Raw genomic sequence first — 72,089 nt, 5'->3', positions numbered from 1 at the left:
AATGTTTGCTGAAGATTGTTACCAGTATTTGAAAGAAGAATAAATAATTAAACCATAATATCAATTAATAAATCATAGATTATGACAAATAATGATTACAAATAATCTTTTTTGTTAAAGTATGACAAATTTATTTTTGCAAAATCATGAACAATAAACTCAAATCATGAGATGTATATATTGAATGATGTACACATTGTTATTATTTAATCCGTATCTACTAATTTAGCCTAAGGTTCGTCACAACAAGAAAAAATTAAGCTTACATATACGGGGATAAAAGAGCATAAAAAAGAGATGGAAAACACACACAAACAATAATATACTTGGGCTAACAATTATTGTAGCACCCAAACAACATGAAGATAACCACAACATAAAAAAACAATAACATGAAAATGGCAACACATACGCAAATATGGCTGCCAAAAACAACAAAAACTATATGATGCAAATATACGAATGCACTAGGTCCATCAAACACATGTATGGAAACTCAAAGCCTGAAGGGACAGAAAATACTACATGATGATACAAAACAAGGCCTAAAAAGAAAGAATAGTGACCTTAAAACTAGCTAAAGATCTTGGTCGAGAAGGATGTAGCTCTCTTGCTGCTTGAAGCTTTGGGGTTGTGTCCCTTGAATTCACTCTATGCAAGGTATTTATAAGGAACCCAGGGGAGGCGTGTCCCCAAAGCTACCGATCTCCACCATCCATTCATAAAACTATGGGTTCACAATTTCATTTATGAAAATATCTGCACCGCCGCACACCAACATACAAAATTGGGAGATCAATACTGATATATTGTTTGTAGTATTGTGATTAATGTTCCATATATATCCATCTTCTAGAGATTGTAAGGAACCAATTTTTACAAGAGGATATGTGTGCCAAAAGATATATATGGCTTCAAGGATTGCCTATTATAGCCGCTAGTTCACAATATCTATCTATATCAATGTGGCGGCATATCTAGATACCACAACAGGGTCACAATTCATTTATTTATTTCCATTAACAACACCAAGTGGCAGTTCATCTGTATTAGGTGATATAGTGGCGATTATTTTAATTATGGCGGGAAAATCATATAATGAAATTGGCCAAGATAGACATCATCGTTTAATGAAGATTATTTTGCATCCGGTACATTACAAACTGATACATCTCAAACATATCTATAATTTTTGATGCTCCATGCTTGTTTTCCACCAATTCATATATGTTTTGCTCAAACTTCGTTGCACTTTTATACATTTTCCGCCACTAACCTATTAACAAGATGCCACAGTGCCAGTCCCTGTTTTCTGCTGTTTTTGTATTTCAGAAAAGTTGTACAGGAAATATTCTCGGAATTAAATGAAACAAAAGCCGAAGTCAATATTTTACCGTAACGAAGACAGCGTTTAGAGGGGAGTCGAAGGGGGGCGGCAACGCCAACCCTAGGCGTGGCCTAGCCCTGGCCCGCACCTAGGGGTGGTGTGGGCCACCCTGGCCTCTACCGACATCGCCTCTCCTCCTATTTATTCACGATCTCGGGAAAACCCTGGATACGCGAGCCTCCATCCACGAAAAGTTCCATCGCGGCCGCCATTGCATACCCTAGCTAGGGAGGGTTCTGAAGCTCTTCTCGTCACCCTGTTGCAGGGGAAATCATCACCGGAGGCATCTACATCGCCATGCCCGCCTCCGAAGTGATGCGTAAGTAGTTCATCCCTGGACTATGGGTCCATAGCAGTAGCTAGATGGTTATCTTCTCCAATTTGTGCCTCATGTTTAGATCTTGTGAGCTGCCCTTTATGATCAAGATCATCTTTATGTAACTATACATGTTGTGTTTGCTGGGATCCGATGAATATTGTATACTATGTTGAGGTCGATTATATATTCATGTCATATGTTATATGTGATCTTGCATGCTCTCCGTTGCTAGTAGATACTCTGGTCAAGTAGATGCTTGTGACTCCAAGAGGGGGCATTTATGCTGGATAGTAGGTTCATGCCTCTAGTTTTCTAGAAGAGTGACAATAACTTCTAAGATTGTAGATGTGTTGTTGCTGCTAGGGAGAAAACGGCAATGTTTTATCCACGTTTAATTCTATTGTTTACTTTACACACATTGCTTAATGCGATAATCTATTGCTTGCAACTTAATACTGGAAGGGATTCAGACGATAACCGGAAGTTGGATTATTATTCATAGATGCAGTTGTATTACGGTCTATGTGTTATGTTGGAATTCCCAAATGAATCTTATACTAATTATCTTGTCATGTATGGTCGATATTCTGTCAATTGACCAGCTGTAATTTTTTCACCCAGCATGTTATTTATCTTTATGGAGAGACACCTCTAGTGAACTGTGGATCCCAGTCCTTTCCTTTACACTGATAAATTCATCAACCGCAATCCTGCTCTGTTTACTTACTGTAAGCTCTATTCTCTTTAATTATTGCAAACATCTTTTTCCACTCGATACGTCTAATCCTTTGTGTTCAACAAACCGGTGATATTGAGAACCTCACTGTAAGTTGGGGCAAAGCATTGTGGTTATGTTGTGTGGAGGTTCCACGTTATTGCTGACGCCAGTAGTGCGCCCTACCACTAGTCAGATAGCAACACGTTCAGAAGTAACACCTCTCTCTTACTGGTCGATTAAACATTAGTTTCTTACTGAGGGAAAACTTGTTGTTGTGCTCATCACACCTTCCTCTTGGGGTTTCCCAACCTCTTCCACAACAACCGCCACCAAGATTGTCTGACGCCATCACCGGAGCAACATCACGGACCCATCACAGATTTTCTTAATTTGACAACTACAATTGCATCCTAATATAATCGACTCGTTGAGTTGTCGGCTTAATGGAAACCTGAGAATTTACAAAAATTGATTAACTTTGTGAAGAGAAGTGTCATGGTGATTTAAGATCCAACAAACATGGTTGATTCACAAGTACACTTCATGCCTTCACACATGGCTGAAATGTCCCGTCAAACACGGTTTACCACACCATCACTGGGTGATGGCTATGAAAATATCCATAATTCTCCATGTTTAACACACATTTTAAGTCAAGGAAATGACTAAAAATCTCACTATCCTTGCTGGTATTGACTAATTATTGGAAAGATATGCAATCTTTTGTCCTAATATGTGTTGTGCAGAAAATCACAATTTTGAGGTGAAATTAGGAGAAATTATGGAAGAATATCACGTTGCCTACACAACAATGCAAGTTTGGGTCGAATCGATGGTTCCAGAGAGTTTAACGACCTGCGGTACGTGAGAAGCCCGCTCGTACCGTCCACCCGTACCATGTTGCATCGGCTCCGCAATGTCAACCGCAACAACTTTAGTGAATCGACCTATATATTTCGGACTCTACCCACCGCGTAGAGAGCCGCCATTCTCGGATTGCATCACAACACACCCAAAAATAGATCCACAACTTCACAATCGCCATTGTTTATCCTCTCCAAAGCCATAGCCATAGCTATCATCTTGTACTTGAGATCTCCTTGTGATTTGGCGACCATTGTAAGAATATTTGATTTCAATCTAAGTATTTTGCATAATGCTTTCTATTCTTGATCTTATTGTTATGAATGAGCAGTCCTCATAGCCTGCGGGTTGAATTGAAACCTCCCAGCGATTAAGTGCATCTATTACATGGGAATATTGTGTGCTGATTCAATAGAAACTATATATTATTTCTTGTCTCAATCCATGGACTTGTAGGTACCCAAGATCCCAGGGACTGATAAAGGTGAGAGGTGAGATGAACTGGCGACCTCATGGGAAACCTAGTGACAACAACATGAGCACGGTCCTCATTCAAGGATCCACTTGGGAGTAATAGTGACATCACCATATTTAAGGCTTTGATCTGTACTTTACTTAATAATTTTATAACCCAGTACTTCGTGGTATAATAGCTAGATCAAAATACTATTGATATGCATGTGACTCGCATGGGTTTTGGTGTTTATGGATGTGCTGCCAACAATCATATCTATATTAGATTATATCCCACATGAATGTGTTTATTATTATATTTATTCAATCGCACCAGTGCCTCCGGTGAAGGGGAAATCAACACCACCATCATCACCACTCTTCCTTGATGTATGGGGAGGCATTTCCATCAACATATCCACCAGCACCACCGTCTTTGAGATCAACTTCATCACCCTCATAGTTTGTGTTTCATTGATCCCCAAATATTGTTTTAAAGGCTAGTTGCATGTTTGTGATTGTTACTTTCTCTTTATTTGGTGGAGAGACTATATTTTAAGATCGTGTTGTAATCCATTATGCCTTTGATCGACACCATGTTTAGTACTTGTGTGTAGTTCCCCATGTTCTTGAGGGAATAGGATTACCTGGCTATCATTCTATATGATGTGCAATGAGTATTACGTCAAGTTTTTATTTTTTATGTTGTCATATGATGGTTTTATATGAACGTCGACTGGATATTATTTCACCTATATGGGCTCATAGGGATGAACTTTAATGCAATGATGAGGGTTGGAAGGGACGGAATGACAGAAACCATTTTCCAATACTTTGAATTAGAGGGTTTTATGTCGGGGACTGATGTCTACGGGAGCTTCTATTCTTGTAGACAGTGTTGGGCCTCCAAGTGCAGAGGTTTGTAGAACAGCAGCAAGTTTCCCTTAAGTGGATACCCAAGGTTTATCGAACTCAGGGAGGAAGAGGTCAAAGATATCCCTCTCATGCAACCCTGCAACCACAAAGCAAGAAGTCTCTTGTGTCCCCAACACACCTAATAGGTGCACTAGTTCGGCGAAGAGATAGTGAAATACAGGTGGTATAAATAAGTATGAGCAGTAGTAACGGTGCCAGAAAAATGCTTGCTGGCGTGTAGTTGATGGTGGTAATATTGCAGCAGTAGTAACACAGTAAAACAAGTAAACAAGCAGTAGTAACTCAGCAGTATTTAGGAACAAGGCCTAGGGATTACACTTTCACTAGTGGACACTCTCAACATTGATCACATAACAGAACAGATAAATGCATACTCTACACTTTTGTTGGATGATGAACACACTGCGTAGGATTACACGAACCCTCAATGCCGGAGTTAACAAGCTCCACAATAATGCTCATGTTTTAGTAACCTTTAGTGTAAGATAGATCAACACGACTAAACCAAGTACTAGCATAGCATGCACACCGTAACCTTCATGCATATGTAGGAGGAATAGATCACATCAATACCATCATAATGATAATTAACTCCACAATCTACAAGAGATCATGATCATAGCCTACGACAAGAACCACACGGTGCACACACTAGTCACCTTTACACACGTGCGGGAGGAATAGAACTACTTTAATAACATCACTAGAGTAGCACATAGATGAATTGTGATACAAACTCATATGAATCTCAATGAGATCATTGTATTGAAGTACATGGAAGAGAGATGAACCACATAGCTACCGGTACAGCCCCGAGCCTCGATGGAGAACTACTCCCTCCTCATGGGAGCAGCAGCGGTGATGAAGATGGCGGTGGAGATGGCAGCGGTGTCGATGGAGAAGCCTTCCGGGGGCACTTCCCCGTCCCGGCAGGGTGCCGGAACAGAGTTCTGTCCCCCGAATTGGAGTTTCGCGACGGTGGCGGCGCCCCTGGAGTCTTTCTGGAGTTTCGTCAATTGGTCTCGGGTTTTCTGATCCAGGGGCTTCTTATAGGCGAAGAGGCGGCGCCAGAGGGTCGAGGGGGTGCCCACACCATAGGGTGGCGCGGGCCCCCCCCCTGGCCGCGCCGGCCTAGGGTTTGGTGGGCCTGTGCCCCCTCCCTGGTGGTTCTCGTGTGTTCTGGAGGCTTCCGGGTAAAATAGGAACTTTGGCGTTGATTTCGTCCGATTCCGAGAATATTTCGTTACTAGGATTTCGAAACCAAAAACAGCAGAAAACGTGAACCGGCACTTCGGCATCTTGTTAATAGGTTAGTTCCGGAAAATGCACGAATATGACATAAAGTGTGCATATAACATGTAGATAACATCAATAATGTGGCATGGAACACAAGAAATTATCGATACGTTGGAGACGTATCAGCATCCCCAAGCTTAGTTACGCTCGTCCCGAGCAGGTAAAACGATAACAAAGATAATTTCTGGAGTGACATGCCATCATAATCTTGATCATACTATTTGTAAAGCATATGTAAAGAGTGCAGCGATCAAAACAATGTATATGACATGGGTAAACAACTGAATCATAAAGCAAAGATTTTTCATGAATAGCACTTCAAGACAAGCATCAATAAGTCTTGCATAAGAGTTAACTCATAAAGTAATAATTCAAAGTAAAGGTATTGAAGCAACACAAAAGAAGATTAAGTTTCAGCGGTTGCATTCAACTTGTAACATGTATATCTCATGGATAATTGTCAACATAGAGTAATATAATAAGTGCAATATGCAAATATGTAAGAATCAATGCACAGTTCACACAAGTGTTTGCTTCTTGAGGTGGAGAGAAATAGGTGAACTGACTCAACATTGAAAGTAAAAGAATGGTCCTTCAAAGAGGAAAGCATCGATTGCTATATTTGTGCTAGAGCTTTGGTTTTGAAAACATATAGAGAGCATAAAAAGTAAAGTTTTGAGAGGTGTTTGTTGTTGTCAACGAATGGTAATGGGTACACTAACTACCTCGCCAACCGGACTTCCAAGAGCGGCTCCCATGAATTATTTTATTTTTGGGTGGCACTCCTTCCAACCTTTCTTTCACAAACCATGGCTAACCGAATCCTCGGGTGCCTGCCAACAATCTCATACCATGAAGGAGTGCCTTTTTATTTTAGTTTTATTATGATGACACTCCTCCCAACCTTTGCTTACACAAGCCATGGCTAACCTGAATCCTTCGGGTGCCGTCCAACAATCACATACCATGGAGGAGTGTCTATTTTTGTTAATTAATTTGGGACTGGGAATCCCATTGCCAGCTCTTTTTGCAAAATTATTGGATAAGCGGATGTGCCACTAGTCCATATGAGAGTCCGTCAAAAGTAAATGACAAGGTTGAAAGCTAAACACCACATACTTCCTCATGAGCTATAAAACATTGACACAAATCAGAGGTGATAAATTTTGAATTGTTTAAAGGTAGCACTCAAGCAATTTACTTTGGAATAGCAGGAAATACCACATAGTAGGTAGGTATGGTGGACACAAATGGCATAGTGGTTGGCTCAAGGATTTTGGATGCATGAGAAGTATTCCCTCTCGATACAAGGCTTAGGCTAGCAAGGTTGTTTGAAGCAAACATAAGCACGAACTAGTACAGCAAAACTCACATAAAAGACATATTACAAGCATTATAAAACTATACATCGTCTTCCTTGTTGTTCAAACATCTTACTAGAAAATATCTAGACTCTAGAGAAACCACTCATGCAAACCAAATTTTAACAAGCTCTATGTATTTCTTCACTAATAAGTGTAAGGTATATGATGCAAGAGCTTAAACATGAGCACAACAATTGCCAAGTATCACATTACCCAAGACATTATAGCAATTACTACATGTAGCATTTTCCAATTCCAACCATATAACAATTTAACGAAGAGGAAACTTCGCCATGAATATTATGAGCTAAGAACACATGTGTTCATACGAACCAGCGGAGCGTGTCTCTCTCCCACACAAGCATTTATTCAAACAAAAACAAAAACAAAAACAAACCGACGCTCCAAGAAAAAGCACATAAGATGTGATGGAATAAAAATGTAGTTTCAGGGGAGGAACCTGATAATGTTGTCGATAAAGAAGGGGATGCCTTGGGCATCCCCAAGCTTAGACGCTTGAGTCTTCTTGATATATGCAGGGATGAACCACCGGGTGCATCCCCAAGCTTAGAGCTTTCACTCTCCTTGATCATGGTATATCATCCTCCTCTCTTGACCCTTGAAAACTTCCTCCACACCAAACTCGAAACAACTCATTAGAGGGTTAGTGGACAATAAAAATTAACATGTTCAGAGGTGACACAATCATTCTTAACACTTCTGGACATTGCATAATGCTACTGGACATTAGTGGATCAAAGAAATTCATCCAACATAGCAAAAGAGGCAATGCGAAATAAAAGGCAGAATCTGTCAAAACAGAACAGTCCGTAAAGATGGATTTTATTAGGCCACCAGACTTGCTCAAACGAAAATGCTCAAATTGAATGAAAGTTGCGTACATATCTGAGGATCACTCACGTAAATTTGCATAATTTTCTGAGTTACCTACAGAGAATTAGACCCAGATTCGTGACAGCAAAGAAATCTGTTTCTGCGCAGTAATCCAAATCTAGTACTTACTTTACTATCAAAGACTTTACTTGGCACAACAAAACACAAAACTAAGATAAGGAGAGGTTGCTACAGTAGTAAACAACTTCCAAGACACAAATATAAAACAAAGTACTGTAGCAAAATAACACATGGGTTATCTCCCAAGAAGTTCTTTTCTTTATAGCCATTAAGATGGGCTCAACAGTTTTAATGATGCACTCGCAAGAGATAGTATGTGAAGCAAAAGAGAGCATCAAGAGGCAAATTCAAAACACATCTAAGTCTAACATGCTTCCTATGCATAGGAATCTTGTAAATAAACAAGTTCATGAAGAGCAAAATAACAAGCATAGGAAGATAAAACAAGTGTAGCTTCAAAAATTTCAGCACATAGAGAGGCATTTTAGTAACATGAAAATTTCTACAACCATATTTTCCTCTCTCATAATAACTTTCAGTAGCATCATGAGCAAACTCAACAATATAACTATCAAATGAAACATTCTTATCATGAGTCTCATGCATAAAATAATTACTCTCCACATAAGCATAATCAATTTTATTAGTTGTAGTGGGAGCAAATTCAACAAAGTAGCTATCATTATTATTCTCATCAAGTGTAGGAGGCATAGTATAATCACAACAAAATTTACTCTCCATAGTAGGTGGCACCAAAAGACCACTATCATTATAATCATCATAAATAGGAGGCAAAGTATCATCAAAGAAAATTTTCTCCTCAATGCTTGGGGGACTAAAAATATCATGAAAACCAGCTTCCCCAAGCTTAGAACTTTCTATATTATTGTCAACAATGGTGTTCAAAGCGTTCATACTAATATTACTACCAGCATGCAAACAAGATTTCATAGGTTTTTTAATTTTCGCATCAAACAATCCAAGTTTTAAATCAGGAAATAGAACAAGAAGCTCACTCTTATACATTATGCCAAACTAGTGTAAACAAGAAACAAAAAGATGCAATTGCAGGATCTAAAGGAAATAGCTTTGAGCACACACACAACGGCGCCGGAAAAATACTTTACCTGAGACCGTAGTATGAGTGCCTTTTTACCTTTCCTCCCGGCAACGGCGCCAGAAAAGTGCTTGATGTCTACGGGAGCTTCTATTCTTGTAGACAGTGTTGGGCCTCCAAGTGCAGAGGTTTGTAGAACAGCAGCAAGTTTCCCTTAAGTGGATACCCAAGGTTTATCGAACTCAGGGAGGAAGAGGTCAAAGATATCCCTCTCATGCAACCCCGCAACCACAAAGCAAGAAGTCTCTTGTGTCCCCAACACACCTAATAGGTGCACTAGTTCGGCGAAGAGATAGTGAAATACAGGTGGTATAAATAAGTATGAGCAGTAGTAACGGTGCCAGAAAAATGCTTGCTGGCGTGTAGTTGATGGTGGTAATATTGCAGCAGTAGTAACTCAGCAGTATTTAGGAACAAGGCCTAGGGATTACACTTTCACTAGTGGACACTCTCAACATTGATCACATAACAGAACAGATAAATGCATACTCTACACTTTTGTTGGATGATGAACACATTGCGTAGGATTACACGAACCCTCAATGCCGGAGTTAACAAGCTCCACAATAATGCTCATGTTTTAGTAACCTTTAGTGTAAGATAGATCAACACGACTAAACCAAGTACTAGCATAGCATGCACACCGTAACCTTCATGCATATGTAGGAGGAATAGATCACATCAATACCATCATAATGATAATTAACTCCACAATCTACAAGAGATCATGATCATAGCCTACGACAAGAACCACACGGTGCACACACTAGTCACCTTTACACACGTGCAGGAGGAATAGAACTACTTTAATAACATCACTAGAGTAGCACATAGATGAATTGTGATACAAACTCATATGAATCTCAATGAGATCATTGTATTGAAGTACATGGAAGAGAGATGAACCACATAGCTACCGGTACAGCCCCGAGCCTCGATGGAGAACTACTCCCTCCTCATGGGAGCAAGCAGCGGTGATGAAGATGGCGGTGGAGATGGCAGCGGTGTCGATGGAGAAGCCTTCCGGGGGCACTTCCCCGTCCCGGCAGGGTGCCGGAACAGAGTTCTGTCCCCCGAATTGGAGTTTCGCGACGGTGGCGGCGCCCCTGGAGTCTTTCTGGAGTTTCGTCAATTGGTCTCGGGTTTTCTAATCCAGGGGCTTCTTATAGGCGAAGAGGCGGCGCCAGAGGGTCGAGGGGGTGCCCACACCATAGGGTGGCGCGGCCCCCCCCCTGGCCGCGCCGGCCTAGGGTTTGGTGGGCCTGTGCCCCCTCCCTGGTGGTTCTCGTGTGTTCTGGAGGCTTCCGGGTAAAATAGGAACTTTGGCGTTGATTTCGTCCGATTCCGAGAATATTTCGTTACTAGGATTTCTGAAACCAAAAAAGCGAAAACGGAACCGGCACTTCGGCATCTTGTTAATAGGTTAGTTCCAGAAAATGCACGAATATGACATAAAGTGTGCATATAACATGTAGATAACATCAATAATGTGGCATGGAACACAAGAAATTATCGATACGTTGGAGACGTATCAGGGACCCATGAACTAATTTAATTGATGGGGAATTTATGTCTTAATGATTCATATACTTGCTCATGAAAATGGCTCTAGGACCCATCATAAGGGGTGTATTTTCTCATATTTATGGCTGCACCTAATTTAGGCTCTGCCCCTAAGGGAATGAAACTTGAAAATATATTTACCTAATTTAGAAGTCTAAATATAATGCTAGTAAATCCATGCCACCCTCAGGACCACTTGTCACATATAAGTTCGCACACACTAAGCTTGTCCTCTTTCTGCATAGAGGATTGGGCTTTCTCTCATTGAGATCATTTACTTATTGTTATTTACTTTCAGTACTTTATTTCATTGCAAACTATACACCTAAAACACCAAAACTATTGCATCCTTTTTAATGTTTGCTTGTCAAAATTGCTAACAAATACGTTCAGCTCCTCGTGGGTGCAACAACCTTTTTTATTGAAAAGTACTACAATTGATATCTTGCACTTGGGAGTCATCAGGACACTTTTCTGGCTCCGTTGCCGGGGAGTGTAGCGTTATGTGTAAGTGGTATTGTAAGGAATTTTTTTATTGTTTTTACTATTTTCCTCATCATGGATCTCTCAAGACGTGAAGCTACGCGCTTAACTCTATATGAATATGTTTGATCTATCAAATATAAGGTTGAGAAACCCCCTGAACTAAAATTGGTGTATCAAATTCCTATTGGTATTGCCAAAACAGCTATAAAACTAACCATTTCTGGGGATAAAAAGTCAAACTGTTATGGGACATCAAGAAAGTTTAGTGTCACAGGCGATAACCAGGTGTATGTGTTCAAGTCAGATGGCACACGTTTGTTTCGCCAAACTTGATGCTTTTTTGCATACACTAGTGGCATTTTATCTATGAAATAACAAGTAATAACCCATATTTAGCCAGCAATCCGTAACTTAACATTGCATGCAAATACATTTGTAAAACTCATTGCTATTTGACTGTACATTTCATACACCACATGTATGTATTTTTATATAGATTCAATTTTTAGATATACAAATGAGACCATGCCCTGCACTTTTTCTTCGGCACATGGATTTTGAGGCACACATCGTCTCATAGACATCCCCGCACGTGGTCTTCGAGGAGAGAATTAAAGGAGGTGTACACAACAGGATGATTGTGGCCTACTCTTTGCACCAATTTGTGATAGTACCTGCTCCAATAATTGCTCCAACCATCATCCATTCTTGCTTTCAATGGAGCTCCTCCCAATAATAAAGATCCAACAAAAAATCCAAAGTCTTCAGTCAGTGTCAATAGATGGGATGGAGTCGGACGACACTTCATGGGAGAGAGGGAAGGCCGAGGAGGTGCCGGGCGCATAGGGACCAAGCGGCGAGAGGAAGGGGCTCTTGTTTACCCGTGATCATCTAGGAGGCACTATTGCATGCACCCCTTCCACCTCTGTTGGTGCTAGCTAGGGAGTGCCGATGTGGTCAGTTTGCTCGAGTAAGGACACTCATCGGGGACCATGGAGTGGCGGCAGGGCACATCATTTGTAAATGTGGGTTTTTTGGGAATTTTCGCCGCCACTCGTTGTATTTATACATGCGCTGGGGAAGGCAAGAAAAGTGGCAAAACAATAGGAACAACAGGCAGGAAGATGAAACCTTACTGAACCATGTTCATAGTTCACACTGAACACTGAACGCACACGTTTACTGAACCATGTTCATAATACATAGACCGTAATCCAACTGCGTCTATGAGTAATAATCCACCTTCAGGTTAGCATCCGCACCCCTTCTAGTATAAAATTGCAAGCAACATACTATCGCATTAACCAATGTGTGTAATGTAAACAATAGAGTTACCCTTGGATAAAACATTGTTGGGTTATCCCTAGTAGCAACAGCACATCTACAATCTTAGTAGTTATAAAGTCACTCTCCTAGGAAACTAGAGGCATGAACCTACTATCGAGCATAAATACCCCCTCTTGGAGTCACAAGTATCCACTTGGCCAGAGTTGCTACTAGTAATGGATAGCATGCAAGAACAAAAATAACATATGACATGAATATATAATCAATTTTAACATAGTACACAATATTCATCGGATCCTGCAAACCAAACATAGAGGATTACATAAAGATGATCTTGATCATGTAGGGCAGCTCACCAGATCGATACATGAAGCACAAGGTGGAGAAGACAACAATCTAGCTACTGCTATGGACCCATAGTCCAGGGATGAACTACTCACGCATCACTTCGAAGGCGGGCATGGCGATGTAGATGCCTCCGGCGATGATTTCCCCCTCCCGCAGGGTGACGGGAAGAGCTTCAGAACCCCCCCCCCCCCGAGATGGGTTCGGAGATAGCGGCCGCGGTGGAACTTTTCCTGGAAGGAGGCTCAGGTATCCAAGGTTGTCCCGAGAAGATGTATAAATAGGCGGAGGATTCAGGTCGTTCGGACACCTATGGGCCCCACACCTGCCCTAGGCGCGGGCCAGCCCTAGGTCGTGCCTAGGGGTGGTGTGGGCGCCCTGGTGCACCTCTTCGTCCCCCCTCCGAACTTCTTCTTGGTTTCGGTAAAATATTGACTTCGGCTTTTGTTTCGTCCAATTCCAAGAATATTTCTTGTATAACTTTTCTGAAATACAAAAACAACAGAAAATAGGTAACTGTCACTGTGGCATCTTGTTAATAGGTTAGTGCCGGAAATCGTGTAAAAGTGCAACAAAGTGTAAACAAAACACATATGAACTGGTGGAAAAAAGCGTGGAGCATCAAAAATTATAGATACGTTTGAGACGTATCAGTGATTAACACCATGTTTAGCACTTGTGAGTAGTTCCCTGATGGCGTGTATTTCACACGTTCGTTGGGCAACCCCAAGAGGAAGGTATGATGCGCACAGCAGCAAGTTTTCCCTCAGAAAGAAACCAAGGTTTATCGAACCAGGAGGAGCCAAGAAGCACGTTGAAGGTTGATGGCGGCGGGATGTAGTGCGGCGCAACACCAGGGATTCCGGCGCCAACGTGGAACCCGCACAACACAACCAAAGTACTTTGCCCCAACGAAACAGTGAGGTTGTCAATCTCACCGGCTTGCTGTAACAAAGGATTAACCGTATTGTGTGGAAGATGATTGTTTGCGAGAGAAAATAGTAAAAACAAGTATTGCAACAGATTTGTATTTCGAGTATTAAAGAATGGACCGGGGTCCACAGTTCACTAGAGGTGTCTCTCCCATAAGATAAAAGCATGTTGGGTGAACAAATTACAGTCGGGCAATTGACAAATAGAGAGGGCATAACAATGCACATACATGACATGATAAGTATAGTGAGATTTAATTGGGCATTACGACAAAGTACATAGACCGCCATCCAACTGCATCTATGCCTAAAAAGTCCACCTTCAGAGTTATCATCCGAACCCCCTCCGAGTATTAAGTTGCAAAGCAACGGACAATTGCATTAAGTATGGTGCGTAATGTAATCAACAACTACATCCTCGGACATAGCGCCAATGTTTTATCCCTAGTGGCAACAGCACAACACAACCTTAGAACTTTCTGTCACTGTCCCAGGTGTCAATGCAGGCATGAACCCACTATCGAGCATAAGTACTCCCTCTTGGAGTTAAAAGTAAAAACTTGGCCAGAGCCTCTTGTAGTGACCTCACCTTTTAAGGTGCCGATCTCTGTGCGTATCTGTGCTAGTCCCTGGATCAATCGCTAGCACACACAGTACAAGATGTAATACCAAGATACAAAGGTCTTTATTACATCGTATGATCCAGTGATTACATAAAGAATTACAAATTGCATAGCACAATGCTAGCGTATCATCGAGTTCTACAACGAACAAAATTAGACAGACATGGAGTCCTTCGTCTTCATGTGCCACGAAGCAAGCATGTTGAGGATAGACTCGTAACCCTAATCATCGTGTCTTACTCGTCTATCAAAATATCCGCAACAGGTAAAGTTACAGCCAAAAACATTTGGTCAATACTTTGAATGTATTGGCAAGATGACACTTGGTGGACACAAATGGCGCCTATTACCTACATGCATATTTGGCTGGTGGAGTTTATGCTCATTTGCAGAAAGCAAATTTTTCCCTATCTTTTGCAAATAGTTTTTTTTCATCATCTCATTATATTTTGTCACACAAAACCCTTTGTTCACCCACCAAGTTTTAACTTAGGAAATTGGGATGAGGAGATTCTCGATCAGTTTCAAAGTCTTGATGCTCAGAATTGTCCGTAACCGGGGACACGGCTAAGTACTTAGTTTTACACTCTCGAGAGGTTTATGCACTTTCCCCACAAGACTCGACTATTCCTTCATCCATACTACTTAGGTGTGGCATGGAGGAGAGAAAGACGAGACACGACTTTTCAGAAGCAATCCCTCGAGCCAGCACGGACGCGCTCCATCCTACAACACTACCACCCTCTGTTCGCCTGGCTGAGTTCTCGCAACTTAATTGGTCAAGGCAGAGCCCATATTGCCATGTGGCTGCACTAGAAGCTTCTCAACATTGAACGTCTCCAATCTCTTTGTTCCTGGGCGGCAATCCCCACCTATGTCTGCACTCCGCTGACTGAATCTTACCAATCCGCCCAGGTGGTTCATTAACTTAGTTGTTTTTCACCACACAAAAACATAAATTTTCCAACACACACACACATTTATTCATGAGATCCCTCCCACGTATCTATTAAGCATGACTAAGCATTCTACACTTACGTTGTTTCTTCTAACAGGAAAATCAGGGATACCCTAAATAGGACAAAGAAAAGCATAGAACCTACATCATGCATACTACTGAAATAAAATAAATACTACATGCATAGTAAAACATTGGGACATTTATGAATTGGTGTGTCACTTGCCTTGGTGAGAGGACGAGTTGGTACACTCTTCGCAGAAACACTCGTTGCAATCAGCACAACCACAATCTACAAACAAATATTTTCACTCCATAAACACATAGCATCACATATACAACCACAAATAAAAATATGGATGCAATATGTGGATTAAACATGCACAACACACTTAATATGTCCGTTGGTTGTTAACTATATGCATGATGTCATGGTAAAATTTTAGTGTTGGATTAATAATTAAAAACATTTTCTATCATTAGAAAAGATCTACAACACTAAACAAGTACTACAAGGAAATTGTATAGGTCATGTTTTTATTTTCCGATGCTACTGTACAGAGGGTTCAATTCTCTGTTAATAGCAAAAGGAATTACTCAAAAAAAATTGTAGAAGTATTTATAAAGCCAAAATACTCTATTTAAGTTTCTGTAAAAACTGTGTAGAATAATGATGCAAAAATGCAATATTATGGCTCTACTGTATTCTTCACAATTTTCTGAGTTCAGGAATATCTTATTTGCTAAATTTCGATAAACGGAACTAAAGATATGATTTTTCGAAGTTCGCGGTAAAATCTGTCAAAGTGACGAAAATGCAGAATTGCAACTATTCAGAATAGACGTGGTGTGTTTCTATACTGGTTCAGTTACGTGAACTAGCAGGGACTAATTCCTACAGTTTTTTTTTAATCTGTCTGGCTCAGTTCTAATTCTAAAAGTCCAAGGAGAACAACAAGCAGGAATTGCAACTATCCAAGAAACCCAACTGAATGACGTGATGAGACAAATTGAACTGCAACTATCCAAACCACCATGGTGTGTTTACGTACATGTTCAGTTACGTGAGGAACTAAATTCTGTCGTGGTTTGACTGTATGTTCTCCTGTTCAAATACTAAACCTACAGAGAAGAAACAACATCAGACGAAGACCATACCGATGATGGCACAGGTGGTAGACGGTGTAGACTTCACCAGGGGAAACGGAGTACCAGACGAGTCGCCACGTCACAGTGAAAGAACAGGTTCTTGATAATCCTCAAGGCGCTCGTGGAGACGATGACAGAAGGCTGTGTAATCGATCCAAGCAAGAGGTCAAGGGTGTAGGGGTGTGATCATAGACAAGGTAAGTTGAAAGAAAAACGAGTTTGGGCCTGATTCCCGTATACACCTCGTCACGGACTCGCAGTCGTCGGAAATACGCGTCGGTAGGTGAACTTCAGCAAGGAACTTCATGCACAAGAAGGTCAGCTCTGGGGCGCTGTTGGTGGAGATGCTAAGAGAAGCGAGGGAGGCTTGGGCGCTGATTATATAGAGTGGAGGGAGCACCGAAGCAGGCGATGGGGCACTCACAGCTCCAACGTACGAGCGATTTAAGATGCAGTAACATGGGGATTTAACACCGGGAATTGATTTATAGTTGAATAGGGAGTAACTTCCGTGTTTAAAGTGATACGTTTTGAGGTCTATAGTGCATGGAATTATGAGGACAAGGTGGCAGTCATGGTTGTAATGTCCGTTCAGTTTCTGAACGATGGTGAGGAGGAAGACGATCGATTCAGATTAGTGTCGGTCCAGATGGGCTGGGTTGGGTCGTTTGGCCCAGATGGCCAGATTGTCTTAGTCGGACCAGGTTGGTCCGGTTCATTTCTTTTTACTCTCTTCTTTTCTATTTTTTTCTATTTGGAAAAAAAAATTGAGACATACTTTGTTTAAAGAAATGAACCAAACTTTGTCACAAAAAATAATATTTATAACAACATATCAGTGGATTCCTTATCCAAAACTGAACGTTTTGGATAAATGCATAATTGTCATGATGCTTATGAATGCAATGCATGTTTTTTGAAAACTCCATTTTTGAAAAAATAATTTTAAGTAACACCAAAAAAATTTATTTCATTGTAAATTTTAAATCAAGACAACCAACCAAGCTTAAATTTTACTTTATTTCACGTTCCAAAATTTGGAAAATTTTGGGATGTGACAGACTACCACCCTTAAAAGAAATCTCGTCCCCGAGATTTGAAGAGGCTAGAAATAAAGATGGGTTTGGAATATATTGGGGTAGGCTACCACCCTTAAAAGGAATCTTTGTAGATAGTCTTGGGTCTTGGGTTTAGGCTAAGATCTTGTTGGATATGACTTGGCACATCTGAGGATATGACATGACCTCTGGTCATCTGTTAAAACATCTATAGCTTATGGCTTCTTAGTTAATATCCAATAGGCGAATATTCATTCACATATAGTGAACGACATATATCTCCAAGATGAATCAAATAGGTTTCCTTCATAGTATGGCTTCTAATTCAAATGGTTAGTTGTTGAACTACTTCTGATACTGATGGGTCACTCTTTGGTTCAATAAGGAGACCAAAATATGAAAACTTCATGAGATCATTCGTCATTTTCTTCTTGGTGTCTTCGACATCCTTCCACCACTCTAAACTAGTGGTTGGATCTTCGATCTTGTTGTAGTCCTACGCTTGGCAACACTTGCCTACTATAAGGGTATAATATTTCTCCACCCTAAGGTTCAGGCTTATCAGCGACGTCTCACTTGTAGGTATGTCTCTCTAGATTTACCATTCCTCGTAACAAGAGCAAACAATATGAGTAGTCGTCATGGGGGCCAATCCATGTCGCACCCAATCATTACCTTGTTTTCAGTTTGGTATATCTCGTATTCTAAATCTTGGTCAGCCTCACAAATTTGACAAAACTTCCATGGAATAATTGAATCAATGTTCAATCTCCATTATTGAACTATTTTGAAAACCTTTCTATTGATCCTTAACTACGGTTTTGCGTATCTCACACTATATCCTTCTTCACCTTGATAGGAAACATCAGGGTTGGTTTCACCACTGTTGTCTTCATGGAGAGTTGCCGAGAAAACATTCTCTGGTTGGGTATAGATGAGAACAGATAGAAAGGTTCTAAAGAAGGTTCCTACCCAAACATGGCAGACAAAGGCAATTCATCTTACAAACAGAAACTAACAAGCATCAAGCAACATGGTTCAAACACAAACAAACTAGTATGGTCATACCACAATTTGGTAAGATCATTACTTTCTTATGCTATCGTTGGTTCAATAAAAGAGAACTAATGGTGGTCTGATCTATTTTTGTTTTGGATGTTTCAAGTTTCTATTCTACTCCTTCCGTGTATCTTCGTATATTGTGTAGTCTGCATTGAAGTATTTCTTCAAGTCGTTCTTCATTGGTCTTCTATGAAACCCATCTTGTTGAGTCAAGGAACATCACTTGAATCATCACTCTTTGTGCTTCAGGGACATGGTCATCATTTGTCTTTTCTTAATGGTTTTCAGGAGGTAGTCCATCTAAAGAAAAGAGGAAAACATTTTTAAAGATGGAGTAGGTGAGAATACTAGAAGTTCACAAATCAACCCTGTTTTTAGTACAAGTAGGATTAGATAGATTTTTCATCATAGGGTCTTCCTATTTTCTAATCCAAACCTAGGGTCACGAACCTATGGTCAACACAATGCTCTGATACCATCTGTAGTGACCTCACCTTTTAAGGTGCCGATCTCTGTGCGTATCTGTGCTAGTCCCTGGATCAATCGCTAGCACACACAGTACAAGATGTAATACCAAGATACAAAGGTCTTTATTACATCGTATGATCCAGTGATTACATATAGAATTACAAATTGCATAGCACAATGCTAGCGTATCATCAGAGTTCTACAACGAACAAAATTAGACAGCATGGAGTCCTTCGTCTTCATGTGCCACAGGCGAGCATGTTGAGGATAGACTCGTAACCCTAATCATCGTGTCTTACTCGTCTATCAAAATATCTGCAACAGGTAAAGTTACAGCCAAAAACATTTGGTCAATACTTTGAATGTATTGGCAAGATGACACTTGGTGGACACAAATGGCGCCTATTACCTACATGCATATTTGGCTGGTGGAGTTTATGCTCATTTGCAGAAAACAAATTTTTCCCTATCTTTTGCAAATAGTTTTTTTTTCATCATCTCATTATCTTTTGTCACACCAAACCCTTTGTTCACCCACCAAGTTTTAACTTAGGAAATTGGGATGAGGAGATTCTCGATCAGTTTCAAAGTCTTGATGCTCAGAATTGTCCGTAACCGGGGACACGGCTAAGTACTTAGTTTTACACTCTCGAGAGGTTTATGCACTTTCCCCACAAGACTCGACTATTCCTTCATCCATACTACTTAGGTGTGGCATGGAGGAGAGAAAGACGAGACAAGACTTTTCAGAAGCAATCCCTCAGGCCAGCACGGACGCGCTCCATCCTACAACACTACCACCCTCTGTTCGCCTGGCTGAGTTCTCGCAACTTAATTGGTCAAGGCAGAGCCCATATTGCCATGTGGCTGCACTAGAAGCTTCTCAACATTGAACGTCTCCAATCTCTTTGTTCCTGGGCGGCAATCCCCACCTATGTACTGCACTCCGCTGACCGAATCTTACCAATCCGCCCGGGTGGTTCATTAACTTAGTTGTTTTTCACCACACAAAAACATAAATTTTCCAACACACACACACATTTATTCATGAGATCCCTCCCACGTATCTATTAAGCATGACTAAGCATTCTACACTTACGTTGTTTCTTCTAACAGGAAAATCAGGGATACCCTAAATAGGACAAAGAAAAGCATAGAACCTACATCATGCATACTACTGAAATAAAATAAATACTACATGCATAGTAAAACATTGGGACATTTATGAATTGGTGTGTCACTTGCCTTGGTGAGAGGACGAGTTGGTACACTCTTCGCAGAAACACTCGTTGCAATCAGCACAACCACAATCTACAAACAAATATTTTCACTCCATAAACACATAGCATCACATATACAACCACAAATAAAAATATGGATGCAATATGTGGATTAAACATGCACAACACACTTAATATGTCCGTTGGTTGTTAACTATATGCATGATGTCATGGTAAAATTTTAGTGTTGGATTAATAATTAAAAACATTTTCTATCATTAGAAAAGATCTACAACACTAAACAAGTACTACAAGGAAATTGTATAGGTCATGTTTTTATTTTCCGATGCTACTGTACAGAGGGTTCAATTCTCTGTTAATAGCAAAAGGAATTACTCAAAAAAATTGTAGAAGTATTTATAAAGCCAAAATACTCTATTTAAGTTTCTGTAAAAACTGTGTAGAATAATGATGCAAAAATGCAATATTATGGCTCTACTGTATTCTTCACAATTTTCTGAGTTCAGGAATATCTTATTTGCTAAATTTCGATAAACGGAACTAAAGATATGATTTTTCGAAGTTCGCGGTAAAATCTGTCAAAGTGACGAAAATGCAGAATTGCAACTATTCAGAATAGACGTGGTGTGTTTCTATACTGGTTCAGTTACGTGAACTAGCAGGGACTAATTCCTACAGTTTTTTTTTAATCTGTCTGGCTCAGTTCTAATTCTAAAAGTCCAAGGAGAACAACAAGCAGGAATTGCAACTATCCAAGAAACCCAACTGAATGACGTGATGAGACAAATTGAACTGCAACTATCCAAACCACCATGGTGTGTTTACGTACATGTTCAGTTACGTGAGGAACTAAATTCTGTCGTGGTTTGACTGTATGTTCTCCTGTTCAAATACTAAACCTACAGAGAAGAAACAACATCAGACGAAGACCATACCGATGATGGCACAGGTGGTAGACGGTGTAGACTTCACCAGGGGAAACGGAGTACCAGACGAGTCGCCACGTCACAGTGAAAGAACAGGTTCTTGATAATCCTCAAGGCGCTCGTGGAGACGATGACAGAAGGCTGTGTAATCGATCCAAGCAAGAGGTCAAGGGTGTAGGGGTGTGATCATAGACAAGGTAAGTTGAAAGAAAAACGAGTTTGGGCCTGATTCCCGTATACACCTCGTCACGGACTCGCAGTCGTCGGAAATACGCGTCGGTAGGTGAACTTCAGCAAGGAACTTCATGCACAAGAAGGTCAGCTCTGGGGCGCTGTTGGTGGAGATGCTAAGAGAAGCGAGGGAGGCTTGGGCGCTGATTATATAGAGTGGAGGGAGCACCGAAGCAGGCGATGGGGCACTCACAGCTCCAACGTACGAGCGATTTAAGATGCAGTAACATGGGGATTTAACACCGGGAATTGATTTATAGTTGAATAGGGAGTAACTTCCGTGTTTAAAGTGATACGTTTTGAGGTCTATAGTGCATGGAATTATGAGGACAAGGTGGCAGTCATGGTTGTAATGTCCGTTCAGTTTCTGAACGATGGTGAGGAGGAAGACGATCGATTCAGATTAGTGTCGGTCCAGATGGGCTGGGTTGGGTCGTTTGGCCCAGATGGCCAGATTGTCTTAGTCGGACCAGGTTGGTCCGGTTCATTTCTTTTTACTCTCTTCTTTTCTATTTTTTTCTATTTGGAAAAAAAAATTGAGACATACTTTGTTTAAAGAAATGAACCAAACTTTGTCACAAAAAATAATATTTATAACAACATATCAGTGGATTCCTTATCCAAAACTGAACGTTTTGGATAAATGCATAATTGTCATGATGCTTATGAATGCAATGCATGTTTTTTTGAAAACTCCATTTTTGAAAAAATAATTTTAAGTAACACCAAAAAAATTTATTTCATTGTAAATTTTAAATCAAGACAACCAACCAAGCTTAAATTTTACTTTATTTCACGTTCCAAAATTTGGAAAATTTTGGGATGTGACACCTCTACTAGAAACGGAGAGCATGCAAGATCATAAACAACACATGTATAATAACTTGATAATTAACATGACATGGTATTCTCTATCCATCGGATCCCGACAAACACAACATATAGAATTACAGATAGATGATCTTGATCATGTTAGGCAGCTCACAAGATCCAACAATGAAGCACAATGAGGAGAAGACAACCATCTAGCTACTGCTATGGACCCATAGTCCAGGGGTGAACTACTCACTCATCACTCCGGAGGCGACCATGGCGGTGTAGAGTCCTCCGGGAGATGATTCCCCTCTCCGGCAGGGTGCCGGAGGCGATCTCCTGGATCCCCCGAGATGGGATCGGCGGCGGCGGCGTCTCAGTAAGGTTTTCCGTATCGTGGCTCTCGGTACTGGGGGGTTCGTCACGGAGACTTTTTATAGGCGGAAGGGCAGGTCAAGAGGCGGCACGGGGGCCCCACACCACAGGGCCGCACGGCCAAGGGGGGGGCCGCGCCGCCCTATGGTGTGGCCCCTCCGTGGCCCCTCTTCGTCTCTCCTTCGGACTTCTGGAAGCTTCGTGAGAAAATAGGCCCCTGGGCTTTTATTTCGTCCAATTCCGAGAATATTTCTTTACTAGGATTTCTGAAACCAAAAACAGCTAGAAAACAAGAATCGGCACTTCGGCATCTTGTTAATAGGTTAGTTCCAGAAAATGCACGAATATGACATAAAGTGTGCATAAAACATGTAGATAACATCAATAATGTGGCATAGAACATAAGAAATTATCGATACGTCGGAGACGTATCAGCATCCCCAAGCTTAGTTCTGCTCGTCCCGAGCGAGTAAAACGATAACAAAGATAATTTCTGAAGTGATATGCCATCATAACCTTGATCATACTATTTGTAAACATATGTAGTGGATGCAGCGATCAAAACAATGGTAATGACATGAGTAAACAGGTGAATCATATAGCAAAGACTTTTCATGAATAGTACTTCAAGACAAACATCAATAAGTCTTGCATAAGAGTTAACTCATAAAGCAATAAATCAAAGTAAAGGTATTGAAGCAACACAAAGGAAGATTAAGTTTCAGCGGTTGCTTTCAACTTGTAACATGTATATCTCATGGATAATAGTCAACATAGAGTAATATAACAAGTACAATATGCAAGTATGTAAGAATCAATGCACAGTTCACACAAGTGTTTGCTTCTTGAGGTGGAGAGAGATAGGTGAACTGACTCAACATAAAAGTAAAGAGAATGGTCCTTCAAAGAGGAAAGCATCGATTGCTATATTTGTGCTAGAGCTTTTATTTTGAAAACATGAAACAATTTTGTCAACGGTAGTAATAAAGCATATGAGTTATGTACATTATATCTTACAAGTTGCAAGTCTCATGCATAGTATACTAATAGTGCCCGCACCTTGTCCTAATTAGCTTGGACTACCGGATCTTTGCAATGCACATGTTTTGACCAAGTGTCACAATGGGGTACCTCCATGCCGCTCGTACAAAGGTCTAAGGAGAAAGCTCGCATTTTGGATTTCTCGCTTTTGATTATTCTCAACTTAGACATCCATACCGGGACAACATGGACAACGAGATAATGGACTCCTCTTTAATGCATAAGCATGTGGCAACAATTATTATTCTCATATGAGATTGAGGATATATGTCCAAACCGAAACTTCCACCATGAATCATGGCTTTAGTTAGCGGCCCAAAGTTCTTCTCTAACAACATGCATGCTCCAACCATAAAGGTGGTAGATCTCTCTTACTTCGGACAATACGGACATGCATAGCAACTCACATGATATCCAACAAAGAATAGTTGATGGCGTCCCTGAAACATGGTTATCGCTCAACAAGCAACTTAATAAGAGATAAAGTGCATAAGTACATATTCAATACTACAATAGTTTTTAAGCTATTTGTCCCATGAGCTATATATTGCAAAGGTGAATGATGGAATTTTAAAGGTAGCACTCAAACAATTTACTTTGGAATGGCGGATAAATACCATGTAGTAGGTAGGTATGGTGGACACAAATGGCATAGTGGTTGGCTCAAGTATTTTGGATGCATGAGAAGTATTCCCTCTCGATACAAGGTTTTGGCTAGCAAGGTTATTTGAAACAAACACAAGGATGAACGGTACAGCAAAACTCACATAAAAGACATATGGTAAACATTATAAGACTCCATACCGTCTTCCTTGTTGTTCAAAACTCAATACTAGATGTTATCTAGACTCTAGAGAAACCAAATATGCAAACCAAATTAACAAGCTCTAAGTGTTTCTTCATTAATGGGTGCAAAGTATATGATGCAAGAGCTTAAACATGAGCACAACAATTGCCAAGTATCAAATTATCCAAGACATTATAGCAATTTACTACATGTATCATTTTCCAATTCCAACCATATAACAATTTAACGAAGAAGAACTTCGCCATGAATACTATGAGTAGAACCTAAGGACATATTTGTCCATATGCAATAGCGGAGCGTGTCTCTCTCCCACAAAGTGAATGCTAGGATCCATTTTATTCAAACAAAACAAAAACAAAAACAAACTGACGCTCCAAGCAAAGTACATAAGATGTGGCCGAATAAAAATATAGTTTCAGGGGAGGAACCTGATAATTTGTCGATGAAGAAGGGGATGCCTTGGGCATCCCCAAGCTTAGACGCTTGAGTCTTCTTATAATATGCAGGGGTGAACCACCGGGGCATCCCCAAGCTTAGAGCTTTCACTCTCCTTGATCATATTGCATCATACTCCTCTCTTGATCCTTGAAAACTTCCTCCACACCAAACTGGAAACAACTCATTAGAGGGTTAGTGCATAATAAAAATTCACATGTTCAGAGGTGACACAATCATTCTTAACACTTCCGGACATTGCATAAAGCTACTGGACATTAATGGATCAAATAAATTCATCCAACATAGCAAAAGAGGCAATGCGAAATAAAAGACAGAATCTGTCAAAACAGAACAGTCCGTAAAGATGGATTTTATTAGGCCACCAGACTTGCTCAAACGAAAATGCTCAAATTGAATGAAAGTGGCGTACATATCTGAGGATCATGCTCGTAAATTGGCGTAATTTTCTGAGCTATCTACAGGGATATAGACCCAGATTCGTGACAGCAAAGAAATCTGGAACTGCGCAGTAATCCAAATCTAGTACTTACTTTTCTATCAAAGACTTTACTTGGCACCACAAAACATAAAACTAAGATAAGGAGAGGTTGCTACAGTAGTAAACAACTTCCAAGACACAAATATAAAACAAAAATACTGGAGTAAAAACATGGGTTGTCTCCCGTAAGCGCTTTTTTAACGCCTTTCAGCTAGGCGCGGAAAGTGTAACTCAAGTAACATCAAGAGACGAAGCATCAACATCATAATTTGTTCTAATGATAGAATCATAAGGTAACTTCATTCTCTTTCTAGGGAAGTGTTCCATACCTTTCTTGAGAGGAAATTGATATTTAATATTACCTTCCTTCATATCAATAGTAGCACCAACGGTTCGAAGAAAAGGTTTTCCCAATATAATGGGGCAAGATGCATTGCATTCAATATCCAAGACAACAAAATCAACGGGGACAAGGTTATTGTTAACCATAATATGAACATTATCAACTTTCCCCAAAGGTTTCTTTTTAGCATTATCAGCGAGATTAACATCCAGATAACAATTTTTCAATGGTGGCAAGTCAAGCATATCATAGACTTTTTTAGGCATAACAGAAATACTTGCACCGAGATCACATAAAGCATTACAATCAAAATCTTTAACTCTAATTTTAATGATGGGCTCCCAACCATCCTCTAGCTTTCTAGGAATAGAAGTTTCAAGTTTTAGTTTCTCTTCTCTAGCTTTTATGAGAGCATTTGTAATATGTTTTGTGAAAGCCAAATTTATAGCACTAGCATTAGGACTTTTAGCAAGTTTTTGTAAGAACTTTATAACTTCAGAGATGTGGCAATCATCAAAATCTAAATCATTACAATCTAAAGCAATGGGATTATCATCCCCAAGGTTGGAAAAAATTTCAGCAGTTTTATCACAAGCAGTTTCAGCAGTTTTAGGTAATTTTGCGCGCTTTGCACTAGGAGTAGAAGCATTGCCAACACCAATTATTTTACCATTGATAGTAGGAGGTGCAGCAACATATGAATCATTAGCATTGCTAGTGGTGGTAATAGTCCAAACTTTAGCTACATTTTCCTTTTTAGCTAGTTTTTCATTTTCTTCTCTATCCCACCTAGCACGTAGTTCAGCCATTAATCTTATATTCTCATTTATTCTAACTTGGATGGCATTTGCTATAGTAACAATTTTATTTTCAATATCCCTATTAGGCATAACTTTTGATTTCAAAAGATCAACATCAGAGGCAAGACTATCAACTCTAGAAACAAGAATATCAATTTTATTGAGTTTTTCCTCAACAGATTTGTTAAAGGCAGTTTGTGTACTAATAAATTCTTTAAGCATGGCTTCAAGTCCAGGGGGTGTATTCCTATTATTTTTGTAAGAATTCCCATAAGAATTAGCATAACCGTTACCATTATTATAAGGATATGGCCTATAGTTATTACTAGAATTGTTCCGATAAGCATTGTTGTTGAAATTACTATTTTTAATGAAGTTTACATCAACATGTTCTTCTTGGGCAACCAATGAAGCTAATGGAACATTATTAGGATCAACATTAGTCCTATTATTCGCAAGCATAGACATAATAGCATCAACTTTATCATTCAAGGAAGAGGATTCTTCAACAGAATTTACCTTCTTACCTTGTGGAGTTCTTTCCGTGTGCCATTCAGAGTAATTAACCATCATATTATCAAGGAGCTTTGTTGCTTCACCAAGAGTGATGGACATAAAGGTACCTCCAGCAGCTGAATCCAATAAATTCCGTGAAGAAAAATTTAGTCCCGCATAGAAGGTTTGGATGATCATCCAAGTAGTCAGTCCATGGGTTGGGCAATTTTTAACTAGAGATTTCATTCTTTCCCAAGCTTGAGCAACATGTTCATTATCCAATTGTTTAAAATTCATTATGCTACTCCTCAAAGATATAATTTTAGCAGGGGGATAATATCTACCAATAAAAGCATCCTTGCATTTAGTCCAGGAATCAATACTATTCTTAGGCAGAGATAGCAACCAATCTTTAGCTCTTCCTCTTAATGAGAAAGGGAACAATTTTAATTTTATAATGTCACCATCTACATCTTTGTACTTTTGCATTTCACATAGTTCAACAAAATTATTGAGATGGGCAGCAGCATCATCGAACTAACACTGTGAAAATTGCTCTCGCATAACAAGATTAAGTAAAGCAGGTTTAATTTCAAAGAATTCTGCTGTAGTAGCAGGTGGAGCAATAGGTGTGCATAAGAAATCATTATTATTTGTGCTAGTGAAGTCACACAACTTAGTATTTTCAGGGTTGGCCATTTTAGCAATAGTAAATAAAGCAAACTAGATAAAGTAAATGCAAGTAAACTAATTTTTTTGTATTTTTGATATAGCAAACAAGATAACAAATAAAGTAAAGCTAGCAACTAATTTTTTTGTGTTTTGATATAAGTGCAGCAAACAAAGTAGTAAATAAAATAAAGCAAGACAAAAACAAAGTAAAGAGATTGAGAAGTGGAGACTCCCCTTGCAGCGTGTCTTGATCTCCCCGGCAACGGCGCCAGAAAAAGAGCTTGATGGTGTGTATTTCACACGTTCGTTGGGCAACCCCAAGAGGAAGGTATGATGCGCACAGCAGCAAGTTTTCCCTCAGAAAGAAACCAAGGTTTATCGAACCAGGAGGAGCCAAGAAGCACGTTGAAGGTTGATGGTGGCGGGATGTAGTGCGGCGCAACACCAGGGATTCCGGCGCCAACGTGGAACCTGCACAACACAACCAAAGTACTTTGCCCCAACGAAACAAAGTGAGGTTGTCAATCTCACCGGCTTGCTCGTAACAAAGGATTAACCGTATTGTGTGGAAGATGATTGTTTGCAGAGAAAATAGTAAAAACAAGTATTGCAGCAGATTTGTATTTCAAGTATTAAAGAATGGACCGGGGTCCACAGTTCACTAGAGGTGTCTCTCCCATAAGATAAAAGCATGTTGGGTGAACAAATTACAGTCGGGCAATTGACAAATAGAGAGGGCATAACAATGCACATACATGACATGATAAGTATAGTGAGATTTAATTGGGCATTACGACAAAGTACATAGACCGCCATCCAACTCGCATCTATGCCTAAAAAGTCCACCTTCAGAGTTATCATCCGAACCCCTCCAGTATTAAGTTGCAAAGCAACGGACAATTGCATTAAGTATGGTGCGTAATGTAATCAACAACTACATCCTCGGACATAGCGCCAATGTTTTATCCCTAGTGGCAACAAGACAACACAACCTTAGAACTTTCTCGTCACTCGTCCTGGTGTCAATGCAGGCATGAACCCACTATCGAGCATAAGTACTCCCTCTTGGAGTTAAAAGTAAAAACTTGGCCGAGCCTCTACTAGAAACGGAGAGCATGCAAGATCATAAACAACACATGTATAATAACTTGATAATTAACATGACATGGTATTCTCTATCCATCGGATCCCGACAAACACAACATATAGAATTACAGATAGATGATCTTGATCATGTTAGGCAGCTCACAAGATCCAACAATGAAGCACAATGAGGAGAAGACAACCATCTAGCTACGGCTATGGACCCATAGTCCAGGGGTGAACTACTCACTCATCACTCCGGAGGCGACCATGGCGGTGTAGAGTCCTCCGGGAGATGATTCCCCTCTCCGGCAGGGTGCCGGAGGCGATCTCCTGGATCCCCCGAGATGGGATCGGCGGCGGCGGCGTCTCGCAAGGTTTTCCGTATCGTGGCTCTCGGTATCGGGGGTTTTGTCACGGAGACTTTTTATAGGCGGAAGGGCAGGTCAAGAGGCGGCACGGGGGCCCCACACCACAGGGCCGCGCGGCCAAGGGGGGGGGCCGCGCCGCCCTATGGTGTGGCCCCTCCGTGGCCCCTCTTCGTCTCTCCTTCTGACTTCTGGAAGCTTCGTGAGAAAATAGGCCCCTGGGCTTTTATTTCGTCCAATTCCGAGAATATTTCTTTACTAGGATTTCTGAAACCAAAAACAGCAGAAAACAAAGAATCGGCACTTCGGCATCTTGTTAATAGGTTAGTTCCAGAAAATACACGAATATGACATAAAGTGTGCATAAAACATGTAGATAACATCAATAATGTGGCATAGAACATAAGAAATTATCGATACGTCGGAGACGTATCATTCCCCATGTTCTTGAGGCAACGATTCTATATGATGTGCAACGAGTATTACGTCAAGTTTTTATTTTTTATTTTGTCCTGTGATGGTTTTATACGAACGTCAACTGGATATTATTTCACATATATGGGCTCATAGGGATGCACTTTAATGCAATGATGAGGGTTGGAAGGGACGGAATGATAGAAATTGTTTTCCAATAATTTGAATTAGAGGGTTTTATGTCGGGGAACCATGAACTAATTGCTATGATGGGGCATTTATGTGTTAATGATTCAGATACTTGCTCATGAAAATGGCTCTAGGACCCATCATAAGGGGTGTATTTTCTCATATCTATGGCTGCACCTAATTTAGGCTATGGCCCTAAGGGGATGAAACTTTAAAAGATATTTACCATGTTGTGTAGAAGTCTAAATGCTAGTAAATCATTGCCGCCCTCAGGACCACTTGTCACATATTAGTTCACACACACTGAGCTTGCCCTCTTTCTGCATATAGGATTGGGCTTTCTCTCATTGAGATCATTTACTTATTTCTATTTACTTTCAGTACTTTATTTCATTGCAAACTAACCACATAAAAACACCAAAACTATATCATCCTTTTTAATGTTTACTTGTCAAAATTGCTAACCAATACCTTCAGCTCCTCGTGGGTTCGACAACTTTTTTTATTGAAAAGTACTAAAATTGATATCCTGCACTTGGGAGCCATCAAGACACTTTTCTAGCGTAGTTACCGGGGAGCGTAGCGCTATTGGTAAATGGTTTCGTAAGGATGTTTTATTGTTTTTTGCTTTTTACTATTTATCTCGTCGTGGATCTCTCAAGACGTGAAGCTACACGCTTAACTCTATATGAATATGTATGATTTGTTAAGGATAAGGTCGAGAAACCCCCTGAACCGAAAGTGGTGTATAAAATTCCTATTGGTATTGCCAAAAGAGCTATGAAACTAACCATTTCAGGGGATAAAAGTCAAACTGTTATGGGACATCAACAATTTTACTGTCACAAATGACTAAGATTGAACCAGGTGTATGTGTTCAACTCAGATGGCACACGGTTTTTTTGCCAAATTTTATGCTTTTTTGTGTACATCGGTGGCATTTTATCTATGCAATAACAAGTAATAACCCAGATGTAGCCAGCAACCCGCAACTTAACATTGCATGCAAATACATTTGTAAAACTCATTGCTATTTGATTGTACATTTCATACACCACATGTATGTATTTTTATATAGAATCAATTTTTAGATATACAAATGAGACCATGCCCTGCACTTTTTCTTTGGCACATGGATTTTAAGGCAAACATCGTCTCATAGACATCCCCGCATGTGGTCTTCGGGGAGAGAATTAGAGGAGGTGTACACAACACGATGATTGTGGCCTACTCTTCGCGCCATATTTGTGATGGAATCTGCACCAACAATGGCTCCAACCATCTTCCATTCTTGCTTCCGTTGGAGCTCCTCCCGATAATAAAGATCCAACAAAAAATCGAAAGTCTTTCAGTAAGTGTCTATAGATGGGATGGAGTCATACGAGACTTCATGGGAGAGAGGGAAGGCGAAGGAAGTGTTGGGCGCATCGGGACCAAGCGGCGAGAGGAAGGGACTCTTGTTTACACATGATTGATACGTCTCAAACGTATCTATAATTTCTTATGTTTCATGCTACTTTTATGATGATACTCACATGTTTTATACACACTTTATGTCAATATTATGCATTTTCCGGCACTAACCTATTGACGAGATGCCGAAGAGCCAGTTGCTGTTTTCTGCTCTATTTGGTTTCAGAAATCCTACAAAGGAAATATTCTCGGAATTGGACGAAATCAACGCCCAGGGTCTTATTTTTCCACGGAGCTTCCAGAAGACCGAAAGGGATACGAAGTGGGGCGACGAGGCGCCGCCACCATAGGGCCACGCGGCCAGAGCGGGGCCCGCGCCGCCCTATGGTGTGGGCCTCTCGTCAGCCCTCCAACATTGCCCTTCCGCCTACTTATAGCCTTCATCGCGAAAACCCATGTACCGAGAGCCACGATACGGAAAACCTTCCAGAGACGCCGCCGCCAATCTCATCTCGGGGGATTCAGGAGATCGCCTCCGGCACCCTGCCGGAGAGGGGAATCATCTCCCGGAGGACTCTTCATCACCATGATCGCCTCCTGATTGATGTGTGAGTAGTTCACCCCTGGACTATGGGTCCATAGCAGTAGCTAGATGGTTGTCTTCTCCTCATGTGCTATCATGTTAGATCTTGTGAGCTGCTTATCATGATCAAGATCATCTATTTATAATGCTACATGTTGTGTTTGTTGGGATCCGATGAATATGGAATACTATGTCAAGTTGATTATCAATCTATCATATATGTGTTGTTTATATTCTTGCATGCTCTCCGTTGCTAGTAGAGGCTCTGGCCAAGTTGATACTTGTAACTCCAAGAGGGAGTATTTATGGTCGATAGTGGGTTCATGCCTCCATTGAATCCGGGACAGGTGACGTAAAGTTCTAAGGTTGTGGATGTCGCTGTTGCCACTAGGGATAAAACATCAATGCTTTGTCTAAGGATATTTGTGTTGATTACATTACGCACCATAATTAATGCAATTGTCTGTTGTTTGCAACTTAATACTGGAAGGGGTTCGGATGATAACCTGAAGGTGGACTTTTTAGGCATAGATGCATGCTGGATAGCGATCTATGTACTTTGTCGTAATGCCCTGATTAAATCTCATAGTACTCATCATGATATATGTATGTGCATTTTTATGCCCTCTCTATTTGTCAATTGCCCAACTGTAATTTGTTCACCCAACATGCTATTTCTTATAGGAGAGACACCACTAGTGAACTGTGGACCCCGGTCCATTCTTTACATCTGAATACAATCTACTGCAATACTTGTTCTTTACTTTTCTTCGCAAACAAACATCATCTTCCACACTATACATTTAATCCTTTGTTTACAGCAAGCTGGTGAGATTGATAACCTCACTGTTACGTTGGGGCAAAGTACTTTGATTGTGTTGTGCAGGTTCCACGTTGGCGCCGGAATCACTGGTGTTGCGCCGCACTACACTCCATCACCAACGACCTTCACGTGATCCTTGACTCCTATTGGTTCGATAAACCTTGGTTTCTTACTGAGGGAAACTTGCTGCTGTACGCATCACACCTTCCACTTGGGGTTCCCAACGGGCGTGTGCTCTACGCGTATCAATGATCATCTAGGCACTATTGCATGCACCCCTTCATCCTCTGTTGGTGCTTGCTAGGGAGTGCCGATGTGGTCAGTTTGCTCGAATTAGGACTCTCATCGGGGACCATGAAGTGGCGGCAGGGCACATCGTTTGTAAATATGGGTTTTTCGGAACTGTCGCCGCCACTCATAGTATTTATACATGCGGTGGGGAAGGCAAGAAAGTTGCAAAACGATAAGAACAACATGCATGAAGATGAAACATTACTGAACCATGTTCATAGTTCACACTGAACACACACATTTACTAAAACCTAAATGCGTGTAGTATATCTTACATGGTTGTATTATACGAATCGTGTGTGATTTCCTCTATTCCATGGATCACCTGCATCTGATTCTTTCCATGATCAAAAGTGGTCTTTTGCAAAGCACATGGATCAGCCCATCTGTGTGAGATTGGGGAGGGGGGCTGAAAAAGCCCGGTATGTACTAGTGTCTCACACAATGAAGTATGGATTAACGACTGGATTGAAATTAAAATAGCTACATGCATGATTCCCATCCAATTGTATGTTGCATCTTTTATTTTCCTGGATAATTAAGGCCTGTAAGATGAACCTCGAAATTGATCAAACACACAACAATGGAGACATGCTCATACATATACAACTTGAAAATTTTATTTTCTCCTTGTCTCCAGCAATCTAGATTGCCCTTAGATCATGGCGTTCTTCTTGTTCATCACCTCCTGAATCATAGTCCCAAGAGTCTCGATTTTCATTGGTTTGTCCACAAACACATCGGCACCAGCACTCATGAACGCCTCCATGGCATTCTCATCAGCTGACACCCCAACAATCATCACATCAGTTTCTCCCAGAGCACGGATCTTCTTAACTGCCTATAAGGTAGAAGATGTTTTTCTAAGGTGACCATTAATATTCAGGCAAAAAGATACATATTATTCATACGTAAATAAATAAATAGGAAACTAGTTAAAATACCTCAGGTCCAGACATTATGGGCATGTTCTTATCACACAAAACAATGTCAAACTTCTTCCCTTCAAGGAAAAAATCCAGAGCTTCTTTCCCATTATTAGCCACAACAATCTCGCAGTTAAACATGCGTAACATCGCGAGAGAGAACGAAGGCACAAACTCGAATGTCCTCAACAATCAATGCCTTCACGGGAGATCCACAGGCGTTGGATACCATGTTCGCACAAACGAACCGCAAACGAAGCAAAGAGATTAGCTATTTCGTGTTTATGCCTAATGTTTGCAGACGATTGTTACCAGTATTTGAAAGAAGAATAAATAATTAAACCATAATATCAATTAATAAATCATAGATTATGACAAATAATGATTACAAATAATCTTTTTTGTTAAAGTATGACAAATTTATTTTTGCAAACTCATGCACAATAAACTCAAATCATGAGATGTATATATTGAATGATGTACACATTGTTATTATTTAATCCGTATCTACTAATTTATCCTAAGGTTCGTCACAACAAGAAAAAATTAAGCTACATATACGGGGATAAAAGAGCATAAAAAATAGATGGCAACACATACGCAAATATGGCTACCAAAAACAACAAAAACTATGTGATGCAAAGATACGAATGCACTAGGTCCATCAAACACATGTATGGAAACTCAAAGCCTGAAGGGACAGAAAATACTACATGATGATACAAAACAAGGCCTAAAAAGAAATAATAGTGACCTTAAAACTAGCTAAAGATCTTGGTCGAGAAGGATGTAGCTCTCTTGCTGCTTGAAGCTTTGGGGTTGTGTCCCTTGAATTCACTCTATGCAATGTATTTATAAGGAACCCAGGGGAGGCGTGTCCCCAAAGCTCCCGATCTCCACCATCCATTCATAAAACTATGGGTTCACAATTTCACATATGAAAATATCTGCACCGCCGCACACCAACATACAAAATTGGGAGATCAATACTGATATATTGTTTGTAGTATTGTGATTAATGTTCCATATATATCCATCTTCTAGAGATTGTAAGGAACCAATTTTTACAAGAGGATATGTGTGCCAAAAGTTATATATGGCTTCAAGGATTGCCTATTATAGCCGCTAGTTCACAATATCTATCTATATCAATGTGGCGGAATATCTAGATACCACAACAGGGTCACAATTCATTTATTTATTTCCATTAACAACACCAGGTGGCAGTTCATCTGTATTAGGTGATATAGTGGCGATTATTTTAATTATGGCGGGAAAATCATATAATGAAATTGGCCAAGATAGACATCAGCGTTTAATGAAGATTATTTTGCATCCGGTACATTACAGACTGATACATCTCAAACGTATCTATAAATTTTGATGATCCATGCTTGTTTTCCACCAATTCATATATGTTTTGCTCAAACTTCGTTGCACTTTTATACATTTTCCGGCACTAACCTATTAACAAGATGCCACAGTGCCAGTCCCTGTTTCTGCTGTTTTTGTATTTCAGAAAAGTTGTACAGGAAATATTCTCGGAATTGGATGAAACAAAAGCCGAAGTCAATATTTTACCGTAACGAAGACAAAGTTCAGAGGGGAATCGAAGGGGGGCGGCAACGCCAACCATAGGCGTGGCCTAGACCTGGCCCGCACCTAGGGGTGGTGTGGGCCACCCTGGCCTCTACCGACATCGCCTCTCCTCCTATTTATTCACGATCTCGGGAAAACCCTGGATACGTGAGCCTCCATCCACGAAAAGTTCCATCGCGGCCGCCATTGCATACCCTAGCTAGGGAGGGTTCTGAAGCTCTTCTCGTCACCCTGTTGCAGGGGAAATCATCACCGGAGGCATCTACATCGCCATGCCCGCCTCCGAAGTGATGCGTAAGTAGTTCGTCCCTGGACTATGGGTCCATAGCAGTAGCTAGATGGTTATCTTCTCCAATTTGTGCCTCATGTTTAGATCTTGTGAGTTGCCCTATATGATCAAGATCATCTTTATGTAATTATACATGTTGTGTTTGCTGGGATCCGATGAATATTGTATACTATGTTGAGGTCGATTATATATTCATGTCATATGTTATATGTGATCTTGCATGCTCTCCGTTGCTAGTAGATACTCTGGCCAAGTAGATGCTTGTGACTCCAAGAGGGGGCATTTATGCTGGATAGTAGGTTCATATCTCTAGTTTTCTGGAAGAGTGACAATAACTTCTAAGATTGTAGATCGATATGTTGTTGCTGCTAGGGAGAAAACGGCAATGTTTTATCCATGTTTAATTCTATTATTTACTTTACACACATTGCTTAATGCGATAATCTATTGCTTGCAACTTAATACTGGAAGGGATTCAGACGATAACCGGAAGTTGGATTATTATTCATAGACGCAGTTGGATTACGGTCTATGTGTTATGTTGGAATTCCCAAACGAATCTTATACTAATTATCTTGTCATGTATGGTCGATATTCTGTCAATTGACCAGCTGTAATTTTTTCACCCAGTATGTTATTTATCTTTATGGACAGACACCTCTAGTGAACTGTGGATCCCAGTCCTTTCCTTTACACTGATAAATTCATCAACCGCAATCCTGCTCTGTTTACTTACTGTAAGCTCTATTCTCTTTAATTATTGCAAACATCTTTTTCCACTCGATACGTCTAATCCTTTGTGTTCAGCAAACCGGTGATATTGACAACCTCACTGTAAGTTGGGGCAAAGTATTGTGGTTATGTTGTGTGGAGGTTCCACGTTGTTGCTGACGTCGGTAGTGCGCCCTACCACTAGTCAGATAGCAACACGTTCAGAAGTCACACCTCTCTCCTACTGGTCGATTAAACCTTAGTTTCTTACTGAGGGAAAACTTGTTGTTGTGCTCATCACACCTTCCTCTTGGGGTTTTGTTGACGTCAGAAACCCCCTGGCGGGCAGAGATGGTCAACACGGTAGAGCCGAGAACAACTAGGGCTGCGGCTGACCCCAGTCCCTCAGAGCGACGGCCCGCAAAGCCTCCTGGTCGCACGCGCCGATGCCAACCGCAAGGGCGTGCCACCTGACCTATACCTGGTCAGGAAGGTGTGGATGATGCCTTGCTTAGTTTCCTGCATGGCATACACGTAAACATTAAATACGAGCCTCGATCGGCTCTCAGGTTATCATGTGAATCGGCTCAAAGAGCCGATCCACCCATGATCCGGACAAGGTGTCCGAATATATGGTGGTCCTGCTTGATCAAGATAAAGCTAATTAGATCTACGACGATTTAGGGTTTTCACCGCATAATCGGATCATCCTACTCACGATTGGGCCTCGCGCTCGCGCACGGTGACCGTAAGCCGATCCTAGACAGGGCCTAAAAACCAACACGAGGTTGATCCCCGGACCATCCTTTCTAGGGCTAGCAAATGCCACCCTACACGCCGCTGGATCCTCCAACCCTTTGTAAGGCCTAACTATTGCGGATGTTAAACTAATCCTTAATGAAACAAGGAGCAATCGTAACGGATCAGATCCACTAAACTATGATCAAGCGGGGTGCCGCCCCTACACCTAAGATAGGTGTAAGGGCGGCTAGATGTGCAAGGGTTGCATAACGAAAGCATGTAATTCGAAGAACAATGCTAACCCTAACACATCTAAGATAACTACGTTGCTCGCCATGAAAAAGGCTTCAGTACGAGCAACGCATGAACAACGTGGGCAGGCTTGTGCTGCCTAGATCGCAAGATGCGATCTAGGCAGCATGGTGCTTACCGGAGAAACCCTCGAGACGAAGGAGTTGGCGATGCGCCGAGATTTGTTTGTGGTTGAACGTTGGTTGTTGTTTATTCCATAAACCCTAGATACATATTTATAGTCCATGGGACTTTCTAATGTGGGCGTGCACCAAACCGTGCACGAGTAAGATTCTAACTTCTAAACTAAGATGTGATCTAATATGTTACAGATACATGGGCAAACAAGCCCAACTTGGTATAAGAGGCCGATTCACGTATTTCTTCCATGTATATTCTTCAAGTCCATCTTGATCGTGGCCCACCTCTGACTCGGTCAAATTCTGGTGATAACACATGCCCCCCTGGTTTTGGAAATGACATTTCCAAAATCATTACGCTCTTCTTTCATCGGGTCATGTCGTGGCAGAACCGTTGCAGTATCCGTCATCATGATGCCCTGCCTTCTCAACTTCTCCGCGTGACCTGGCAGTTTTTTTTCTTTTAGGTACCACTTCCTCGGAAACTGCTGTGGCATTGAACTTCCACTATATCCCCTTTTATTTAACCGCTCCGCACAGTTTATTCCTGCATTTTCTTCGCATTAGCACTCCAAAAGCCCTGCTGCGCCACCATGTTCTCTTCCTCCTCTGCTTCATCGGATCTTTCCACCCAGTCCTCTTCGTCTCGCGAGCCGACGCCGGAGCCGAACCCGGCGGAGGTCCACGCAGCCAACACCCGCCGCGCCATTGCGGCCGGGGAGGAGTCTAGCCATGACTTCTCCCTTTGGTCAGAGGACGACAAGTCCTTGACCGATGGGGAAAGCGACCTCCGCTTCCTCGCCGATGGGACAACGGAGGAGGAGAGCGACGACGATCGCTTCTCCTGTGACTTCCCCTCTCCCGAGGAGGAGGAGGAAGAGGAGGAGGAGGAGGACGACACCTCCTCCGACGAGCCTCCGGCCAAGCGGTTCTGCCCTTGGCCGGGAAACCTCAGCGACTTCGACAGTGACGACGACGACGCTGATGAAGAAGACGAGGACAATGAGGGCCCGGTCGGCGGCCATTGGAGCGATGACGAGCCTGCCGGGAGTAGTGCCGACAGCGGCGACGACGGCGACAGCGAGGGCAGCGACGGCCCGTAGATAGGACATCTAGCATAGGACCAGTAGCAGTAGATGGGGCCATGTATCCCCTAGTACTTCCTTTTGAGAGCAATCAGCTCCTTATGTAAGGAATCTATCAATGAAGAACTTCCCCCAATCTAATTTTGCCGATTCCTTTTAGCTTATCTTAGCCGATTTCCTCTCATACTGATCTTGCCGATTCGTCCCCTTTGCCAATGCGTAACGAGCCGATAGCAACTCATCGGTCCCTCGACATTTACCCTTCCATTCTTCAACTGATGATTCTCTTTCCGGTAGATACTGTGAGATTTCCAAGAGAGCCTTTAAATTTCTTCCACCGGTTTCAGCGATCCTTTTTAGCGAGCGCTCATTATTTTGTGAAGAAGGTTGCGACGAAGGTCAGCCGATGGTACCCCAATCGGTTCCTCAATAGAGCATCTACCAGGCCTGGGCTTGATTATGTCTGAGGGAGCTTCTTATGCAGAACCAGCCGATTTGAACATAAATCGGCTTCCCAGAGCAGAGAGCCTTCAAGGTGAGCTGCCCCCCGAGCTTCTTCAGTTCTTCCTGCACCTTGCCGGCTAGATCGGCTCCTTTCCTTTGGTGGATCTAATACAATCCATCCTTGACCTGATCTGCACGTCCAGGCTGCTCTTGGCATTGTTCTTGAAGAGAGGATCCGAGCCCTTAAACTACTCCATTGAGGAGTTGTTCCATTACAATCTCCCTTCGTGCTCCATTGGCCCTCTGATCGTAATAGTTATTCCTCTTGAGTCGATGGCCATGCATCGGCTTTTATATCCTTAAGTCGATGTCTGCTGCATCGGCTGTGCTCAAAAAAAATTCGAATTTTTCGTAACAGCCTCGAATTTTTCAGATTTTTTTTACGGCCGACTGGTGCATCGGCCCCCATACTCCAATACCCATTACCAAAGGATGAGACGCTTCCATTGCATATCCTCGTGTTTTATCCACCTGGGTGCCCCCCCGAGCCGATTCTGTCAAGAGAATTGATGGTATCGGCTCTGTTGGATAACATGTTGAACCCAGGCAAAATGGATGGTGAGGATAATTTTTTGGCCGATTGCTGGAATCGGCCTGCACGTTGCTTGCTCGGTGAAGGTTTTGTAATGTCCCTTCATAAATTTTTGGGGCCGATCACAAGGATCAGCCTCGCCACGTTTGCTCATTGACGTGCTCTTGCTACTCGTTCAGGCCGGTAGACAAAACCAGCCCAATTTCTGACTTCATCATGTTGGTGCGCTTGCTGTCGCCCACCTTGAGTGCATCGTGTAATCGTGGAGCACTAAGTTTCGTCGGAAGAACGAGCACCATGTTTGTGCCAGCCGATGTTTCATCATCGGTTTTCCTTTGCTTGGGGCGCCACTCCATTTTCCGTGGACGACCTTCTTCATCCAGGGTTCGCTGAACCTTCGCAGCCAGATCAGGCCTTGCCTTCCTCAATGTATGCAAGTATAACCTCTCGGCTTCTTCCAGGCCGCGCAATCGTTGAACCCTGCGTTTCTGGGAACGGCTGAGTCCATCATGGCACCACCTTGGTCGGTGATACCTGTCTTCTTCTTCTCCCTCGTCTTCTGAATCTTCGAGATCTTTCAACCGAGGGGACTCAGCTCGTTTGCTCTGTGGCGGGAGAGGTCCAAAGCGCTCGAACACGGACACGTTGGCTGCCTCCTTCTTCTTCCGGTTGCATTACGGGCAATTGCCGATTGTTGGCAATCGGCTCATTCCTGAATCCCAGCGAGTGCTCGAAGAAGGGACAATCCCAGTGCCTGTCCTTGTCGTCTCGCTCCCTTGCCTTTCCCTTGGCACAACGCTCGTGCTCCTCCTCATCGCGATTATGCCGACGATGTCTTCCGGCTTCTCTAGCCAGACGATCTCTTTCATCATCATCGCTGGACCGTCGGCGTTGGTCGTACTCGACTCACATACTTGTTGAGGAGGTGATCGAGAGAGGTCGCTGATATCTTATGTTCTTCACTTCTCCCTCTGTGACGTAGCGCTTGCCATCTTGGCGGAGCCGATCGCGTGGAGCGGCTTCCTCTGTATCTTTGCTATGAGAGAAGCTGCCCTCATCTCCATCCTTGCCAGCGTGGTGTCCAAGATCTACCATATTGATTTTGCACGAGGAATCCGGCTGGCATCCTCCGTGGTAAGTATACTCCACCATGTTTACGGCGGGGAAGGGGTGTGTGTCGACCTTCATGGCGTACTGGTTAAAAATCAACCGTCCATTTTCTATCGCCATTTGGATCTATTGCCGCCACACCCTGCAGTCATTGGTGGTGTGGGAGAACGTGTTATGCCATTTGCAGTATGGCTTTCCGTTCAGCTCCTGTGCCGTGGGGATCTTGTGGCCTTCGGGTACCTTTATATGCTTCTCCGTGAGTAAGAGATCAAAAATCTGTTCAGTCTTGGTCACGTCGAAGTCGAACCCTTTTGGAGGGCCTTGTGGCTTCACCCATTTGCAGGTCACGGGGCCTGTCGCTCGAGTCCATTCAGCCACTGCTACCTCCTGATCTCCCATAGCACCTTCATCTTCGCCTGCCTCAACCAAGGTCACCGCACGCTTGAATTTGTCCTGGTAAACATCTGGGTGGCGCTGTTCATATGCTGACAGCTTCTGCACCATGTGCGCCAAGGGTAGTCTGCTTGGGAGGCCACGTCCTTGATTGATGATGAGAGACCCACCACCGCCAACTCGACTGCTTCTTTTTCGCTTATATGAGCCGAAAAGCATCGGTTCCTAATGGTCCTGAAGCGCTGGACGTATTCTGACACTGTCTCCCCGCGCTTCTGTCGTGCTTGCGCTAGATCGGCAATACCAACATCGGAAGCCTCTGAGTGATACTGCTCATGGAACTGCTCTTCCAACTGCTTCCAAGTCCGGATGGAGTTCGGTGGCAGCGATGTGTACCACCCGAAAGCCGATCCTGTGAGGGACTATGAGAAGAACCTCACGCGCAACTCGTCTGATGCTGAGATCGTGCCCAGCTGTGCCAAATACCGGCTCACATGCTCGATGGAGCTGGAACTATCTGATCCACTAAACTTCGTGAAGTCCGGGAGCCGATATTTGGGTGGTAGCGGGATCAGTTCGTAGTCGTTGGGGTACGGCTTGGTGTAGCCGAACGTCTTTCTTTTCGGCATCATGCCGAACTGATCTTTCAGAATTGCACAAATCTGATCCGCTGTGATGGCTGAAGGTGTCGAACCCTGAAGATTCGCCGGGGTGGCATACTTAACCAGCCATGCTTGCTTTTCCGGTTCTAAGCCAACTGCGGGAGCTGGGCTTTGGAGGTTTGTCGGAGTGGCGTACTTAGCTAGCCACGATTGCTTCTCAGGATCGGCTCCTGACGTTCCTCCTGCCGTTCCAGAGGCCGCTGATATCGCAGCCTGGTTCGAGAGCGCCCAGGCGTTGCAGTCTGGTACGTATGCGCATGCGTATCCGTGCGGGATCTCCTTGGGTGCCTCAGGTAGGAATTGGTAGTCATCAGGATCACCACCAATCTTGTAGACGACGTATGCCGATGAGTTCGGCAGTTCCGGTGCTGCCCATGCGAACGGGCCGGGGCTGGAGTGGCATCTCTCCCTTGAAAGTCCCCGAGCTGGTCCCGACGGAGAATACCGGTGGCTCATGATTTCCTGGACGACGCGCAGAGCGACACGCTCCAAAGTGTTCACCAGGCTCTCAGAGTGGTGGTGCAGCGAATGAGCCACCATGTAGTTGATCTCCTGCCGCAGCGACCTGGTGCGTTCTTCTGACGGGGCGGACAGATCCACTCCATCGAGTGCACCTTCAGGTGTGAAACCCTTCCACCTGACGCCATGGGAGCGGGTTCGGTGGAAAGAGCCGATGAGTTCGGCTTCGAGGACCGCCTTGATTTCGTCATGCTTCTTCTTGAGCTCATCAGGCAGATCCTCGTACTTGACCGGAGTGCCTTCCGCCATCTCGGATGCAGACGGCGATGTGGTGGATGTCGAAGGTTGTCCCACCGGGCGTGCCAGAATGTGTTGACGTCAGAAACCCCCTGGCGGGCAGAGATGGTCAACACGGTAGAGCCGGGAACAACTAGGGCTGTGGCTGGCCCCAGTCCCTCAGAGCGACGGCCCGCAAAGCCTCCTGGTCGCACGTGCCGATGCCAACCGCAAGGGCGTGCCACCTGACCTATACCTGGTCAGGAAGGTGTGGATGATGCCTTGCTTAGTTTCCTGCATGGCATACACGTAAACATTAAATACGAGCCTCGATCGGCTCTCGGGTTATCTCGTGAATCGGCTCAAAGAGCCGATCCACCCATGATCCGGACAAGGTGTCCGAATATATGGTGGTCCTGCTTGATCAAGATAAAGCTAATTAGATCTACGACGATTTAGGGTTTTCACCGCATAATCGGATCATCCTACTCACGATTGGGCCTCGCGCTCGCGCATGGTGACCGTAAGCCAATCCTAGACAGGGCCTAAAAACCAACACGAGGTTGATCCCCGGAACATCCTTTCTAGGGCTAGCAAACGCCACCCTACACACCGCTGGATCCTCCAACCCTTTGTAAGGCCTAACTATTGCGGATGTTAAACTAATCCTTGATGAAACAAGGAGCAATCGTAACGGATCAGATCCACTAAACTATGATCAAGCGGGGTGCCGCCCCTACACCTAAGATAGGTGTAAGGGCGGATAGATGTGCAAGGGTTGCATAACGAAAGCATGTAATTCGAAGAACAATGCTAACCCTAACACATCTAAGATAACTACGTTGCTCGCCATCAAAAAGGCTTCAATACGAGCAACGCATGAACAACGTGGGCAGGCTTGTGCCTGCCTAGATCGCAAGATGCGATCTAGGCAGCATGGTGCTTACCGGAGAAACCCTCGAGACGAAGGAGTTGGCGATGCGCCGAGATTTGTTTGTGGTTGAACGTTGGTTGTTGTTTATTCCATAAACCCTAGATACATATTTATAGTCCAGGGGACTTTCTAATGTGGGCGTGCACCAAACCGTGCACGAGTAAGATTCTAACTTCTAAACTAAGATGTGATCTAATATGTTACAGATATATGGGCAAACAAGCCCAACTTGGTATAAGAGGCCGATTCACGTATTTCTTCCATGTATATTCTTCAAGTCCATCTTGATCGTGGCCCACCTCTGACTCGGTCAAATTCTGGTGATAACAGGTTTCCCAACCTCTTCCACAACAACCGCCACCAAGATTGTCTGGCGCCATCACCGGAGCAACATCACGGACCCATCACATATTTTCTTAAATTGACAACTACAATTGCATCCTAATATAATCGACTCGTTGAGTTGTCGGCTTAATGGAAACCTGAGAATTTACAAAAATTGATTAACTTTGTGAAGAGAAGTGTCATGGTGATTTAAGATCCAACAAACATGGTTGATTCACAAGTACACTACATGCCTTCACACATGGCTGAAAATGTCCCATCAAACACGGTTTACCACACCATCACTGGGTGATGGCTATGAAAATATCCATAATTTTCCATGTTGGTATTATGTCGGGGACCCATGAACTAATTTAATTGATGGGGAATTTATGTCAAGGAAATGACTAAAAATCTCACTATCCTTGCTGGTATTGACTAATTATTGGAAAGATATGCAATCTTTTGTCCTAATCTGTGTTGTGCAGAAAATCACAATTTTGAGGTGAAATTAGGAGAAATTATGGAAGAATATCACGTTGCCTACACAACAATGCATGTTTGGGTCGAATCGATGGTTCCAGAGAGTTTAACGACCTGTGGTACGGGAGAAGCCCGCTCGTACCGTCCACCCGTACCATGTTGCATCGGCTCCGCAATGTCAAACGCAACAACTTTTGTAAATCGACCTATATATTTCAGACTCTACCCACCGCGTAGAGAGCCGCCATTCTCGGATTGCATCACAACACACCCAAAAATAGATCCACAACTTCACGATCGCCATTGTTTATCCTCTCCAAAGCCATAGCTATCATCTTGTACTTGAGATCTCCTTGTGATTTGGCGACCATTGTAAGAATATTTGATTTCAATCTAAGTATTTTGCATAATGCTTTCTATTCTTGATCTTATTGTTATGAATGAGCAGTCCTCATAGCCTGCGGGTTGAGTTGAAACCTCCCAACGATTATGTGCATCTATTACATGGGAATATTGTGTGCTGATTCAATAGAAACTATATATTATTTCTTGTCTCAATCCATGGACTTGTAGGTACCCAAGATCCCAGGGACTAATAAAGGTGAGAGGTGAGATGAACTGGCAACCTCATGGGAAACCTAGTGACAAAAACATGAGCACGGTCTTCATTCAAGGATCCACTTGGGAGTAATAGCGACATCACCATATTTAAGGCTTTGATCTGTACTTTACTTAATAATTTTATAACCCGGTACTTCGTGGCATAATAGCTGGATCAAAATACTATTGATATGCATGTGACTCGCATGGGTTTTTGTGTTTATGGATGTGCTGCCAACAATCATATCTATATTAGATTATATCCCACATGAATGTGCTTATTATTATATTTATTCAATCGCACCAGTGCCTCCGGTGAAGGGGAAATCAACACCACCATCATCACCACTCTTCCTTGACGTAAGGGGAGGCATTTCCATCAACATATCCACCAGCACCACCGTCTTTGATATCAACTTCATCACCCTCATAGTTTGTGTTTCATTGATCCCCAGATATTGTTTTAAAGGCTAGTTGCATGTTTGTGATTGTTACTTTCTCTTTATTTGGTGGAGAGACTATATTTTAAGATTGTGTTGTAATCCATTATGCCTTTGATCGACACCATGTTTAGTACTTGTGTGTAGTTCCCCATGTTCTTGAGGGAATAGGATTACCTGGCTATCATTCTATATGATGTGCAATGCGTATTACGTCAAGTTTTTATTTTTTATGTTGTCATCTGATGGTTTTATATGAACGTCGACTGGATATTATTTCACCTATATGGGCTCATAGGGATGAACTTTAATGCAATGATGAGGGTTGGAAGGGACGGAATGACAGAAACCGTTTTCCAATACTTAGAATTAGAGGGTTTTATGTCGGGGACCCATGAACTAATTTAATTGATGGGGAATTTATGTCTTAATGATTCATATACTTGCTCATGAAAATGGCTCTAGGACCCATCATAAGGGGTGTATTTTCTCATATCTATGGCTGCACCTAATTTAGGCTCTACCCCTAAGGGAATGAAACTTGAAAATATATTTACCTAATTTAGAAGTCTAAATATAATGCTAGTAAATCCATGCCGCCCTCAGGACCACTTGTTACATATAAGTTCACACACACTAAGCTTATCCTCTTTCTGCATAGAGGATTGGGCTTTCTCTCATTGAGATCATTTACTTACTGTTATTTACTTTCAGTACTTTATTTCATTGCAAACTATACACCTAAAACACCAAAACTATTGCATCCTTTTTAATGTTTGCTTGTAAAAATTGCTAACCAATACGTTCAGATTCTCGTGGGTGCAACAACCTTTTTTATTTAAAAGTACTACATTTGATATCTTGCACTTGGGAGTCATCAGGACACTTTTCTGGCGCCGTTGCCGGGGAGTGTAGCGTGATGTGTAAGTGGTATCGTAAGGAATTTTTTATTGTTTTTACTTTTTACTATTTGCCTCATCATGGATCTCTCAAGACGTGAAGCTACGCGCTTAACTCTATATGAATATGTTTGATCTGTCAAATATAAGGTTGAGAAACCAACTAAAAGTGGTGTATCAAATTCCTATTGGTATTGCCAAAACAGCTATAAAACTAACCATTTCCGGGGATAAAAAGTCAAACTGTTATGGGACATCAAGAAATTTTACTGTCACAAGCGATTAATACTGAACCAGGTGTATGTGTTCAAGTCAGATGGCACACGTTTGTTTCGCCAAACTTGATGTTTTTTTGCATACACCAGTGGCATTTTATCTATGAAATAACAAGTAATAACCCATATTTAGGCAGCAATCCGTAACTTAACATTGCATGCAAATACATTTGTAAAACTCATTGCTATTTGACTGTACATTTCATACACCACGTGTATGTATTTTTTATATAGATTCAATTTTTAGATATACAAATGAGACCATGCCCTGCACTTTTTCTTCGGCACATGGATTTTGAGGCACACATCGTGTCATAGACATCCCCGCACGTGGTCTTCGAGGAGAGAATTAAAGGAGGTGTACACAACACGATGATTGTGGCCTACTCTTTGCGCCAATTTGTGATAGTACCTGCACCAATAATTGCCCCAACCATCATGCATTCTTGCTTTCAATGGAGCTCCTCCCAATAATAAAGATCCAACAAAAAATCCAAAGTCTTGCAGTCAGTGTCAATAGATGGGATGGAGTCGGACGACACTTCATGGGAGAGAGGGAAGGCCGAGGAGGTGTCGGGCGCATCGGGACCAAGCGGCGAGTGGAAGGGGCTCTTGTTTACCCGTGATCATCTAGGAGGCACTATTGCATGCACCCCTTCCACCTCTATTGGTGCTAGCTAGGGAGTGCCGATGTGGTCAGTTTGCTCGAGTAAGGACACTCATCGGGGACCATGGAGTGGCGGCAGGGCACATCATTTGTAAATGTGGGTTTTTTGGGAATTGTCGCCGCCACTCGTTGTATTTATACATGCGCTGGGGAAGGCAAGAAAGTGGCAAAATAATAGGAACAACAGGCAGGAAGATGAAACCTTACTGAACCATGTTCATAGATCACACTGAACACTGAACGCACACGTTTACTGAACCATGTTCATAATACATAGACCGTAATCCAACTGCATCTATGAGTAATAATCCACCTTCAGGTTAGCATCCGCACCCCTTCTAGTATAAAGTTGCAAGCAACATACTATCGCATTAAGCAATGTGTGTAATGTAAACAACTAGCAGGTGGACCCGTGCATTTGCACGGCTAGATTTTATACGTACTTTAGTTGTTTTAGTTTTATATATGTTTTCCATGGTGTGTTAATACTAATATTCTTAGATTATATATATATAAACTCAATTGGGGCACCATGGTGCCCAGGCACCATACATCATGACCGTAGAATTATATCGTGGGTGTCAGATTGCATCATAGGTGTATAAAGGAGAGAAAAACACTTTCCAAATATCAACAGGATAAATAATGCACTTTCCAATTATCAAAAACAGAGACAAATCTCTTTCCAGTTTGCTGTGCAGGATTTCTTTTATGATTCACGGTGCCCAGGCACCATGGTGCACCAGTTAGTTTACCTATATATATTGTTGTTGTCATAAAATAGATGAATAATGTTATCTTGGGCAATCATGTTTATACATTTGTGAAAACCCCTGTGGAATTGATTTCTTTACATTGTATGCAAATCAAATGCAGATGCGAATATTTAAGTAGAATCATCCAAAGTAGTATATTACTATTATCATGAATTTTGAACGATTACATTTTTGTATAGTGCATTCATGTATTACCCCGATCCCCTGCCAAATAGCTGAGATGAGATAATAGAAGCTAAATTCATGCAACCATCTAGATGCAAAATCTGCAAGGTAATAATATAGAGGACAACCCCGACAACTGAAAGGTTTCTTGCAACAAAACAAAACAAAACATATCAAAACACTTCTTTCCTCCATAAACCTCTTGTAATCCTTGCTCCAGAGTCCTGGGCTTTGTGCTTTATAAATAAAAAAAATCCCTATGGTCATATGCTTTAAAAAAAGATCAAACATTAGGAAAAACTGGAGTGGACGTCTCTTAATAAGTGTATTTTGCCTAGACATACTGAGTATATACGACCGTTCAACAATCTTCACCCCCAGGAGATTCTGCCAGCCTCCGTCGTTACATTTTGCTATCTCCTTATTGTGCCTCAATGACTACATAAATTTGGAAGCCTGCACTCATATATCAAGAGCATAGAGTGAACTTTCAGTTCACACACGCATGTTGCTTATCTCCATAAGTAGATCTATTTAATCAGCAAATCTTGGCATATCCTGCATCATGATAAAAAAAATACATCGCATTCGCACATGTGAAAGTCATGTAGAAAATATCATTATTTGTTATTCATGGAGATATATTACTCATATTTCTCAGCTGGAAGAATCATTCTGAGTGGAATACATGCATACAATTACCATTTTCTCATAAATGTGTTCTTAAATGTGCAATAATAAGCACTCTCTGTTTTCTCTAACAGGGGAAGAAATTTTTAACCAAAGTTAGCCCGGGAATACATTACTAAATGATTAAGATGACAGCATTTTTCCCTCTGGTTTTATTAAACCATAAAACAGGAAGCATTTTTCCAAGATAATGGAGCCAATACTGTAAGGTTTAAGATGTATTTCAAATAAGGAAGACACAATAAATTTCCAGTGATGTAGCACCCAATTTTTTTTAGTATTTAACAGTTAGGAAAGTTGATGTCACTATGGCACAACTGATGCAAGTGTTTGTAAAGTTGGAAAAAATCCCTAAAAATGTCCATGCATTTAAGTTATCATTAGTAGCAGTTATGCACAACATCGTAAAACAATCTCACTGAATCTGAAAGTAAATTCAGTGCAGAAACCTGAGTGTTTGCTTATTGAACGATGGTTGCCTGCGATTGGACCAATGTGGTTGTCCAGATCCATGGCCCTCCCCATTTTCGTATATGAACTAACATAGTGGTCACACACCTGAAACAAAAGGAAAAACATGTATATTGGCTAGTTAATTAACACCTCAATGCTTATATTGCTAGAAAACATGTAAGTTCTCCAGAGAAAAAATGGGCTTCCCAATCGTCCACGCACTCAACTGCCATATGCCCAGAACAGCCAGGTGAAAATTTGTAAGAACAGAGATTTTCTCAACTCCAACCAAACATCAATCTTGATTCGTGTCAATCCTTGGTGGCCAAAACGTACTGACAACGCATCAGCCACCCTACTTTCGGATCAATCCCATACAAGGTTAAAATATAAAACATAGCTATGTCGTGATGTACTTGCTCGAGAGTGTCTGCATAGCGAGAACAGGCGACCCGATCAAGCTTACAAAGGATTCGTCCTGCTAGCTTTGGGTTAGGATGAATTCAGAAATATCGCCAATTGGTCAGCCTCACTACAATCTACATGGCAAACGAAGTTAATATTTCCATTATATTTTATAATCCTACATATTAATTTTAGGTATATAAATCCAAATGTTAGTTTTCATATGATTTTTAGTCTAAAAGTTATTTTTTGCTCCATCTAGTTTAAATTATACTGACATCGTTGCTGAAGACTGATCCTTCAGTAGTATATAATCATGTGTTACTTCCGATTCAAAAGTAAATACAGATTTTGGGTGACTCCAAAAATTAAATCTTCGATTTCCGACTTGCAATAATGCATCTAAATGTTTGTATATGTAAATAATTTTCTATCTATACGTCTGGCAAAACTTGGTCAGTTATGCATGCGTATATGGAGAAATTTGACATTCTCATGTGTATGAGACAGGAAAGAATCAACGAACTGAGAAAATAAGCTAATTCTTGCGTGCAAGGATCATGAACCAAGAGTGTACCTGGAGGCATCATGGAGTACAAAGACCGCCTGGCATCCAAAGAGAGCAGCTTATCCTTCTCGCCGTAGTGTTCTGCTGAGTCGTTGCTGTCCATGCCTGATTGGCGGACTGGTTGCAGTGCATGGTGTGCCACCGTCAAGTGGATCCTTGAGGTGAATGAGCCAACAGACTATACATCCATATATCATGCTTTGTTGATGGAGTAGACGTTGATTGAAGCATCTATATCTTGCCGCCACGTGACAATGCAGAAGGGGCACTTTGAGTTGTGCCAGAGCACAACATAATCCCATCTAAGTTTCCTCTGATTCTTGAACAACACGTTGTTAGATTGATGGGGGTGCGTGCCTGCCTGCAAAGATCAACGTTTCCATGGCCAGAACACGACATCAGATTGAGGGCGGTCATCTGCACGGTACAGAGAGATCTTAGAGAGGACAACGGCCAGGACAGACCGATAGAGAGGAGGGGTGACGGCAGATGCAGCAGATCCATGAGGCGCGGCGACGACCGCGGCGGCGGCCGTAGGAGAGGCTGTGGAAGATCAGATTTAGAATCGACTCAGCACGGATTTGATCTAAATATTGTGAGCATTGTTTGCGTGTGTGTCTTACTTAGGGTAGACGTGCGGAAGATGGATAATGTATGTATTGAATTGGCGGAAGTTAAGAAGTTAATCTTGACCGTAGTTCTCGATTTCATTATCCCTAGCTAATCCGTACCGCGTCTAGCACCGATATATCTTGAACCATCGTATTTAATTTGTTATTTTTCCTATTGATACCTTTTCTAGAACAATAAAATAGAAATAAGAAGTCAAAATTATTTTCATATAGTTATGAAACAAAGTTTGCATAGCTTTCCTACCGATCCTACCTTTTCATTTAGGTCATACATCTTTGGAAACATAGAAAGGCAAAACTTGAGTTACATCATTGTTTAGGCCCTCAGGTTCTATTACGTCTTGGCAGACTCTACCATTTAAATTTTCTTATGTACACAACTCCAACAATAAACTTCACTATTATATCCCCTGAAGTTACACGGCTATCATAAGTTTAGAATAGAGAAGCATCGTGCATCCATCTTCTTCTTGAAGCATCATTGGAATAGTGAGGAGCTTCTACTTGACACTTGTTTTTGGCAAGTCTCTATTTAGGTTATTTGAAACATTTGGAAAGAGAAAATAGCTACACCTTTAAGCAAAGAGATCCTTTCTTTGCTAGATGATGTATTTCTCAAAAAGGAGTTTGTCCTTGTTTCTCATAGGGCAAATGTTATGCATGGATCAAAGTCGAATACTTGGATACAATTTGATCTTGTAATTCTACTTTAGGGATCTTGCTCTTGTACATGCTATGTAAATATAGCTTGCTTATTTTAATACGGCTCCCACACTATTTTTGTGACAACAATTCACTAATATCTTTACGGCCCCTATTTGAATTACCACACCATGTAAATACTGCACATCCCTAGAGGTCAATAGAAGATTTTGAAAAAGTTTGAAATGAGTATGCAAACCTTTTGAAATATTGAGCCCACTCTTATTAGGCACAGCATATTATTCTAAAAGTTAAGAATATTAGAATGATACTTTTGTGATATAGTGCACTCATCCATATTTTGTTGCGAAATGTCTTGATAGTTTCTCTCTGTGGTCCCTTCCCGTGTTGATAAGAGAGCTCCGTAGCAATAAACATGTATAAAAGGAAAGCAAGACGTAAGCTGTACCCACCAAAAGATTTTGCTGAAACTATATTGTCATGTGTTCTACAAATAATTATTCGAAAGGATCTTAATCTGATAAGAAATATATTGTACTTAAGCTACAATTCCTCTTCTTCCGATCAACATTGTGTTTCCAAAAAAAATATTTTATGTAAAATGCTTTTATTTAATAATTTGAGTAAAATATTATTCTGTGGCTATATAAAACCCGCAGTGTTTCTCATCTGCACAACTAAATCAGTCGGCTAATTGCCTTTAGGAAAAAAATACCAATTGGTGTGTCTCCTATACATTAATTTAGAACTTATGATAAGAAGTTATTACTTTCTCTAGTTAGGGATGCATGTCCACGAAGATAAATCTGAGTATGAAATCCTCTAAGCGTACAAAAGAAACATGACAATCCAAACTTTCTCTTGACCGGATGAATATATTGTTGTCCTAGTAGTTTTCTGTTCGCATATAAATCAGTTGTGTTGGCTGGCCTCAGTCTTGATATTCCTGAAACATATATATTTTAAATTTCTTGCGTCTCCCCACAGTAGTATTTTCTAAGCTTCTGTACATATATTCACCGTATTAGTCCACACCTAGATAACGCTACTTCTACCTCAGCTGACCAAATAACCACATATTAGTCCATGACCATTGTGATTATCTCTGAATATATTCACTGTAGATTCAAAGAGTTTCACTTCTTCTGTCTCAAATAAGAGTTGGGTAATTCCAGTTCTGATATTCCACATATGAAGCTCCATAGATATAACGACATAAGCGAATGTGAGTGGGCAGGTTGTGGCTTCCGTGCGCATGTTCTAATATAAAGATATCCTGAGCATACATAACTTCTACCATGAATTACTAACTACATGGATCGATCTGCCTGCAATTGATGTATAACAACTCCCTCTAGCATGCTCGGATGGCCTGCTTCCGCATGCCACTGCTTCTTGGAGTATCTAGATGGCTGCCTCCACGCAATCCAGGCCTCCAGGTTACGTTCGTCGCCATGGCCAGTAGAAGACGATCATGCGCTGGTACCCATGGTTCTGTACAATCTTTAGATCCCATTATGCTCGTCAACGGAAGGGAAGAGGCTTGCCTGGAAATCAAAGAAGACTTCCTTGAGCATGGACAGCAGTTCAATTGGCGAGATAGAAATAATAGATTCCAGGTGATGAACTGCTGACGGCCTTGAGACTAATTTCTATTATATGAATTTTAGTATGAAGTATATTAGGTTTTAGTTCTTTGTGTGGTTTTTTCTTTGCATTTAAAATTACAGAAAATCTTCTGACCAAAATGAACAGTGCAGTCTTTTATCAGTACATGTATATGCATGTCATTTATTAATGCACCTAAGATTTTTCGCTTTAGGTTTCTGCCGCACTAACGTTGAGCAAATGCATGGTGTTTGTGAGCCGTGTCCGCCATTCGAAACCAAACAATTTCATAAAAATAATATTTATTTTCTCTTGTCTCTAATGTGCATTTTCTATGTAGATTTTTCATTAATTATTTTAAATTTATCATTTCACTAAGAACTAAACAATGGACGAATGTACTGAAATATTTTACATGGTATCTTGTTCAACCAAAAGTAACATACATCGAGTTGCAATTGTTTTTATTTATCAGATGCTTCTACATGCTTTTACACATCCTAACGTTACACTAATATATGTACCTCAGTATAATTTTCTATATATAGGCAATTCCTAGTAAACATGACGCCTCATCTAGGCTTGCCGAATTTCCTATCTTGAGTTGGTAGAAAACCATATTGCTATATTCTTTGAATTCTTCTCGAAATCGAATTATATGAAAACCATATTAATATATGAAGGAAATCATGACCTTTTTTCTACCCGTTAATAAAAAAATAGAAAAATATTAGTCCAAGTTCATAGGACTGACAATGGCGCGAGAAGAAGCCTAGATCTGTATGATGGATTTATTTTTAAGTGGTGATATCTTTTTTGCTGAAGTACATATATTTTTTAGGTCCAAGAAACATATTTTTAAAGTATGTATCTTTGTTATATCTACATTACAATAATGTGTCACGATTTATTTTTCCTTTACATTAGTATCTTTGTGTAGATAATATTCTTTACATATCTGAATGTATTACCAAACTATGCATGTTTTATTTATTATTTATCAAAGCAAAGACTTTTGGGAAGTCAAGCTTTTTAGGAAGTCCCGCTTCTGCACCTCTACATGCACGCCATTCCTTCCAATCATCCAAGATGCGGTCAAGTAGCACCTGAGGCGAGCATGCCTTGCCGTCGAAGACCAGCGAGCTGCGCTCCATGCAGCTCATGACCATAAGATGTCATTTCCTACAAAAAAAAAATCCAACTAATTTGCAATAACTGCTATTTACCCTTTGAAAAAATAGCTAGCCCAAGTAGTAGCTGTTAATTGATAAAAATATATATCTGTCTGAAATCTAATAATAAGAAGTGAAATCTCTGAATAATAAATCAGAAGAAAACAAAGCTAGCAAGGCATGTTCAGAAGATGAAGTGGCCGTGGATATTACTTGAAGCTGATGGTAGTGTTGTTGTTCCTTTAGTTTGAGCTGCGCTCCATGCAGCCCATGACCAATAGATGTCATATCCTACAAAAAAAATTCCAACTAATATGCAATAACTGCTATTCACCCTTTGACAAAATAGCTAGCCCAAGTAGTAGCTGTTAATTGACAAAATATATGTCTGTCTGAAATCTAATAATAAGAAGTGAAATCTCTGAATAATAAATCAGAAGAAAACAAAGCTAGCAAGGCATGTTCAGAAGATGAAGTGGCCGTGGATATTACTTGAAGCTGATGGTAGTGTTGTTGTTCCTTTAGTTTGTTGAATGTCTCGATGTGTGGCTTTGACCATCCAGGAGTAGCCCGTAATAACACCATTACTTGTTGTGCCTTCTAACTATGGAGTAGTTCATCGATCATTCAATGATCCATTGATCCAAACATCGGGATTGTCACTGTAGTTGCTGTGTATTGTATCTTCCATATTAACCGGATATATTAGAATAACGCCTCCATTGATCCTAACATCAGGATGGTCACTGTATTTGCCGATTGTTTGTTCGATCAAAACATCAGGTGTGGCTGCCCTCTTCAGTTTACCGATCGTTCATGACTTGACTGACCAGCACACCAGGATTGCCCGAGCGTGGCTTCCCTAGAGTTAGTGCAGGCTGCCCGCCGAGTTGATGATCCTTATCTGTATTGTTCTTCATATGGATGCTAGAAATCAATTTATATTCTGAAGCTTGGTGCTTGTCTCGTGCACATGATTATGCCTGCAGTAAATCGACTGCATATTGTTATCACAAGTCAATTGCACCATAGCTGGTGTGAAAGTACTACAGAAAATGGCATGATTTGTAACTGCCGGGGATTACTCATATTTTTTCTGCTGGAAGCATTATTCGGAGTAAAATACATGTATACAATTTCTATTTTCTTAGAAATTTTACTCAGAATGCAAGGGAAGCATGCACTAATAAGCACTATATTTTAAAAAACAATACCGAAGCGAGATCATCAATTACATTACTAAGTTATTATGACGCTAGCATATTTTTCTACGATTAAACTAAACTATAGAACCCATGAAACATTTATTGCAAGAGAAGTGAGATAGGAGCCAATACAGTAAGGTACGATGTATTTCACATAAGAAACACACAATAAAATTCCAATGAAGTAACACCTAGAACTTTTTAGTATTTTAACATTTATTAAGGACAAACTAACGACACTGTGAAAAACTGATACATGACACTACGTCACTGAAATTGGCTATAAACATGAATACTCCTATCTTTACTGATAGACCTATAGAATCTAAAATATAGTATTTGCTGGTGTTGTTGAATATTTCTAAAACTGAAAGATAATCCTAAAAAGGTCAATATATTTACTTGATATCATCTTTATGCACTCCATTGTAAAACAAACTCGCACTAAATCTGAAAGTAAGTTGTGTGTACATACCAGAGTGTCTAAATAGTTTGAACTACTGAACGATAAAGCACGCGGCTAGAAAAATTGTAGTTTGTAATTTTGTGTATCTAATGTTTTATTTATCTTGTTGGTAGAGTTTTTGGACAAATTTAAGTGAAATAAGTAACCATAATTTATTTTAAACCTCATCATACACTATTTGTAGTACATATATATGGAGGCCTTTCATGAGAACTGACACTTTCCAGACAAATAATGTGGATCAAGGATACAATGCATTAGGATCAAATGTGTTTACACCACCGAAATTATACAAATTCATGTTTGCTTGTCTCCATGCTCCATTTCAGCGTGGAAATCGTAGACTAAGCTCAAAGTTTTTTCCTTGAGTGGTACATTATTTTGGGTCTAGCACTTTAATTTAGAGTATAGCTGCGCAATTTATCAGGACAATGTCTTGTGAGCCTGCTCTCATATATTTTTCAGAGTGCTAGTTTCATCACTAACGCTAGACATCGGTTGTCATCATTTGGACATCGTCGCATGTCTGCCTCATCCAATAGCTAAAGCTAGTTTCACTGAACCTCAATCTAGCTTGTTTAGAAAAACAAAATAAAATCGTTCGACCTTATTTTACGGAAGTCTCTATTTCAATTATTTGGAACATTTCTACAAAGAAAAATGGCTATACCCTATCAAAGAGTTAGTGCATTAATCTTGCTTATATTAGTACGATTTTTTCCTAGTATTATCTCCATGCGATCATTTTTGTGTTTATGGGGGAGCTTAGGAATTCTGTGCCCTTTCATATTTTTAACACCTAGAAATGTACTAATTGCATGGACAAATAGTTCAAGCTTCAAAGAATACGTGTGGTTTGTATGTTTGCATGCCTCATCAGTCATGATATGTTCATATATATAATAACATTGTCATATTTTGTAGGCAATATAGAGGCTTAAGTAAAAGAAAAGAACTTGAAAATTCTCCTAGAAAACACTACACACTATTTTTATATTTTAGGTAAATTGGTTGGAGTAAATTACAAAATAATTTCAAGAGTATGGAAGGTCCGACCGGCATTGGTTGGGCTGGAGTACAATTGAGCCTCCACATATTTCTTTGCTTCATTGTTGATGACTTAAAGAATAGCTTACAGGGTCAAACTCACCAATAAAAGAATGGAAACATCAGTGGGTTGTATCATTGTCGATGCAATTCCTTTGTATGGTCATGTCCATGAGCATATGTCGGGCTAGTAAACTAAATCCGGCTATAAGCGTAGGAAGAAAATTTAATCAACTAATGGTAGACATCTGAAGAAGTAATCAATCAAAAAACAATACAAATCAGCAAATGATTAGCTTGATCACCCCTTTATGTTTGTTTGCCTCGATTCTTCGGCAGCTGCATCCAAGCCCTGCAGCAGCAAGGATCAGCAAAATCAATTGATGCTTGCCTGCATGAATAGATTGATTGGTACATCTAGAAGTGCATCGATGAATTAATAAATCAGAAATAACAATATTTTAATCTTTCTTCAGATAATATGAAATTACAAGGGCTGAATGGAGAAGCACATATATACTTTTGATAAAAGCATAGTGTTAAGGGGAGTAAAATCTAAAAGAATTGCAGAAAGATCAGCTATGCAATCACATAAAACATGATGTCCCTAAAAGCATGGTTGATCTAAAATGCATCGCACCAAAAATCCTAGTTCGTATGCTGAAAAAATAAATAAAATAAAAACGTATAGAATTAGTATTTATACCTAAATTGATCGTTTAAATTGATAGTTAACTGAACTTTTGCACCCTTTAGGGATTCCTTTATGGGAATGAACAACTGCAAGCTGGAGCGGTCGATAAAATGCTTCAGTTCATATGATACACATACAGCTATAGCTGCTTTAATCTAGCGCAATAAAATTTATGATAGTGTACATATTAGATGATTATATACCTTAACTTTGAAATGCTCATATGTATATCCTGATTTGCTGGCCAGCTGAAGTGGACCGAGAGAGATCCCGCCTTCACCGATGGCCACAGTCTGGCAGGAGGAACCACGTGTCCGGCAACGGACATGAAGTAGGTTCCTGTCCGTGAACTATTGCACCATAACCTCAAGCCCTCAATGGCGGCCATGGAGTCGAGAACGCCGGCTTCGTAAATAGTTTCTTCTCGCAGCGGCCAGCTCTCCATTAACCGTGATGTGCCAACTTCGATCAGACGTGTCCCTGGGTGGTTGATGGCCCACTGGCTGTATCATCGACGTCGGTTTCCGCAGAACTGTGCGAGTCCAGACCCAATTAGATCTTGGTTGCTACCATAGCGCCTGCCCCCACGGTGTACTGTACTGAATTATCCGTCGGATTTTCCTGAAACTATCGACAGTGTATATATCATCCTTACCTGAGTGGGTGCAGACATGGAGGTTGATTTAGGTCCACGTCCTGGCACGAAGCTGCTGCGGGACGACGGGATGCCGGACAACCACACAATAAGCTCTATGCCGCTTGATCCTACCACAAAGGAAGTTAGATCACCAAATGCTGTAAAACCTGAGATAGCCGAGACATCGTCAAAAGTTTATGTTTGTAACGTCATGTGGAAAATTGATGTACAGATGCACATCTGACGATGCCTGCAGCTTCCATGCAGTAGCTAAATCAATCGGCAGCACGGCAGAGGTTTAGATCAATGCCAAAATAAAATGTTCGTTGCCAGACCTGACCTGGGAGAAGCTGAAAACGTAATTGGGGCGTAGCTGTTGAAGGTCATCCTCGGACAGCAATCCAATATTCTCCGGCGCTGCGCTAGGAGAGCCCGGGACGCAGCGAAGATGCCTTGATTGATTGCGATCTGGGTTTTTTAGGGTTGCAAAGAAGTTTTTTTTCTCTCTTCGTTATAGGAGACAGAGCGAGAGAGTCAATCTTAAATGCTATAAATAAAAAAGCTAAACGTTTAATTGATGCATGTGCGTGGTCTCTATCCGTTCCTTCTATCCCCTAATGTTGACTCTGAAGCGGTATCTCTAAATCTAATCCGTTCCTTTTTAAGTTGCTTGACGTTGCTTAATCTAAGCCGTTTATTGTTTGTTGTTTTAATTATATAATAGATAGAGTTACCCTTGGATAAAACATTGTTGGGTTATCCCTAGTAGCAACAACACATCTACAACCTTAGAAGTTATAAAGTCACTCTCCTAGAAAACTAGAGGCATGAACCTACTATCGAGCATAAATACCCCCTCTTGGAGTCACAAGTATCCACTTGGCCAGAGTTGCTACTAGCAATGGAGAGCATGCAAGAACAAAAATAACATATGACATGAATATATAATCAATTTTAACATAGTACACAATATTCATCGGATCCTGCAAACCAAACATAGAGGATTACATAAAGATGATCTTGATCATGTAGGGAAGCTCACAAGATCGATACATGAAGCACAAGGTGGAGAAGTCAACAATCTAGCTACTGCTATGGACCCATAGTCCAGGGATGAACTACTCACGCATCACTTCGAAGGCGGGCATGACGATGTAGATGCCTCCGGCGATGATTTCCCCCTCCGGCAGGGTGCCGGGAAGAGCTTCAGAACCCCCCGAGATGGGTTAGGCGATAGCGGCCGCGGCGGAACTTTTCCTGGAAGGAGGCTCAGGTATCCAAGGTTTTCCCGAGAAGATGTATAAATAGGCGGAGGATTCAGGTCGTTCGGGCACCTATGGGCCCCACACCTACCCTAGGTGCGGGCCAGCCTTAGGTCGTGCCTAGGGGTGGTGTGGGCGCCCTAGTGCACCTCTTCGTCCCCCCTCCGAACTTCTTCTTGGTTTCGGTAAAATATTGACTTCGGCTTTTGTTTCGTCCAATTCGAAGAATATTTCTTGTACAACTTTTCTGAAATACAAAAAACAACAGAAAATAGGTAACTGTCACTGTGGCATCTAGTTAATAGGTTAGTGCCGGAAATCGTGTAAAATTGCAACAAAGTGTAAACAAAACACATATGAACTGGTGGAAAAAAGCGTGGAGCATCAAAAATTATAGATACGTTTGAGACGTATCAGTGATTAACACCATGTTTAGCACTTGTGAGTAGTTCCCCATGTTCTTGAGGCAACGATTCTATATGATGTGCAACGAGTATTAGTCAAGTTTTTATTTTTTATTTTGTCCTCTGATGGTTTTATACGAACGTCAACTGGATATTATTTCACATATATGGGCTCATAGGGATGCACTTTAATGCAATGATGAGGGTTGGAAGGGACAGAATGACAGAAATTGTTTTCCAATAATTTGAATTAGAGGGTTTTATGTCGGGGAACCATGAACTAATTGCTATGATGGGGCATTTATGTGTTAATGATTCATATACTTGCTCATGAAAATGGCTCTAGGACCTATCATAAGGGGCGTATTTTCTCATATCTATGGCTGCACCTAATTTAGGCTATGGCCCTAAGGGAATGAAACTTTAAAAGATATTTACCATATTGTGTAGAAGTCTAAATGCTAGTAAATCATTGCCGCCCTCAGGACCACTTGTCACATATTAGTTCACACACACTGAGCTTGCCCTCTTTCTGCATATAGGATTGGGCTTTCTCTCATTGAGATCATTTACTTATTTCTATTTACTTTCTGTACTTTATTTCATTGCAAACTAACCACATAAAAACACCAAAATTATTGCATCCTTTTTAATGTTTACTTGTCAAAATTGCTAACCAATACCTTCAGCTCCTCGTGGGTTCGACAACTTTTTTATTGAAAAGTACTAAAATTGATATCCTGCACTTGGGAGCCATCAAGACACTTTTCTAGTATAGTTACCGGGGAGCGTAGCGCTATTGGTAAATGGTTTCGTAAGGACGTTTTTATTGTTTTTGCTTTTTACTATTTATCTCGTCGTGGATCTCTCAAGACGTGAAGCTACACGCTTAACTCTATATGAATATGTATGATTTGTTAAGGATAAGGTCGAGAAACCCCCTGAACCGAAAGTGGTGTATCAAATTCCTATTGGTATTGCCAAAAGAGCTATGAAACTAACCATTTCAGGGGATAAAAGTCAAACTGTTATGGGACATCAACAATTTTACTGTCACAAATGACTAATATTGAACCAGGTGTATGTGTTCAACTCATATGGCACACGGTTTTTTTGCCAAATTTTATGCTTTTTTGCATACATCGGTGGCATTTTATCTATGCAATAACAAGTAATAACCCAGATGTAGCCAGCAACCCACAACTTAACATTGCATGCAAATACATTTGTAAAACTCATTGCTATTTGATTGTACATTTCATACACCACATGTATGTATTTTTATATAGAATCAATTTTTAGATATACAAATGAGACCATGCCCTGCACTTTTTCTTTGGCACATGGATTTTGAGGCAAACATCGTCTCATAGACATCCCCGCATGTGGTCTTCGGGGAGAGAATTAAAGGAGGTGTACACAACACGATGATTGTGGCCTACTCTTCGCGCCATATTTGTGATGGAATCTGCACCAACAATGGCTCCAACCATCTTCCATTCTTGCTTCCGTTGGATCTCCTCCCGATAATAAAGATCCAACAAAAATCGAAAGTCTTTCAGTAAGTGTCTATAGATGGGATGGACTCATACGACACTTCATGGGAGAGAGGGAAGGCGAAGGAGGTGTTGGGCGCATCAGGACCAAGCGGCGAGAGGAAGGGGCTCTTGTTTACACATGATCATCTAGGCACTATTGCATGCACCCCTTCCACCTCTGTTCGTGCTAGCTAGGGAGTGCCGATGTGGTCAGTTTGCTCGAGCAAGGACTCTCATCGGGGACCATGAAGTGGCGGAAGGGCACATCGTTTGTAAATATGGGTTTTTCGGAACTGTCGCCGCCACTCATAGTATTTATACATGCGCTGGGGAAGGCAAGAAAGTTGCAAAACGATAAGAACAACAAGCATGAAGATGAAACCTTACTGAACCATGTTCATAGTTCAGACTGAACACACACATTTACTAAAACCTAAATGCGTGTAGTATATCTTACATGGTTGTATTATATGAATCGTGTGTGATTTCCTCGATTCCATGGATCACCTGCATCTGATTCTTTCCATGATCAAAAGTGGTCTTTTGCAAAGCACATGGATCAGCCCATCTGTGTGAGATTGGGGAGGGGGGCTGAAAAAGCCCGGTATGTACTAGTGTCTCACACAATGAAGTATAGATTAACGACTGGATTGAAATTAAAATAGCTACATGCATGATTCCCATCCAATTGTATGTTGCATCTCTTATTTTCCTGGATAATTAAGGCCTGTAACATGAACCTCGAAATTAATCAAACACACAACAATGGAGACATGCTCATACATATACAACTTTAAAATTTTATTTTCTCCTTGTCTCCAGCAAGCTAGATTGCCCTTAGATCATGGCGTTCTTCTTGTTCATCACCTCCTGAATAATAGTCCCGAGAGTCTCGATTTTCATTGGTTTGTCAACAAACACATCGGCACCAGCACTCATGAACGCCTCCATGGCATTCTCATCAGCTGACACCCCAACAATCATCACATCAGCTTCTCCCAGAGCACGGATCTTCTTAACTGCCTATAAGGTAGAAGATGTTTTTCTAAGGTGACTAGTAATATTCAGGAAAAAAGATACATATTATTCATACGTAAATAAATAAATAGGAAACTAGTTAAAATACCTCAGGTCCAGACATTATGGGCATGTTCTTATCACACAAAACAATGTCAAACTTCTTCCCTTCAAGGAAAAAATCCAGAGCTTCTTTCCCATTATTAGCCACAACAATCTCGCAGTTAAACATGCGTAACATCGCAGAGAGAACGAAGGCACAAACTCGAATGTCCTCAACAATCAATGCCTTCACGGGAGATCCCTGGGCGTTGGATACCATGTTCGCACAAACGAACTGCAAACAGAGCAAAGAGATTAGCTATTTCGTATTTATGCCTAATGTTTGCAGACGATTGTTACCAGTATTTGAAAGAAGAATAAATAATTAAACCATAATATCAATTAATAAATCATAGATTATGACAAATAATGATTACAAATAATCTGTTTTGTTAAAGTATGACAAATTTATTTTTGCAAAATCATGCACAATAAACTCAAATCATGAGATGTATATATTGAATGATGTACACATTGTTATTATTTAATCCGTATCTACTAATTTATCATAAGGTTCATCACAACAAGAAAAAATTAAGCTTACATATACGGGGATAAAAGAGCATAAAAATAGATGGAAAACACACACAAACAATAATGTACTTGGGCTAACAATTATTTTAAAGATTGTGCTACACATGGATAATTCCCCATGTTATTTACTTCAACAACTAGCACCCAAACAACATGAAGATAACCACAACATAAAAAGAAATAACATGAAAATGGCAACACATACGCAAATATGGCTGCCAAAAACAGCAAAAACAGCAAAAACAAATGCACTTGGTCCATCAAACACATGTATGGAAACTGAAAGCCTGGAGGGACAGAAAATACTACATGATGATACAAAACAAGGCCTAAAAAGAAAGAAAAGTGACCTTAAAACTAGCTAAAGATCTTGGTCGAGAAGGATGTAGCTCTCTTGATGCTTGAAGCTTTGGGGGTGTGTCCCTTGAATTCACTCTATGCAAGGTATTTATAAGGAACCCAGGGGAGGCGTGTCCCCAAAGCTCCCGATCTCCACCATCCATTCATAAAACTATAGGTTCACTATTTCACATATGCAAATATCTGCACCGCCGCACACCAACATACAAAATTGGGAGATCAATACTGATATATTGTTTGTAGTATTGTGATTAATGTTCCATATATATCCATCTTCTATAGATTGTAAGGAACCAATTTTTACAAGAGGATATGTGTGCCAAAAGATATATATGGCTTCAAGGATTTCCTATTATAGCCGCTAGTTCACAATATCTATCTATATCAATGTGGCGGCATATCTAGATACCACAACAGGGTCACAATTCATTTATTTATTTCCATTAACAACACCAGGTGACAGTTCATCTGTATCAGGTGATATAGTGGCGATTATTTTAATTATGGCGGGAAAATCATATAATGAAGTTGGCCAAGATAGACATCAGCGTTTAATGAAGATTATTTTATATCCGGTACATTACATACTGATACATCTCAAACGTATCTATAATTTTTGATGCTCCATGCTTGTTTTACACCAATTCATATATGTTTTGCTCAAACTTCGTTGCACTTTTATACATTTTCCAGCACTAACCTATTAACAAGATGCCACAGTGCCAGTCCCTGTTTTCTGCTGTTTTTGTATTTCAGAAAAGTTGTACAGGAAATATTCACGAAATTGGATGAAACAAAAGCCAAAGTCAATATTCTACCGTAACGAAGACATAGCTCAGAGGGGAGTCGAAGGGGGTAGCAGGGCGGCAACGCAAACCCTAGGGGTGGCCTAGCCCTGGCCCGCACCTAGGGGTGGTGTGGGCCACCCTGGCCTCTACCGACATCGCCTCTCCTCCTATTTATTCACGATCTCGGGAAAACCCTGGATACGCGAGCCTCCATCCACGAAAAGTTCCATCGCGGCCGCCATTGCATACCCTAGCTAGGGAGGGTTCTGAAGCTCTTCTCGTCACCCTGTTGCAGGGGAAATCATTGCCGGAGGCATCTACATCGCCATGCCCGCCTCCGAAGTGATGCGTAAGTAGTTCATCCCTGGACTATGGGTCCATAGTAGTAGCTAGATGGTTATCTTCTCCAATTTGTGCCTCATGTTTAGATCTTGTGAGCTGCCCTTTATGATCAAGATCATCTTTATGTAATTATACATGTTGTGTTTGCTGGGATCCGATGAATATTGTATACTATGTTGAGGTCGATTATATATTCATGTCAGATGTTATATGTGATCTTGCATGCTCTCCGTTGCTAGTAGATACTCTGGCCAAGTAGATACTTGTGACACCAAGAGGGGGCATTTATGTTGGAGAGTAGGTTCATGCCTCTAGTTTTCTGGAAGAGTGACAATAACTTCTAAGATTGTAAATGTGTTGTTGCTACTAGGGAGAAAACGGCAATGTTTTATCCACGTTTAATTCTATTGTTTACTTTACACACATTGCTTAATGCGATAATCTATTGCTTGCAACTTAATACTGGAAGGGATTCAGATGATAACCGGAAGTTGGATTATTATTCATAGACGCAGTTGGATTACGGTCTATGTGTTATTTCGGAATTCCCAGACGAATCTTATACTAATTATCTTGTCATGTATGGTCGATATTCTGACCAGCTGTAATTTGTTCACCCAGCATGTTATTTATCTTTATGGAGAGACACCTCTAGTGAACTATGGATCCCAGTCCTTTCCTTTACACTGATAAATTCATCAACCGCAATCCTGCTCTGTTTACTTACTGTAAGCTCTATTCTCTTTAATTATTGCAAACATCTTTTTCCACTCGATACGTCTAATCCTTTGTGTTCAGCAAACCGGCGAGATTGACAACCTCACTGTAAGTTGGGGCAAAGTATTGTTGTTGTGTTGTGTGGAGGTTCCACGTTGTTGCTGACGCCGGTAGTGCGCCCTACCACTAGTCAGATAGCAACACGTTCAGAAGTCACACCTCTCTCCTACTGGTCGATTAAACCTTAGTTTCTTACTGAGGGAAAACTTGCTGTTGTGCTCATCACACCTAACTCTTGGGGTTTCCCAACCTCTTCCACAACAACACTACTAGGAAAAGCCTTATAGCAGCACTCCTTACCGCCGGCGAGTATGGATAGAAGATGCTGGCGGTAATGCCTTCCAGGGGTGCCTACCTCTACCGCCGGTGAGTTTGAATGGAGGTCCCCGGGGGTGCGTGGGTTACCGCCGGCGAGTAGGGCACGAAGGTGCCGGCGATATAATGGGTTGCGGGGTCCCCGTTGGGCGTGGACTTAGCGCTGGCGGTTTAGGCCCAAAGCGCCGGGGGTGGAAGGCTCTACCGCTGGCGAACCCGAATAGAAGATGCCGGGGGTAATGAGTGGCAGGGTGGGCCACCCAGCGTCCACCCATCCTGCACTTACCGCCGGCGGTTTATCCCCAAAAGCGCCGGGGGTAATGTTCCCTACCACTGGCAACTTCATTCGTAGGCGCCGGCGGTAACCTGAGGCCATTCCATTAAGACGACCAACCACCTACCACCACCCTCACACACTCATATGTGATGGCAAATCAACCCAAGCACTTGTTAGCTCATTCTCCCACCCATTTTAGCTATTTCAACCAACAAAATATGATGTATTTGAGCAAATCATGCACTACCTAGCCCCTCTAGCATGATTTGCATGATCTAGATCTAGATCTATCTCCTCCCACCACCTTTTCCACTAGATCTAGCTAGATCTCTCTATTTCTAGATCTCTAGATCTCTCGAGCATAAAGTCGACGTGTGGCGTCTCTCCGGTGCTTTTGGACGTCGCGTCAACTAATAGGTATATAACTAATGAGTGGAATATTCATGAGTTAGCGAAAAGTCACGGTTATGTCACAAGTGATGGCAAAAGACGGTTCCATATATGTAAATGCATTGTTTTGCATTTGCTGACGTGTGCAGGAACATTGAGTTGCCAATGTTTTGCCGGAATGTTGATTAACTTCCGTTCCGGCAAATTTTTGGAACTCCAGCATGACAATATTTAGCAAAGGTCATGCCGAATTTTTTCGTGAAAACCGAGGCGGTGGTTGTAATCAATTATCTTGTCTTGTAGGCGACGATGATCATCAAGATGAGGGAAAGCGTCGTGGATAGATACGTGGAACGCGCAGCGGCCGACATGTATCAAAAAAGCGAAAGGATATAATGTGTCCTTGTCGAAGATGCAAGCTAGGGTCGTTGTTCGACCCCTTTTCAGGCATAGTGAATGAGCACCTGCTCAGGTATAGTTTCATGGAGGGGAATACTCAGTGGATGAGTGATGATGGAGATGATGATATCGAAGGTGATGATGATGGAGATGATGATGGTGGAGATGTTGATAACGAAGGTGATGAAGAGGATGCCCCATACGGCAATGGAGACGAGGTTGAAGAGGATGGCGCACACGTTGATGGTGATCAAGAAGGTCGGGAAGAACATGCGGCCGACGAGGACATGAGTAGAAATACCCCGCTAACCACGGCCATGCATGACCGTCATGTTCAAGAACTTCTTCTCAGCAACACATTGGACGACCCCAAAATCGCTGGTAGACGGAAGTCTAAGCTGGATCAACTCGAGGTAGACTCGAGAACTCCGTTGTACGATGCAGCTCGTGGGACGGAGGAGAGCCGTCTGAGAGTAGCTCTCGATATTATGGAGATGAAGGAAAAGCACAAATGGACGGACACAAGCGTGGACGAACTCTTCGGATACTTGAAGATCCACTTTCCTAAAGATAACATGTGTGCCGGTAGCCTACAGGAGGCCAAGAAAATCGTGTGCACTCTCGATCTACCGCACCAGAAATACCACGCCTGCATCAGTGACTGCGTAATATATCGGAACGAGCATGCCAATCTTGATACATGCCCACAGTGTGGCGAATCTCGATACAAGAGAGGGACAAGAAAATCTCCTCGAAAAGTTGTGTGGTACTTCCCGCTCACGCCCCGTCTGCAGCGGTACTTCGTGGACCCCAAGGAAGCAAAGCTCATGCGGCTGGCACGCAGAAAGAAAGGAGGCGGTGATGCGTGATGTAGAACGGGTTGAAAACCTAGTGCTAACACACCCTTCGGATGCAAGCCAGTGGAAAACATTAGACGATGAGTATTACGAAGAATTCTGAAAAAAACCAAGGAACATCAGGTTGGGTGCGAGCACCGACGGATTCAATCCGTTTGGGAACCAAAGCAGCAAGCACAGCACCTGGCCCGTGTTTGTATGGATGTACAACGTCCCTCCATGGCTATGCCTGAAGAAGAAGTACATACACATGAGTATGCTAATCCAAGGGCCGACGCAGCCAGGGAGCGATATCAACTCTGTATCTGGAGCTATTGAAGGAGGAGCTAGTCACTCTGTGGGAGGAAGGGATAGAAACTTGGGACGCCTACCGACAAGAAACTTTCCGTATGAAAGCCGCACTGTTGACGATGGTGCAGGACTATCTTGGATACGGATATATCGCGTGCCAGGTGTGCCACGGACACAAGGCATATGTGAGGTGCATAGAAAAGACGTTGTTTTTACAGCTGGGTAAGGATCCCGGGTCTTCAAAAACCGTCTACATGAGGCATCGAATGTGGCTTCCCAAGAATGACCCGTGGAGGAAGCGTGGAGACCTGTTCAATGGGAAGGATGAGGTCGAGGGACCTCCACCTAGGCGAAGCGGCGAAGAGATAGATACTCCGATGAAAAGCTGGAAAGACCGCCCTCCGGCGGGTAAGATAAAGATCCGAAGCGGAAGAAAGGAGACAAGAGAAAGAAAAAGGAACCCGGGCCGCTCTTGGGGGTATGGAAAAGGAGGTCCGTGTTTTGGGACTTGCCGTACTTGGAAGATCCTCGGTACGCCTCATAGCCTTGATGTCATGCATATCACGAAGAACGTGTGCGAGAGCTTACTTGGCACTGTGCTCAACATGCCGGAGAGGACCAAAGACGGGTCGAAAGCAAGACATGACCTGATGGCCCTTGATATCAGAAAAGAGCTTCATTTAGCGCCGGTTGACCAGGAAACTGAGGAGGAGGAGACGGATGGTCGCTAACGCAAAAGGGTGGCCAAGCAGCGCGAAACTCCTCGCCCCTCCTGCTTCACTCTAAATCCCGATGAGCTCGAACAATTCTTCAAGTGCCTCCTAGAAGTCAAATTTCCCCAACGCTACGCGGGGCTGATACGTAGATGGCTGGACCCGACGAAAAAAATCTTCAGCGGTATGAAGTCTCATGACTGTCATGTCATGATGACGCAGATACTTCTGGTTGATATCCGAGGGATAATGGAACTGCACGTTCGTGCGACGCTGACTGACCTGTGTAACGTCTTCGACGTCATCACTCGAAAGTCGATAACCGTCAAGAAACTCGGGAGGCTGCAGGAAGAGATCGTCACCATCCTATGCGAGATGGAGATGTACTTCCCGCCCGCATTCTTTGACATCATGGTCCATCTGCTGGAGCATATAGTGGACGATATCGAGGATCTCGGGCCCGCGTTCCTTCACAACATGATGGCGTTAGAAAGAATGAACGACTTCATCAAAGGATACGTTCCTAACAGGGCACATCCGGATGGAAGCATCGTCCAGGGCTTTCTCACCGAGGAGTGCATCTCTTTCTGCAAGAATTATTTAAACGAGGATGACCCACGTCCGGTTGGATTGCCCGCCAACAAGCACCGCGGCAGATTCGAGGGAGTAGGCCACAACGCTGGCAGGAGGGAACTCGATGCGGATCAAGATGATAGGAGAACAGACTTTAACAGGGCCCACTTAGTAGCACTACATCACATGAACGAGGTAGAGCCTTGGGTGGATCAGCACATAAACATGATCAAGAGCAGGGCTGACAAGCCGATGACGGAAGAAGAGGTATTTAGAGCGCACAACACCTCTTTCGCGAGCTGGTTCAAAGACCTGATTGATGCCAATCCCCCACCAATGGCAAGCGACGTAGACAAAATGATATTGGACTTGTCTTATGGGCCCGCCCACAACCTCATGACTTATCAGAAATACGACATCAACGGTTACACATTCTCCACAGAGGAGAGATACAAAAGAAGCGACTATCAGAACTCGGGTGTGTGATACGTCTCCAACGTATCTATAACTTCTGAGGTTCCATGCTAGTTTTATGACAATACCTACATGTTTTGTTCACACTTTATATCGTTTTGATGCATTTTCCGGAACTAACCTATTAACGAGATGCCGAAGTGCCAGTTCTTGTTTTCTGCTGTTTTTGGTTCCAGAAATCCTACAAAGGAAATGTTCTCGGAATTGGACGAAATCAACGCCCACGATCTTATATTTCACGGAAGGTTCCAGAGCACCGAAGAGGGGCCAGAGGGGAGCCAAGGGGGCCCCACCCCACATGGCGGCGCGGCCAAGGGGGGGGGGCGCCCCCCTATGGTGTGGGTCCCCCTGGACCCCTCCGAGGCTGCCCTTCCGCCTATAAAGTCTCTCCGTCGCGAAAACCCTAAGGAGATAAGCCACAATACGAGAAAAGTTACGCAGACGCCGCCATCGTGAAGCCAAGTTCGGGGGACAAAATCTCTGTTCCGGCACGCCGCCGGGACGGGGAATTGTCCCCGGAAGCCATCTCCATCGACATCACCGCCATCTTCATCGCCATCGCTGTCTCCCATGATGAAGAGGGAGTAGTTCTCCCCCGAGGCTGAGGGCTCTACCGGTAGCTATGTGGTTCATCTCCCTCTCCCATGTGATCTTTATGTGATCATGAGATTTGTATCACTATTAATCTATGTGCTACTCTAGTGATGTTATTAAAGTAGTCTATTCCTCCTCCATGATGTAATGTTGACAGTGTGTGCATCATGTAGTACTTGGCGTAGGTTATGATTGTGATCTCTTGTAGATTATGAAGTTAACTATTACTATGCACTCTAGAGGTTACTTTAATATGAACTCTGGATTCACTCTCCACGGTGTGATGGTGATAGTGTGTGCATCGTGTGTGATTCCTTTATGACGTTGTGGAGCTTGTTTACTCCGGCTTGAGGGTGTTCTCTTAGCCCTACACAATGAATGGTGTTTATTATCCAACAAGAGAGTGTTAGAAAGTAGCACAAGAGAAGAGAAGTTATTTATTTATGTGATCATTGTTGAGAGTGTCCACTGGTGAAAGTATGATCCCTAGGCCTTGTTTCTAAGCATTGAAACACCGTTTCCAACAAGTTCTGCTACATGTTTGCTTGCTGCCATATTTATTTCAGATTGTTATTACCACTCATATTCATCCATATCACTTGCATCTTACTATCTCTTCGCCGAACTAGTGCACCTATACATCTGACAAGTGTATTAAGTGTGTTGGGGACACAAGAGACTTCTTGTATCGTAATTGCGGGGTTGCTTGAGAGGGATATCTTTGACCACTACCTCCCCGAGTTCGATAAACCTTGGGTGATTCACTTTAGGGAAACTTGTCTGCTGTTCTACAAACCTCTGCTCTTGGAGGCCCAACACCGTCTACGGGAATAGAAGCATGCGTAGACATCAAGCTATTTTCACGGCGCCATTGCCGGGGAGCTAAGGTAAAAGGTTTTCACATCCTCCGACTGCTAAGCTATTTCCTAGCATTGTTGCCGGTGTGTGAGTGCTCGAAGCTATTTCCTTTAGATCCTGCAATTGCATCTTTTTTGTTTCTTGTTTTTATTTCACTAGTTAGGCTTAATGGAAAAAAAAAACTTAGAGATCTTTATGAACTTTATATTGAATTAGGACATGATGTGTTTGAAGAGAGAATTTAAAAACCCATGGAACTTTGTTTGCAAAATAGTTGTAGCAATGTTATTAGCATGAACTCTTTGAACACTATTATTGCTAATGCTATGGAAGAATTTAAGCTTGGGGAAGCTGGTTGTGACATTTTTAGTCCCCCAAGTTTTGAGGAGAAAATTTTCTTTGATGATACTTTGCCTCCCATTTATGATGATTATAATGATGGTGGTATTTTGGTGCCACCTACTATGGAGGATAAAGTTTATTATGATTATACTATGCCTCCTATATTTGATGATTATGGTGATGAGAATAATAATGACAGCTACTTTATTGAATTT

The 72,089-nt window shown here is 41.7% G+C and overlaps 1 protein-coding gene across 1 annotated transcript; it reads right to left on the bottom strand.

The window, feature by feature from the left end:
* Positions 1-33,801: 33,801 nt before the first annotated feature.
* On the bottom strand, positions 33,802-63,210 carry LOC124659319 (two-component response regulator ORR42-like). The gene is made up of 5 exons (XM_047197230.1): positions 62,998-63,210; positions 62,775-62,894; positions 43,511-43,520; positions 42,475-42,520; positions 33,802-33,964 (listed from the first exon to the last, which is right to left on the bottom strand). Exons 1-5 carry the CDS (start codon positions 63,208-63,210, stop codon positions 33,802-33,804), a joined length of 552 nt encoding a protein of 183 aa, XP_047053186.1.
* Positions 63,211-72,089: the final 8,879 nt, after the last annotated feature.

This window comes from Lolium rigidum, chromosome 6 (assembly GCF_022539505.1).
Source record: "Lolium rigidum isolate FL_2022 chromosome 6, APGP_CSIRO_Lrig_0.1, whole genome shotgun sequence".
NCBI classification, from domain to species: Eukaryota; Viridiplantae; Streptophyta; class Magnoliopsida; order Poales; family Poaceae; genus Lolium; species Lolium rigidum.
This window is presented reverse-complemented; position numbering and strand designations above follow the sequence as displayed.

Excerpts from the sequence above, each read along its gene's own strand:
- LOC124659319 (XM_047197230.1), bottom strand. The coding sequence starts at position 63,210 with ATGGTATCCAACGCCCAGGGATCTCCCGTGAAGGCATTGATTGTTGAG. Across the intron at positions 62,895-62,997 it reads CCATAATGTCTGGACCTGAG|GCAGTTAAGAAGATCCGTGC; the intron begins GTATTTTAACTA and ends TCTACCTTATAG. Across the intron at positions 33,965-42,474 it reads CGGAACTGCCGAACTCATCG|GGGAGAAACTGATGTGATGA; the intron begins GCATACGTCGTC and ends GATCCGTGCTCT.